This window comes from Bos grunniens, chromosome 2 (assembly GCF_055505025.1).
Source record: "Bos grunniens cultivar Pamir isolate PY7600 chromosome 2, Bosgru_T2T1.0, whole genome shotgun sequence".
NCBI lineage: Eukaryota > Metazoa > Chordata > Mammalia > Artiodactyla > Bovidae > Bos > Bos grunniens.
The window spans coordinates 11893004-11964225 of NC_141166.1; the positions used below are offsets into that span (position 1 = coordinate 11893004).

The 71222-nt window shown below is 44.7% G+C and overlaps 2 protein-coding genes and 1 non-coding gene across 8 annotated transcripts; 2 read left to right on the plus strand and 1 right to left on the minus strand.

Moving 5' to 3' along the window:
- Positions 1-1489: 1489 nt before the first annotated feature.
- SESN2 (sestrin 2) lies at positions 1490-18988 on the plus strand. 3 transcript variants are annotated; one of them, XM_086331209.1, is made up of 10 exons: positions 1490-1887; positions 9642-9707; positions 11480-11677; positions 12133-12315; positions 12427-12639; positions 13461-13611; positions 14322-14440; positions 15081-15271; positions 16415-16559; positions 17154-18988. In XM_086331209.1, the coding sequence occupies exons 1-10, from the start codon at positions 1825-1827 to the stop codon at positions 17238-17240; spliced, it is 1416 nt and encodes a 471-aa protein (XP_086187335.1). In that variant the 5' UTR covers positions 1490-1824; the 3' UTR covers positions 17241-18988. The 3 variants fall into 3 exon arrangements, with proteins under 3 accessions (XP_086187335.1, XP_086187338.1, XP_086187326.1); XM_086331212.1 differs by lacking the exon at positions 12427-12639; XM_086331200.1 differs by lacking the exon at positions 17154-18988 and having other exon boundaries at positions 16415-16865.
- A 39970-nt stretch (positions 18989-58958) lies between these two features.
- Positions 58959-64520, plus strand: MED18 (mediator complex subunit 18). Of its 4 annotated transcripts, none has more exons than XM_086331502.1 (3): positions 58959-59122; positions 59902-60045; positions 63622-64520. In XM_086331502.1, the coding sequence occupies exons 2-3, from the start codon at positions 59973-59975 to the stop codon at positions 64173-64175; spliced, it is 627 nt and encodes a 208-aa protein (XP_086187628.1). In that variant the 5' UTR covers positions 58959-59122; positions 59902-59972; the 3' UTR covers positions 64176-64520. The 4 variants fall into 4 exon arrangements, with proteins under 4 accessions (XP_086187628.1, XP_086187647.1, XP_086187617.1 ...); XM_086331521.1 differs by having other exon boundaries at positions 59967-60045; XM_086331491.1 differs by having other exon boundaries at positions 58959-59109.
- Positions 64521-70752: 6232 nt separating this feature from the next.
- On the minus strand, positions 70753-70868 carry LOC147377515 (small nucleolar RNA SNORA40). Its single transcript, XR_015153965.1, has one exon. It is a non-coding gene; the product is annotated as a small nucleolar RNA SNORA40 (small nucleolar RNA).
- Between the last annotated feature and the right edge of the window lie 354 nt (positions 70869-71222).

The window sequence follows — 71222 nt, forward strand, 5'->3', positions numbered from 1 at the left end:
GGCAGATCTTGGCAGATATTGAATGGCAGTGTAGGGGTTTGACCTTCATTCTGTGCCTGATGAAATACTAGTAAAGTTGATCTAAACATTTGACATTACAGAGTATATTTTAAAAGTAAAAGCTGAACCTGACATATTTGAGGAGGGTGACTTAGAGGGGAATTCAATAAGGAAGATTTAGTCAACAAGGGCATGTTATTGGCAGGATATTTTGTTAGGTGGCACAGGACAGAAGACAAAGATGTCAAGATGTAGGCCCTGTCCTCAAGGAGCTTATAATCAAAACTCATGTCCACAGAAAAGTACAACACAAGGTAGACTGTAATAAGTGTGATAACAGAGCCCCAGCCCAAGGGTCTGAGCTTGGCTGAGAATGAGGTTAATTTACCTCTCCCAAGAGTCTGGAGACCAAGTCAGACTTGGGAAGCCCCAGAGGGGCTGTTGGAGGTCATCCAGTCCACTTGAGCTCCTGCTGGGATTCTCTATCCCTAGTAAACATTAACTTTGAAACAAAAAGTGGAGCTCTGAAGAAAAACTGTCAAGAGGCTGCTGCTGTGGGAAGTAAATAGAAGAAGATAAAGTCAGCTTTGAGGTGCTGGTAGAAGCGACTTCTCCCAAATGGAGAGTGGAAGGCCAGGAAATGGATGAGATGGGGAGGGAGAGTGTGCCTAGGGAGAGGAAAGATGAAAACAGAAACTAGGGGAACACCCATGTTCCGGGAGGTGGGAGGAGAAAGAAGAGTCAGAGAAGGAGTGGCCAGAGAGAGAAGGGAGGGGGGGGGGGAACAGTAGAATACCTTATCACAAAGTTTTTAGAAGGGGGGGGGGGGGATAGAAGGCAAGGTGGGAGGCCCCAAGGGAGCAGAAGAGGGGAAACTGCAGCAACAGAGTTTGAGGTTAGACATGAAGTTGCCAAGGAGATTCCAATGAATGAAGGCTTCTCCAGAGACTCCACAAATAAGCTGGGTTCCCTGTGTCTGGTACATTCTAAGGTGGAACCTTCCCGGAGGCCAGAAGAACAGGGCTGTGTGCTCCAATCTCCAAAGATCGGGCGGTCAGCTCTGTAATTAGCACTACCTCTCCTAACCCGAACCAGTCCCTCCAGGAACCGAAAAGCTGAAGAACATACTTGGGAGGGATTTCACACCCATGTGTCTCTGGCCCAGCCCGGTGAAGTCCCGTTTCATCATGCAGCTTTAGTGACTCTGCGGGGCTGTCACTCTCATCTGGTATTGCCAACATTCTAACTAAAGCCTCTTGCAAAAGTTTGCAGCATTCGCCGGAGGCTGACTACAGCTCCCAGAATTCCCCGGGCGCTTTCCGGTGCCGATTGGCTGAGCCCCAGGCTCCTGAGGGCGGTGTTCCCCCGCCTCCCCGGGAAACAGGCATCTGATTGGCTGCGGTGCGGGGGCTTTTGTGTCCCCGCCCTTCCCCAGGGACCGCAGCGGGCAGAGAGGTTCTGCTGGTGTCAGAGCCCGGCAAGCGCTGGCAGTTCCGAGGCGGAGATGCTGAGGAGCGCTGGGTTCGCTAGCAGCGCTGGCCACTGCGGACTTCCGAGGAGCTCCGGACCGTGAAAATCCCTGCGCCGCGGCCAATCCCGAGGTCATTCACCCCTCCAGAAGCCAGACAAGCGGATAGTCCAGCGCAGCGGCGGCCGTTCCCGGATCCTGGGCTTTCGGAGCGTTCTGGAACCCAGAGAGACACCCCCGCGGGCTCTAGAAGCTCCCCTAGCGGCCCCCAGTCCCGGCTTCCTGCGCGCGTCTATCTGAAAGCCCCTCGGGTGCACGGGCGGTCGCCGAGCCGCGTCTGGGTCCTGGCGCACACCATGATCGTTGCGGACTCCGAGTGCCGCGCGGAGCTGAAGGGCTACCTGCCCGGGGCCGGAGAGGTAAGCAGCGGCCGACGCCACTCTTCCCTCGAACCCAGAGCCGCGTCCAAGGTTCGGGTTGTTGCGAGCTGAGTCTGAGCCGCCCCCTCGGCTGGAGGAGGGGGAATGGAGCGCGTAACCCGGAGTGGGGTTGCATCAACTGGCAGCCTCGGCCCCCTCTGCCTCCGCCTCCTCCCCACTCCCCGGAGCTGGGGGCGGGGGTGGGGTAGGGATTGTAGAGCCCTCCGCGGCTCCCTCAGACTCCCGGCCAAAGAGAGGGGAGCCTTCTCGAGGTTATCTTGGGTTTGGGCCCTCGTCTAGGGAGTGTTCAAGTCCAGGCAAATCCCGGCGCAGCGGCCGGACCACTCCTCCTCCCCGCCCCCTTCCGCAGATCCCTTCCTCTAGGCTGGGGCTGGAGGAACCGTTTCTAGGTAGGATGTGTACCGGCTCCAGTGCCCCCGCTCGGTGATGGGAGTACTTGGGGCTGGCCCACGAAGGTCGACCCCGTCCCTCCCCCCCACCTGCACCCCCGATTTGGACTGGGGGCGCGGGAGCTCCGGGGCCTTGGCGGACTGCCGGGTATGCCGCGGTGAAAGCTCGCAGAGGGGAAAAATCCTGGCCGCGGCTCCCGAAGCCAAGCGCCGATTTGGCTGTGCCCTACTAACTGATCTGACGTCCCAGAAGTTTGTTTTGCAGAGACTGCCTTTACAGTAAGGCTGGGAATACGGCTGCATCCAATCTGACATCCCCCTGCCCCATTACCATCACCAAGGACCATGAACATCTTGTTTATTACGCACCTACTGGATGGCAGGCTCCGGTTCTGCCTTTTCTCTGAGTCCTCAGGACTTAAACTAGCAAAATATGAGCTATACAGTTACCTCTCATTTAGGGGATGAGGAAATTGAGGCCCAGGAGGGGCTGTGGAGAGGCTTCCTTGGCTCACCCTGCAAAGCAGCTCATTATTTTGCTGTGGTATCTTTAGGATTTCCCAGTGTGGTTGGCTCAGCAGGGAGTTTTGCTTGTTTCTTTGGTTTCCAGGCCTGGAGCCTGGTGCAAGTGTCTTACTGGGTTTGTGAGTCAGACCTGTGCTAGTCCTGAACTGTGATCCTGGGAATAAATGGCTGCACTTTTCTGAGCAGCTTGGTTTCTGGGGGGTCCTCGGTTTTCTGTTAGCTTGTCACCCCCCTGTCATGGTTTAGCAGCCCAAGTGGAGGAAGGAAAACTGCTCCTGCCTCTTCTCAGCTGGTGACTTTGACCAAGTCATCTTACTTTCTGAGTCAGTTTCCTTCTTTGTGAAAAAAAAAAAAAAAAAAAGGAAATAATTTTCTTTATTGAGAGCACCTGGGCACTAGAGCAGGCGTGCCACGGGTTCATGTCCCCCAGCCCTCCTACTTTCTTGCTCTGTGACCTTGGCCAAGGGATCCCTTCTCTGATCAGCAGCTTCCTTCCGTCGGGGTTTGGCCCTGTCTCAGAGGGATTGTTGGGAGAGTTAACTGAGAAGACGTGCAAAGGCCAGTGCACAGTGCCTGGAGCATAGCAACTAAGTCCTGCGTCAAACACGCTAGGTATTGTTAGAATGTGGCCACAGCATGTATTTCCCTTTCCCCAGAGTGTCTCTTGCAAGGGGGTGTCTGAGCCCACCCCTCGTGCCTGAGGCGAATGTTGGCTCATCTCTCTTTGGGACAGCATCTGGGAAGTGATATGGGGAGAAAAGCGAGCTCCAGGTGGACTGGGCAGACTCTGAGGGTGGGGCATTTAGATGGAAGCTTGCTAGCTGTCAACATCAGATGGGGCTGGGGGAATTGGTATGTCAGACCCCTTTCTACATATTCTTCTCTCTCAGGAAAAGTGGACCTTGGGAAGATGTCTGTTTTAAGCAGAATCTTTTAGAAGACGGTAGGGTGCTGAACTTACAGAGCCCTGTGCCCAAGCCCTAAGGGAAGCTAGACAAGTACATACAAGTACATACAAGGAATGTACAGTCCCCTCAACTCTCATACTGTGACATACACTCTTTCACCAAGTCAAGGCCTTCAGACTCTTCACTCTAGTACTGGTAGTGTGTTCTCAGAGCCCTCCTGAGCTCTTGAAACATCACTGCTTCAAGGAAAGTCTTTCCTTCCCCACCTTTGCATACCTGCTTCCTGTCCCCCTTCTTCACTGCAAGAGCTGTTATCCCAGTTATAGTGTAGCAGTTGTGTAATCAGGCATTTCTTGTCTGTGTACCTTGCTAGACTGGAAACACTGTAGGCCCCATCACCAGCACTGTTCTTAGCACCTAATAAGTGCTCGTAACTATTTGCCCTTGTTGGCTTAGCTGACCCTTGTGAACTGTGCACGGGCTTTGAAGTCAGATCTGAGCTTGCCTGTCTGGAATAGGTCTCCAAAAGAGCCTCAGTGAGCTGTCTCTGAAGAAGAGATCAGTTCAGTTCAGTCGCTCAGTCGTGTCTGACTCTTTGCGACCCCATGGACTGTAGCATGCCAGGCTTCCCAGTCCATTGCCAACTCCCAGAGCTTGCTCAAACTCATGTCCATGGAGTCGGTGATGCCATCCAATCATCTCATTCTCTGTCATCCCCTTCTCCTTGTGCCTTCAGTCTTTCCCAGCATCAGGGTCTTCTCCAATGAGTTGGCTCTTTGCATCAGGTGGCCAAAGAATTGGAGCTTCAGCTTCAGCATCAGTCCTTCCAATGAATATTCAGGACTGATTTCTTTTCGGATTGAAGAAGGGATAAGAAGACCTGTTTCCCTCCAGATGGTTGTGAGAAATCAGCCAGATCATGGTGGGGAGATGAGTTTATGGCACCACTCACATATGCCTCTCCCAAAGGAGGACTCTGACTCCCTCTCAAGTGTAAACCCAGGCAAGTATCTTGAATTCAGCAGCCCATGGGGAGGGGAGTCTCTACCCATGCCCAGCTGGCAGAGTAACCTCGAAGGAGTCTGTAACTCAGTCCTGGAGATGGCAGGCCTACCAGGAATAAAGACTGAGGCTGATCCGGGTGGCAGACAGAACCCTTGCAAGCCAGACTGAGCTGAATTCAGATCTTGACTTGGCCACTTGTCAGCTGTGGCTTAACCTTTGGAACCTTAATCTTTCCTTGTGTGTAGAAGAGACCCCTACTCCCACTCCCAAACTGATGAAGATTCAGTGCAACCAGTGTGCTAGTGTCAGAGTTAATATGAAAAGGAATTGTGAGTCGACGCGTAAATCAGGAGCCAGGCACGGAGCGCTGAAGTGATTGATCCTTTCCTTACAACCATCCTGATGCCTTCTCAGTTGAGTGGCCACCCAGCTAACTGACCTCAGTGTTCTTGCTGCCCTGGGTGGTCCTCTCAGTTGAAACTCATTGGTTTTTCCTCTGCCCTGCCCTAGCTGTGTTGCCTTAGGTGGGTCACCTGCCCCACTCTGGTCTCCCTTTCTTCATCCATATAGTCAGGGAAGGGATCTTGCCTTTATCAGGTGTGTGAACATGGATCCTGAGCCACATGTGGCTATTTAAATTTAGATAAATTAGATTTTATTGAATTTAAAAGTTTTTTTAGCTGTACTCGTCACATTTCAAATGCTCGGCCACTGTATGTGAAAGTGTTAGTCTCTCAGTTGTGTCCAACTCTTTGCGACCTGATGGACTGTAACCCACCAGGCTCCTCTGTCCACAGCATTAAGGCAAACATACTGGAGTGGGTAGTTGCTCCCTTTTCCAGGGGATTTTCCCAACCCAGGGATTGAACTCGGGTCTCCTGGGTTATAGGCAGATTCTTTACCGTCTGAGCTACCACAGAAGCCACCAAGGAAGTGGCTTGGGGCTACCATCTTTATTGGACAGTGCAGATAAACAATATTTATTCATCATTACAGAAAGTTCTATTGGACTTGCTGTGCTAAGTACTGGGTTCACAACAGGGAACTTGAACCAGGGTGTGCTCTCAAGGTATGAAACAGCACAGGATAACTAGGGCTGTTACTGGGGCAGTGGATCCCCTGGACATGTGGACAGGGAGAAGGAGCGGCTCACTCCTGGTGAACCCCAGAGCCCTGGGCCACTGAGACCTTGAGAAGTTTACAGAATGGGAATCATTTCTGCAGTTGAGGAAATCTGATTTGTATCCTAACCCTGCTACCTCTTTCCTGGCTGAGTGACCTGACCTCTCTGAACCTTATTCCCCATCTGTAAAATGGGAACTCCTCAAGTTCACATGAAATAAAGGCTTAGCCCATGGCAATCAGTGTTGTTACCTACCATTATTATTGACTTCCTACCCCAGGAAATAGGGGAGGGCTGGTTTGGAGGTGTCATTTCTTGGCGGTGGGCCTCTGCTCTGTCCACTTCCTCTCAGGTTTGGGGTGTCTGGGTTGGGGAAGCATGCAGAGTATTGGAACTCTGGATTAGAATCTACTCAGTCCTGCCTTCAGGGCTCTGAACTTTCCGCTACCTTTGCCTGGAATGCTGGGTCCCTATATCTCTATAGGCCCTTTACAGGCCCATCAACTCATTTACATATTTGATATTTAGATACCAGCTTAAAGGTTGTCTCCTCAGTGGCTTCCCCTGTCTGGGACTGGAATACTGCACATACTTCTCCACCCCATTATACACTCTCTTACTGCTCTTTTACTCTATAGAATCTGTGATTTGAAATCCTATTCATCATTTGTTTAATTGTCTTTCTCCTTTGTAAATTCTGGGAAGACTAAGATTTTGTCTTTTCACTCCGGTACTCTTGCTGCCTACAATGTAGTCATAAGAAATATTTGTCAAGGGACTTCCCCGGTGGTCCAGTGGCTAAGACTCCATGCTCCTGATGCAGGGGGGCCTGGTTTGATCCCCTGGTTAGGGAACTAGATCCCACATGCCACAACTAAAGATTCCTCATGCTGCAGCTAAGACCCAGTGCACCCAAATAAATAAATAAATATTTTTAAAAATTTTCTTTCAAATGAACAGATTAATTCTGGTTTTATCTGGAAAGCATTTAGCACAGTGCCTTATACTTGAGAAAGCAATCAATGAATGGAGTGAAACAATGGCCCTCCCTGGCAAGTTATGCCAGGCCCCGCCCAATTAAATTAGAATTGCTGGGCCTTGGCATTGGTATTTTTTAAAAAGCTTCTCAAAGGGATTCTACCTGTACAGTTTGGGTTGAGAAGCCCTTGTTTGAAATAACAATGAGGTTAATGATCACTGACTTGCTAAGTGCTTGCTGTGATAGAGGTACTGAGGTAAGGCCTCTACAGGCATTAACCTCATTAAATCCCCATGACTACCCAGTGAAAGTAGGTACTATTATTACCCCATAATTTGGAGAGGAAACTGAGGCTCACATCGCTAGCAGATAATAGGGGGTGGACTTGTCTTTTGAGCCCAGGCACTTTGTGTCAAGAGCCCCTATCTTTTAGGGTACTCTGCTTTATTGTCCAAATCATTATCATCATCTTCACTGAGCCAATAACGTTGGTAGATCCGGACCTGTCACGTAAAGATCCACAGGCCTCGGTTTCTTCCTTTGAGAGCTCCTGGGGCAGACTTTAGAGAGGGAGGGGCTTCCCGAAACTGTTCTCTGTCCCTCCCTACCTAGTACCCTGGTGGGCCCTCCCTGTCCCCCCCACCGACCCCCCCAGTTCCTTCCTGCCCTTCCCCACCACACCTGGCTGTGGTTTTCTGTCTGTCCTTAGGTCGCCTGAGGGGGAGGCCCAGTTTGTGGAGTCAGCAATCCTTATCTCCCAGACAGAGCTGTTAGGCTTTTTCTCTTTGGTGAGGGAGGAGGAAAGCTGAAACAGGAGTGCTTGGGGATTGTGCTGGTTTCTAAGCTAGACTTGGACCAGCCTGGTCTGGTAGATCCCAGAAGTATGGGTGCAAAGGACCTGAGCAGTCAGCCCAACTGCCTTCTTTGTCCAAGATTAAAGCTCAGAGAGTCTAAGTGACTTTCTTGGAGTCACACAGCAAGTTAGTGGCAACAGAATTGGTACTCACACCAGGGACTTTTGTACCCTTGTTCTTTCCTTTTTGGTCTTTCAGAGCCCCAGAGCTCTGCCTCCCTCAGGGGGCTTTTCAGTTCAGCCCCTCAGACCTCCCCACCTCTTTGCAACCCCATGCACCGGAAGCACACCAAGCTTCCCTGTCCACCACCAACTCCCGCAGCTTGCTCAAACTCATGTCCATTGAGTCGGTGATGTCATCCAACCATCTCGTCCTCTGTTGTCCCTTTCTCCTCCCACCTTCAATCTTTCCCAGCATCAGGGTCTTTTCAAATGAGTCAGTTCTTCACATCAGGTGTCCAAAGTATTAAAGCTTCAGCTTCAGCTCCAGTCCTTCCAATCTGTGTGTGAGGGGGTGGCTTTTAGCTATGTGAAAAGGAAGGTTCACTTATAATCCTTAGTCTCTGGACACCTGGGGATTAACACTAAGTCTAGATTTGTATGAGGAGGGGTGAGTTAGGGGGACATCATCTCTGTTTAGTGAGGATATGACTCTGGCTTGGATAAACTGTTTCTAAAGCCAGTGCTGACAACCCCCGCTCCCAACCCCTGCTGCCCAGGTACCAAAACAAATGAGTAAATAAAATTGGTGGTTTCCATAGAGGCTCCTACACCCACGTCAAGATACAGCTGCTGCCATCAGCGTTGCCCTCCACGTAGCTCTGTTTTCTTCATTCACAGACTAGTGTGAATTACCTGGCCCTGCTCTTCACAAAATGTAATCTGGAAATATGGAGACCTAAATCAGACAATTAGAAGGCGATGCTTTCAGAAGCAAAAGCACTGGGAATTGTGGGGTCACAGATGAGGTCAGAAGAAGGTGCTCAGACCCTGGAAAATGGAGTTAATTCTACAAACATGTGACCACTGAGAGGGATCTGAGCCGCTAACTATCTGGAAGGCAGTAGGAGGTGGAGGCAGGATTTTAAGCCAGTTGATGAGGTTTGCACTTGAGAAAGTTTACTCTGGCTACTGAAAGTTTGCCCTCCTTAGGGCATGAACCAGGCATGTACCAGGGCCATGTACTCACTAGATCTCCTGGTCCCCGAGGTGGGGTTGCGGGTGGATGCTTTATTTATTCATTCATTCTGTTTTCTTGGGAGAGGATGGAGAAGGGGCCAGGGCTGTGGAGGCAGGTAGACCATGGGTGAGGCAGTGGGTGGTGGTCCAGACAGGGGACAGTGGTGTCCACTAGGTGGTGATGGATGAAGAAATGACAATGAAGCTACATCATAGGAATCTAGGAGGCTTGGTAACCTGGTTTCAGGATATAAACAAGGGAGGTTCTCATACAAGTTCTCCAGGGGTACCAAAAGGCGGCCTCCTGGGAAAGTGGCTATATAATTTCCTTTACCCCAGCCCCTGCAACCCCACAGGGGGACTCCTGGGTCCCTTCCCAGTTCCTGAAGAACTCAGCCTGTGGGGTGAGCTCTCTTGCTTGTTTACCGTTTCTCTACCCACCAAGCTGGTCTATATCTCCACCTGACTCCCAGTGCACCAGAAAGGTGAGTCACATCAGAAAGGTGTGGGGATTTCCTTGGTGGTCCAATGGCTAAGACTCCACACTCCCAGTGTAGGGAGCCCAGGTTCGATCCCTGATCAGGGAACTGATCCCACGTGTCACAGCGAAGATCAAAAATCTTATGTGCCTCAACTGAGACCTGGCACAACCAAATAAATAAATATTTAAAAATAAAATTACAGTTCAGTGTGGCGCCTCTGGTAAGGAGAGAGAACTATCTTCTTAGTCCTCCCTTTTACCTCTGACTGACCATGATGTGTTTCCCTCAAGGAGCAGAGGGAGAGCCGGGTCCGACGAGGCCCCCGAGGGCCCAGCGCCTTCATTCCAGTAGAGGAGGTAAGCTTGGAAGGGGTTAGGATGGTTTGGTCCCTGGAGGAAAGGACATGGGGCGCTGAGTAGGTGGATAGGGTTTTCTGGTCTCTTGAAATTGCAGCTTTGAAACTACCTCTTCAGGTTGCTGACTCATGTAATCCACAAAACAGCTCTGCTCCAAGCAGGCATCTCAGCCCCATTTTACTGGGAAGAAACAAGCTCCGAGAGATAAAATGCTAATAACACAGCTAGGTAATGAACAAACTTGTGGTTCCCAGAACAAGACTTGTTTTTCCTTAAGAAGGCAGAACTATATGTAGTTATCTTCTCACCCTTGAATGTACATGTATTAAAGTGTTTTTTTTCCAACTTCAAATGTAATGAATGTTCATTATTTTAAAATTTCCAGTGTTTCAGAAAACTTCAGTTTCTTGTAATCCCAACCCCACTGAGATAATCACTGTTAACCATTTGCCACTGTTTCCCAGACTTCTTTTCATTCGGAGCCAAGGTCATAGTTTGTAACATGATTTTGTTAGTGTTGTTCATTTGGGGAGTTGGTTTTCTTTTTTTCATTTGATTGTTATGTTTTGTTATTTCACATAATACATCAGAGACATCTTTCATCTACTGAGTCAGATCATGCATTCATTTATTTAACAGGTGTCTGTTGAATGATTAATCCGTCAGGCACTGTTCTAGGTGCTGGGGATACAGATGAGAACAAGACAAACAAAACTCCTTGCCATCACAAAACTGCCATTCCAGTGGGGGGTTTGTGGTGGGGAGAACTTCAAAACACACACACAGACAAATTAAAAAATAATCGTTTCCTTCTTTTCCTTTGGCCTTCACTGAACAAAGACAAACTTCCTTGTCCTCCTTGCCTTCCTAAACGTGTAGGCCAAATAGTTAATGAGCTGTTAACAAATGTCTAAACTCTCCAGTTTCTTTCACCCCTTGTAAATGGATGAAAGCGCCCAACCACCTGCTGTAGCCCAGAATGTTACACTCAAATATTCTTCTTCTTTTTTTCATTGATAAGTAACTACTCTTCTTCTGTAACAGAGGAAAGAAATAGTCTTTGAACTTAATTGGGAATTGAATCCTGGTTCTTCACTTATCAGATCTGTAACCTTGAGCCAAGAATGAAACCTCTCTGGGCCTTGATTCTCTCATGTGTCAGTGGGGGAAAATAATACTATTCACCTCACAGGAAATTGGGAAGAACTGATGCGATAATATAGACAGGGAAAGCTCTAAACTCAGACCCGGCGAGGAGAAAGCACTCAAGAAATGTAAACTGTTTTGCATCTGCTTCCAATGACTGCATTGCTTTGAACCATTACTACCAAGGGCCCAGGTTCAATCCCTGGTTAAGGAATTTAGATCCCACAAGCCACGTGGCATGGCCAAAAAAAAAAAAAGAAGCTCTATGAAAGTAGGAGAAGCTGTATTCTAATCTCTGTGCCTGAGTCTATCTAACTTGGAGAAAATAAGTCTCTAATTTCATAGTTTTGAGAATTAAATGAATCAATATATATAATGTGTTTGAATAGTACTTGGCACATAGCAAGCATTGTATAATTATCGATTACAATTGTATAAAGTGTCCAATAAGTATTTGATTAATCACTTAATGAAATATCTTTTCCTCCGCTGATCTCCTTTTTGTTGGACATGGTGGTTGTCTTCAGTTTCTTGCTATTAAAATCACAATGAAGGCAATGAATATGTTGGTTTCTCTGGTGGGTAGGGCACGAGGGAGTCACCCTTTGCTCACCTTTGCTTGGCAGGTCCTGCAGGAGGGAGCTGAGAGCCTCGAGCAGCACCTGGGGCTGGAGGCGCTGATGTCCTCGGGCCGGGTGGACAACCTGGCCGTGGTGATGGGCCTGCACCCGGACTACTTCACCAGCTTCTGGCGCCTGCACTGCCTGCTGTTGCACACGGATGGGCCCCTGGCCAACTCCTGGCGCCACTACATCGCCATCATGGTGAGCTGGTCTGAGCCTGACTTCCGTAGGGGTGGGTTCATTTTGGGGTTCAGCCCTCAGATCTCTTTGCTTGGGGCTTGATTCCACAAACAGGAGAAGAGGAGGCTTAGAGCAGAGCCCTAGCTTTATCTGACCCTCCATTGAATTTTAGATTTTTTTAAGTAGGAAATTTAATTTTTATTAAATTTAATTTTATTTTATGTCAGAGGATCATTGCTTTACAATGATGTTTTAGTTTCACGTGTACAGCAAAGTGATTTAGATAGACGTTTATCCATTCAAAAAGACACTGTCTCACTCAGGACCACCCAGCCAGTGGCAAAGCTGGGGTTAGAACCGAAGTTTCCTGCCTCTCAGGCAACAGTGAGGCTTATGACGTTTCCCTCCATGGGGTGCCCACCCCGAGCAGGGCACAGGAAGAATAGGGTGACCTGGGCTCTGTCCACCACCTCCAGGCTGCTGCCCGCCACCAGTGTTCCTACCTGGTGGGCTCCCACATGGCCGAGTTCCTGCAGACTGGCGGTGACCCTGAGTGGCTGCTTGGCCTCCACCGCGCCCCTGAGAAACTGCGCAAGCTCAGCGAGATCAACAAGCTGCTGGCCCATCGGCCATGGCTCATCACCAAGGAGCACATCCAGGTGCAGCGGGCAGGGAGGCGGGTCCCCGTGGGAGTGTGGGCTGGCATGGGGCTTGGCAGGCAGCCCAGGGCGAAGCAGCTGAGCGAGTCTGGCCTTGCCTTTCCTCTCCAGGCCTTGCTCAAGACGGGCGAGCACAGCTGGTCCCTGGCTGAGCTCATCCAGGCCCTGGTCCTGCTCACACACTGCCACTCACTGGCGTCCTTCGTGTTCGGCTGTGGCATCCTCCCTGAGGGGGACCCTGAGGGCAGCCCCGCCCCACAGGCCCCTTCACCCCCCAGTGAGCAGAGCACACCCCCCAGCAGGGACTCGCTGAACCACTCCGGGGTAAGTCAGGGGCCTGAGTCTTTCTGGGAGAGGAAGCTGGGGGCCTCTGGTCCTTGGGTAGAAGACAGTGCCTCCCTGTCTGCAGCTGCTTCCTTATCACACCCTGAGAAACCTTAGAAGAGTCTTTTTTTTTTAAGGTGTATTTATCTATTTTTGGCTGCACTGGGTCTTCCTTGCTATACCCGGGCTTTCTTTAGCTGCAGCCATGGGGGCTACTCTGTCACAGTTCGCAGGCACTGGAGTGCTAACTCGGTGGTTGTAGCGCACAGGCTTAGTTGCCCTGCAGCATGTGGAATCTTCCCAGATCGGGGATCGAACCCGTGCACCCTGCATTGGCAGGCAGATCCTTAACCGCTGGACCGCCTGGGAAGCCCCAAGTCATTTGGCTCTGAAACTGTTTCCTCATGAGGAAGATGAGGATAAAGACTCCTTCATAAAGGGTTGTGAGCCTGAGATGAAATAACCATGTGACTGGCTTCAGCATGGAACCCCTGGGCTCAAAGTAGCTGGCTTTTCACACTGTAACAATACGAAGGTTGCCTCTCATTCGGTAAAGTGGCCTTGTTTGTGTGTATTTTAAAAATACAGATACTTTAAAAAGCCCTTTCCTGTGAGGGTAGCTGACCCTCAGAGAAGACCTTTCTGTTCTATAGCTGCTTAAACATTACTTCCGGAAACACAGGCCACGTGAGCTGTCCAGCACAGAGAAGGCACTGGGCCTTCATGATTGCTCAGAAAGGCCCTGCATGTGAGAAGGACGTGTGGGGTTTCTGGGGTCAAGGGAGAGGGGGCGAATGCTCACCGCCGGGTCATTCCTACAGGGCTTTGAGGCCGCCCGCGACGTGGAAGCTCTGATGGAACGCATGAGGCAGCTGCAGGAGAGCCTGCTGCAGGATGAGGGCGCCTCGCAGGAGGAGATGGAGAGCCGCTTTGAACTGGAGAAGTCAGAGAGCCTGCTGGTGACCCCCTCAGGTACAGGTCACAGGCGTCCAAGCTCAGGGACCGCCCCTCCTTGCACCCTCTCGCTGGGAAGCTGGCGCCTTCGTGTTACTGCACCTCGGTAGCCACACCCAGCTACCCCTTCCAAGAAGTTCTGAGCATGGGCTCTGGGGTCAGGCCTGGGTTTGAATCCTGGCCTGCTAGCCTTTCTTCTTTCTTTTTGGCCAGGCCATGTAGTATGCAGGATCTTAGGGATCTTAGTTCCCTGACCAGGCATGGAACCCATGCTCCCTGCAATGAAAGGCAGATTCTCAACCTCTGGGCCGCCAGAGAAGTCCCTGTTAGCTTCTCTGGCAGTGTGACCACTGATAAGTCACTTGCTGTCTCAGGTCCCAGTCTCCTCCTCCGTGAGGGATTCATGTGTAGGGGAAGTGAGGCAACAGAAGCAAAGTGCTGAGCACAGAGCCTGGCCCAGGGTAAGCGGCTGCATAAGTAGCCACTGTTGTTAGGATTGCTGTTCTTATTACTGGGGGCCTTAGCCCCTGGACCACGGGTCTGATTTACCGCCTCCCCCAGGCCTGGCTCCTGCCAAAGTCCTGGTTCCACTCACTGTGGCGAGGGGCATTCTTGGGCCCCCTATTCCACGTTCCCCAGCACCCCCTCCCCATTGATGATTAATGGGGGGTGGAGGCCTCTGTGATCCGTGCCTTGGCTTCACTGTGACCTCTTTCTGACATCCTCAGTGGACATCCTGGAACCCTTTGCAAACCCAGATATGCTGTGCTTCGTGGAAGACCCCACTTTTGGATATGAGGACTTTACCCGGCGGGGGACTCAGGCACCCCCCACCTTCCGTGCCCAGGTAGGTTCTCCCTACTGGTCTTAGCATTGCTTTTTTAAAATTAATTAATTAATTTTTTTTGGACTGCTCTGGGTCTTCAATGCTGTGTACATGCTTTCTCTAGTTGTGGTGAGCAGGGCTACTCTGTTGGGGTGTGAGGGCTTCTCATTGCCCAGCACAGGCTCTAGAGCACAGGCTCAGTAATTGTGGTTCAGGGACTTGGTTGACCCACAGCATGTGGGATCTTCCCAGACCAGGGATCGAACCCATGTCCCCTGCTTTGGAAGGTGGATTCTAAGCCACTGAAACGCCAGGGAAGTCCCAGCATTGCTTTACAAACAAGCAGGATTGGGTAGTTTGTGTGATCAGTGATTTGGGCACCTTCTCTCCTTCAAGATTCCATGAAGAAGTGGGAGACCCTGAAGGTGAAAAGACCCATCTGGGTCCTAAGCTCAGGGGATCCTGACCACAGGAAGGAAGTCATCACCAAGCTGCATCCTCCTCAGCTTCTCAGGTCCAGACCAAGCAGCGGGTTAGATTTGTTGGGGTGGAGAGAGGCATTATGGAGATCCCAGCTGTGCTGCAGAAGATGGCGTCTCTCTGGCCAGCCTCGGGCCCCAAGGATTCTACTCATTGACCGACCCCTTTCCATGTTTCTCAGGATTATACCTGGGAAGACCATGGCTATTCACTGATCCAGCGGCTCTACCCTGAGGGTGGACAGTTGCTGGATGAGAAGTTCCAGGCAGCCTATAGCCTCACCTATAACACCATTGCCATGCACAGTGGAGTAGATACCTCCGTGCTCCGCAGGGCCATCTGGAATTACATCCACTGCGTCTTTGGCATCAGGTGAGTGAAAGTCCCCTCATCCAGGCATGGTGTACTGCAAGCCCTCCATCTGAGCTCACAATTGTTTCCTTTTTCTTTTTGTCTTTCTTTCCCTTTTTTCCTGCCTATACTGTTCTTCAAATCAAATGTATTCCTTGGCTGATTATAAAAGATAATAGCCATCCTCAGTTCTTGAAAGTCTTTAATTCCACCCCCAGGAATAACTAGGGAGATTACACACACACGTATACTTACGTACATACACACACATATACATACAAAGAGAGTTATGTCTGTAGTTCCATTCCAAGTAGCAGTTCTTCTCTCATTAAAGAATAACAACAGAAATGCCCAATGGTGAAATTCGATTTTTAGTAAATTTAGAAAAAAAGAGATAATGAAAAGAAGAAAATAAAAATCATTCATGATCCCACCTGCTCTTACTATTGTCAGGTATTGGCTTGGTCAAAGAGCTCATTTGGGTTTTTCCGTTAACAACTTATGGAAAAACCTGAATGCATTTTTTGGCTAACCCAAGATTTCACTGCGTGGGCTGAGCTGTGCTTTATTGGCCCGTATCCCACTGGCCAACCTCACTGACAAGTGTCCAATCCAGGAGAAGCCAAGGATGATGGGCATCTTAGGGTGTATATGTGGCACGCTGTGGTCTCCCTTGCTGCCCAGCTTCCAGGTCCAGGCTGCTGCACTCTGCAACATGGCCCTCGCTCCTAAACCTTTGTTTACCACATCTGCCCTCTAGTCTAACACCGGCCTTCCTCGTCCACACTGATCTGTGGTGACTCACTGGCTCCCTGGGCTGGGAGGGACAGAATAGCTTCTAGACTTGTCACCAAGGTGCTCTTTGACTTTGAACAAGCTGACTGCCTTCCATAGGCCTCAGTTTGCCCATCAGTAAAATGACTACCAACTCCTTTTTCCCTTTCCCTCTTCCTTCTCTAGGGTAGATATTCACACTGATCTCCTGCCCCATCTTCCACGTATGGCCCTAGCTGTAAAGTGGTGACTGGAACCAAGCTTCTAGCTGCTTCCTACCTTCTGCCTTTTCTTGCCACTCTCTGTCCCCCTTCTGCAGGGTGGGCCTGGGGGAGAGGAGCTCTGTGGGAGCAGACGTGTGAGTGATTCTTTCTGGGTCTTTCCATCCAGATATGATGACTATGACTACGGGGAGGTGAACCAGCTCCTGGAGCGGAACCTCAAGGTCTATATCAAGACAGTGGCCTGCTATCCGGAGAAGACCACCCGAAGAATGTACAACCACTTCTGGAGGCACTTCCGCCACTCAGAGAAGGTGCGGCTCATGGGGGAGGAACAGGATGGAAGCCTGCGGAGGAGGCGAGGGCTCGGGACCCAGCGAGGTCCTGACCTGGGGATCCATCCTGCGTCTCTTCATGTCTCCTGCATCGGCAGGCAGATTCTTTACCACGAGCGCCCCCTGGGAAGCCCATTTACTCACCTGTAAAGTGGGTATCCTCAGTGGCAGCCGGAAGGACCTGGGTTCAAATCATAACACTATCACTTGGGAGCTCTGTGATCTTGGGCAGGTCATTTTGCCTCTCTGAGCTTGTTATCTTGACAATAAAAATAAAAAAAACTGCCTGCATTTCAAGGTCATTGGGAGGATGAAGTGAGAAAATGAAGGTAAACCTCTGATCCCAAATAAATGCTCAGAGGTAGCTGTTGTTTTTCACTTTCAGGGATAAAGAGGTTAGTCATGATCAGGATAAATGTGCTTGAAATTCTCCCACAGTCCTTGCACCAAGTTATTCAGAGCCTTAGGAAAGGGAAGGATGAAATGGGTGGTCAGGGATGATGGCACTCTGGGAGGGAAGGGGATGGTGAGGAGTGACATGAGTTGCCAACAAGCCCTCGTCTGTGCCCCCAGGTCCACGTGAACTTGCTGCTGCTGGAGGCCCGCATGCAAGCCGCCCTGCTCTATGCCCTTCGCGCCATCACCCGTTACATGACCTGACTCACGTACAAGACCTGCGCCTGGAACAGCTGACCGTGGGGGCATCCTTCTCGCTGCAAGGACTCTGTTTGGAGACAGACCCTAATCTCTTCCTGTCCCATACCCACCTACCCTACTGTGGGGGTGGGCCTGGGGTGTGACGTGCAGCCTCCCAAGCCACACCCTCCTTCTCACTGGAACGGACAGGACCAGCGCACTGACTCTGGTATCTCAGCTCTGCCTCTGGGGCGTGGGGGGCTGGAAGAGGACCATAGCGGATTCCCAGGTGCCAGCCCCTTCTAACCGCCCTTACCCTCAGAGGCCAAGGGCACAGGAAGGAAAATGGACTGAGCGTGGACTTATGTGCCAGCAGGCGGGGGCCCAGGCAGCACGAGTACTTTGGCCTTCCTGGCCTGGGAAGTCCCTGGCTGGCCCCCAGGGAGAGGGGCAAACACCTCCAGGGACTGACACTCCAAGCGGCTTCACCTCTCCTCCAGCTCCCTCCTCCACAAGATTTCATTACCTCCCACCTGCCATTCACCCATCAATGTGAAAATCAGGGTCACAGCCGGTCTGTGCATCCGGCTCCCCAGAAGCCCGTTCTGTCCAGCAGCCTACAGGCCCCTTGCTCCCTGGTCACACGAGTCCTGGTTCAATTCCCTTGACCCCCTTTGCCCTCTTACCCTTTTCTCCACCAGCTGGTGGAGTGAGGCCCCAGGAGAGAGACCAAGCACATCAAGCAAGTAGATTACCTCTAGAGTTCGAAGTCTCTGTTGGTCATTTTGCTTTCAGAAGAGGAGGGAGTATTATATGATAAATTCTCTGTGTTTTGGTTTTTTGTGGGTGAGGTTCTTCGCTGCCCACCCCCAGAGCCTCAGGCAGTGTCTGAGAGGAGAGCAGGAGTGTCTCCCCAGAGCTGACCTACCTGGCGGATGCTGGCACCCCATGCTGTCTCATCTCCCCTGGCTCTGCCACAGACATTTGCCAAAAAAGTGAGCCTTTCCAGGTGGTTCCAGGGGCTCAGGGAGACAGGCAGGAGACCCCAAGTTTCTTGTGTAGGCCCTGTCATGGCCAGGTTAGCCCCATTTCCACAGTTACAGACTGAGGGGTAAGACCACATTTTGTGGTATCTGGGCCTTCATTCAGGTTCTGAGCCCAGCCTGCCAGCAGCCAGCTGCACGCGTTGCAGGATCCCGAGGGCCTCTGGGGATTTTACACACACACAACACACACACACACACACACACCGCCTGCAGTCAGTCTCTCCGGGCTACCTGCCAAGGACCTTCGCACCCCCATCCCAGTTTCTGTCCCTTCTCGGTTGCTTTTAGGTGGATCCCTTGGAGGCAGAAGCAGCCAAGGACTGATCCCAGGTACTCTGTGTAGCAAACAAACTGTGAATTCTGACTCCCCTTGCCCTTCTTCCAGCTGTAGGTGCCTCCCCTCTGATCGCCTGGGAGGGGACTGAAGAAAGGCAAGGGCCAAGATGCTGCTACTTCTGACCCTCCTCTCTGGGGCAGGGCAGGAGAGGAGCCTGGTTCATTGTGCCACATTTCATACCCGTGCAGGCATGGGCGAGCGACTGGCACCCCTTTCCGGCCTCAAAGCCCTCCCTGCAGTGAAGCAGGGCAGGAGGGAAGAGGCCCCAGCATTGGGGTTTGGATTCTAGAGGGGACGTGATGACCGTCAGGGTCAAGTGCAGAAATCTTTGCCTTTGCTACCATTTCTGTATGATGAGAAATAAAAGTTCACCAAGGTTTTGTTTTGTACTTCTTGTTAATGGGCTGTTTTTCCATTTCCTGGGGGTCATGGTTCACCTCTTAGCATAAGCAGGGAGCTGCGATTGCATCAGGGACCTGACCTAGCAGCCCATACCCTGCTGAGCACTCGTGCCCGGTGACTGCAGGGTTGGGAGTGGTTGGCACTCAAAGTCTACTTTTGTCCCTTGGGTGTCCAGCCCTGCCACCCCTCTGTGGCTGGCCTGGTGCTGTGGAATAATAATGGCTGTGTTATTTTTCTCACTCAGCCGGGCCCTGGGCTGGGTACTTGGAGGTCATTTGTCTGAATCTGCAGCAAAATCTTTCAAGAGAATCGAGACTCATGGATCAAGTGGCATCACTGAGGCCAAGTCAGGTCAGTGACTGAGCCAGGATCCCAACTGGGGTCAACGTGATTGTGAGGCCATGGCATTTCACCTTGCTGTTTTCCCGCTACCGAGTGCCTCCTGAGGCAGAAGGAGGATATGTGAGAATTTCTTGGGGGACCCTCTGTTTCTCCTGCCCCCTCACTTCATTCTTCCTGGCTTCTCACCCCTCGGTCCCTCCCCAGAACCGAGGAGACAGGCATGAGGAGTTAGTGTGACTCCAAGTTGTGCCCGTGCCATTTAGTGGTAGCTGTGTGACCTCGGTCAATCGTCTTAGCTTCTCTGGGCATCAGGAACTCCAGCAAACTTATCAGAAAAACCACATTATGACTAAGAGTTAAGACCGCTCCTGCTGGTTTCCCACTTCCTCTTAATGCTGCCGTCACAAAATGAAAACCAGGTCTCCTCCAGGAAGCCTCCCCTGATTGACTTCCCTGTAACCCTTTCCTCCCTTCATTTTCTAAAAATTCATGTATTTTTAAAAATATTTATTTGGCTGTGCCAAGTCTTATTTGCAGCATGCAGGGTCTTTAGTTGTGGCATGAAAACTCTCAGCTGTGGCATGTCGGATCTAGCTCCCTGACCAGGGACTGAACCCCCCTGCCCCCTGCATTAAGAGCACAGAGTCTTAGCCACTGGACCACAAGGGAGATCCCCTTTAAATTGTTTTTAATTGAGGGATGATTCCTTTATATTAATGTTGTGTTGGTTTCTGCTGTACAACAATGTGAATGAGCTATATGTATACAAGTATCCCCTCCTTCCATCCCACCCCGTAGGCCATCACAGAGCTCTGAGCTGAGCTCCCTGTGCCATACAGCCGCTTCCCTCTAACCATCTATTTTACATGTGGTAGTATATATCCCCGCTTCATTTTTGCAATGTTCCTATACACTTTTTCTTCCTTCTACAGTCATTTGAGAGGGTGGGAGAGAAAATAAGTCAAACTTGGAGTACAGAATGTAGATTCTGGTCCTGACCTAGTCATTTATTATCCCTGGGAGGAGGAGGGTTGATTAGTTTCACAGTGTCTCAAGTTTACACAAAAAACCAGGACAAAACGTTTTCTTTTCCAGGTAGCATTATTGAGTGACTATTGCCTAATGTAATCGCTCCATCTTCACAGCAACCCTGTGAGAAAGGAGCAGTGGTCCCATTTTACAGATGTGGAGAAGGAACCTCAAGTTACAGCTTAAGAACATGATAGACAGAACCAGGTTCAAATTCCAACCCTGACACTTAATGTTTGACCATAAGCAAGTTACTTCAATTCTCTCTCCTCAAGTTCTTTATCTATGCAACAGAATTAATACCTAGGGTCACAGGAGGGTTATGTAGATTAAATAATGCATGGAAAGCACCTAGCACAGTTCAGGTACCTCGAACTAAGTCATTCCATATTCAGATACCTGCTCAGCATTACAGAACAGAGACAAAATTTGAACCCTTGCCAGTCTGACTCCAGAGCATTACTTTAGTCCCCAAACCCCCTAGGCCCTCAGTCTGCATCTCTAAAAATCATGTTCAAGTTGATTTGCCTGTAGAATTGAAAACTCTTGGCTCCAGATTGGATCAAATGAATCTGTTTTAGACTTCTGCAACCTGCAGTCCAGGACCTGGGCATGTTTACCCAGGTTGGAGTTCGTGGAAACTTTCTGGTAGCTTGATTTTTGGTTGGTCTGGCTTTTGAAGACTATTAAGAGTAGGTAGAAACAGGAGCTGGATGAGTCTCCTCTGCTGCTGCTGCTGCTAAGTCACTTCAGTCGTGTCTGACTCTGTGCGACCCCAGAGATGGCAGCCCACCAGGCTCTCCCGTCCCTGGGATTCTCCAGGCAGGAACACTGGAGTGGGTTGCCATTGCCTTCTCCAGAGTCTCCTCTAGTAGATTTCAAACATTCACCAGAGCCCTGGGACAAGTGGAATGGAGAAGTGGCTCACAAATTTTTTGTGCCTCAGAGTCTCCTAGAGAGTCAGTGTTTAGAGGTAGAGCTCAGAAGTTTGCAGCTTTAACAGCTTCCCTGCTGTTCTGATGCCAAGGTCATTCTTTCATTCAACAACAGATGGTGTGCACCTAGTATGTAAATGCCCTGGACACAGAGTAGTAGAAAAGACAGGCACGGCTCCTGCCTTCTTGCAGTTTATTATTTAGTGGAGGAGACAGATATTAGATCATTACACAACTAAAATTGTTTCAATTATAACTGCAATTGGCACCTCAAAAGGAGAGATTCAAGGTGCTGTCAGAGTATTTTCAACCTAGTATCAGAAGCTTTTCTTCCAAGGAAGTATGTTGGATTTCTGCAGAAATGAACACACATCCAAGAAGAGCGATTTCCCACCCACTGAAGCACCTTCTTGGAACCAAAGTCTCCACGGACCAGTTAGAAAACTAACTTACATTCTTCTCTAATGGATGCTGTCGTGTGCAACACAAACTAGCAGGCATTCCTTCCTACACCCCACACTCTGTTGGGAGAGTGGATTGCTGAGTGCCTTTCTGGGAACTGCCCTGAGTCGAAGGGAGCAACCAAGTTCACAGTTATGTCCCACCAGGCAGTGTAGTCTGCCTCCAAGGTCTGGTGGATGGGAGAGGAGTATACAAAGGTCTGAGCTCTTTGCCTCTATTTGAAACAATTCAAGGATTGCCCCAGCTCTACTGCTCCCTTCGTGATCAGCTGAGGTCCATGTTGCTGCTGCGCTTGCAGTCCAAATTCTGTCTGATTCTGATCCCCAATAAACCTGTGCAAATTTCCATCTCAGAGTCTGCTCACCAAGGTACTTAGCCTAAGACACGCTTATTGCAGATGGTGAAAGTAAAGACCAGAGAGGAGAAATTTCTTGCTTGTGGTCTCACAAGTCTGAACCTTTAGATCCTCTTCAGAGTTTGTCACTGCCCTATGTCAGAGTCCTACAATTTCCTGTCAACTTTCTTTTCCCAAGGCTGGAGGCGACAGCTGCGATGCTGACAGGGCCACAAAAGATCCTCTCTCCCATCCCCACTGCCAAGGCTGGAGACCTTGGGCAAGTTACTTGCCATCTCTGGGGGAATGTTAAGTACACTCACTGCCTGAGTGTCCTACCTTCTCTTAAGCCACCCCGTGTCATGGCCCTGCTTCTGAGAAAAACCATGTCTCAGCTGGAAGAGCTTCTTTCCCCTTCTCTCTGAATCACCTCTAACCTCAGTGTTGCTTCCCATTTAGGGAAGCCTTGAGCTTCTGTCCCAATTCCAAGTTTCTAAACTCTAATCCCAAGGAGGAGCCCCTTTTCTAAGTCCATGCAAACATCATCAGGTGCTTACATTGTTGCAGACACTGCTGGATGGCGGCCGTATAGCAGTGAATGAGACAGACAGTCCCAGCCCTCAAGGACCTTAAAACCCAGTGTTAAAGATGAACGTCCTACAAGTACTTTGACGAGTCCTGGGCGGGAAAAAACAAAATGCACAGGGAGCCATGAGAACACGCAGCAGGGGAATGTCCATACTCAGGATGGGCGTTCCTAGAGAAATACCTTGGGCATGAAGGATGAGAAAGGACCAGTCAAGGATGAGAGGAGAGAAAGGGGGTAGAACAAAAAACGATTTCTGGCTGGGACTTCCCTGGTGGTCCAGTGGCTAAGACTCTGCATTCCCAAGGCAGAGACAGGACCAGGGTTCAATCCCTGGTTGGGGGACTAGATTCCACAGCCAGAGCAAAAGATCCCACATGACTCAACGAAGAAGATTCCACACACCACGAATAAGACCTGGCACAGCCAAATAAATGAATAAGTATTCTTTTATTAAAAAAAGAAAAGATTTCTGGCAGAGGAAATGGCATGAGAGATTTAAAACAGGAAGGCAGCCTGGCAGGGGCAGAGAGAGCAGAGAGAATATGAGGAAGGAGGAGGTAAGGAGAAAGCCCAGGGCAGGCAGGCATATTAAGAATTTTGAACTTTATCCTATTGGCAAGGGGAAGTCTTCAGAGGAGATCTTGCTATTTATGACAAAATAGACACTATGGACTAAATGTTTGTGTCCCTCTCGAATTTAAATTTTGAAACTCTAAATCCCAGTGTGATGTTATTTGAAGACAGGGTCTTTGGGAGGTAATTAGGTCATGACTGTGGACCCCTCTTGATGGGATTACTGCCCTTTTGAGAAGAGACAGGAGGGAGCTTGCTTTCTCTCTGTCTCTCTCCACTATGAGAAGACATAGCAAGGACGACGGTTCTCATCAACAACTTGTCTGGCTGGTACCTTGACCTTGAACTTCCTAGCCTCTCAGTTCAGTTCAGTTCAGTCACTCAGTCGTGTCCGACTCTTTGCAACCCCATGGACGGCAGCACGTCCTCCCAGCCTCTAGAACTGTGAAAAATAAGTGTCTGTTGTTTATGTCACTCAGTCTAAGATATTTTTGTGATAGCAGCCTGAATTAAAACAATAGGTAGCCTTTATTAGAAAAAGGAGTAGAGAAGGTCGTGAGACTTAGGACTGCCTACGTGCCGGCTCCTCCATAAGTGATTCACAAGCATGACCTCATTTCATTCTCCCCACAGCCCTGTAGAGTAGAGGCTGGTATTGTCTCCCTTTTACAGATGGATGTAATGGAAATGAGGGCTTCCCAGGTGGCACTAGTGGTAAAGAATGCGCCTGCCCATGCAGGAGATGTGAGAGACTCGGGTTTGATCCCTGGGTCGGGAAGATCCCCTGGAGGAGGGCATAGCAACCCACTCCAGTATTCTTGCCTGGAGAATCCCATGGACAGAGGAGCCTGGCAGGCTCCGGTCTATAGGATCACAAAGAGTTGGACATGACTGATGCAACCTAGCACATCATACATGATGGAAATGAGACTCAAAAGTCCCCTGAGTCAAAAAAAGCTTCTCTGGTTCCCCATCTCCACCCTCAGTATACATCTTCCTCCTTTGGCCTAAACTTAGCAAGTGCTTCTGTTTTTTGAAGGCATTTTTTCCCTAATATTATAACCATGACATGGCTCACTAACCTCCTCACTTGACTGCAAGCCCTGTGAAGGCAGAGGATATTTGTCTAGTATGTTTCCTGCTTGATCTCCAGGGCCTAGAGTAGGACCTGGCATGTGGTCAGGACTGAAAAAATAAAATAGGTATGGAATATATGTTTGTATCCAGCAGGATGGGCTCAACTGGTAAAGAATCCACCTGCAACGTGGAGACCTAGGTTCAATCCCTGCGTTGGGAAGATCCCCTGAAGAAGGGAATGGCTACCCACTCCAGTATTCTTGCCTGGAGAATCCCATGGACAGAGAAGCCTGGCAGGTTACATGGGGTTGCAAAGAGTCAGACACAACTGAGCAACTGAGCAGAGCACATCCTGGTCTAGTGCTGGCTCTGGGCAGCAGTGTTCCAGAAATAACAACCTCCCCATGTTTTGAACTTGGACTTGGCTCCAGGTGGTTGTCTGTTACGTCTCCAGCTCTCAGACTCTCAGCGTCAGTCTGGTGTCAGGGAAAGAGCTTGGACTTTGGAACGCTGAAGACGAGGCTGAAACCCAAGCGCAAGCCCATCTGGAATGAGGCAGAAGATAAGTAAATAGAACCAGTTACCTATATGGCCTTTGATAACTTTATTTAATTTTATCATCTATAAAATGAGAATATTACCATCAAAAAGTATTAGTGTCAGGATCAAATGAGAAAATGTTCACAGAATGCCTGTTTAGTTCATTTAGTTCCTCCCTTCCATGGAAGACAGGGGTTAGATCAATGTCATTCTCTCAGATGAATTGCCTCTATTTCCTCATCTGTGAAATGGAAGTTGTGAAATGAAAGATGATATGGAATTACCATGACCTAGAATGCTTCCCTCCCAGACCTGTGTGGGGCTAGCTTTTTCTAAACCTTTTGTCCTCACCTTTAATATCATCTCGTCAAGAGGTCTGACCTGATCTGTTTCTCAACCTAACTCCACCCCTTTTCTCTGCAGCATCTTTCATAATCTTTATTGTTTCTTGCCTGTCTCCTTGCTCACTGTTGTATCTCCACTGTCTGCCACAGACGGTGCTAGCACAAATGCTCAATAAATATATGTTGATTGCATTAAATACCTATTAATTACTTAGTCACCAACCAGGGACTGAGCAATCCTAACCACAGCCCTGAGACATAGGCAGGGCAGGGATTTCACTCATTTTATAGCTGTGGAAGCTGAAGTCTAGCAATATATATATATATATATATATCCCTGGTGATCCAGTGACTAACACTCCATGTTCCCAATGCAGGGGGCCTGGGTTTGATCCCTGGTCAGGAAACTAGATCTCACATGCTCTAACTAAAGATCCTGCATGCCACAACCAAGACCCACCACAGCCAAATAAATATTTTTTAAAATATATTCCCCAGGAATTTCTCAAGCATATTACCAGGAGTTCTAACTCTTTGACCTGTGCTGTCTCCACCCATCCTTCTAATGGAGAAGGAGAATTGGAAGCCCAGGAATTGGAAGCTGTAAGATTTAGGTTAAGATTCCCTTCCTGAGGTTCAGTTTTCCCAACTCTACAATGGGTAGAAGGTAGAAGAATCCTTGCCCTAACTAGTGGTTAAGGTGAAAGTCAGATGAGACAGTGAGCTGAAAGCATCTAATAAACTGAAGCACTATACTTGTTCATGGAGTATTTTTTATATTAATATGCAGAATCAATATTGACTTCAAAAATGAATCATTGGAGGCTGGAAAGGCCAGGGAACTTTCCTGGAAATGGTGACGTTTCAGCTAGGCCTTAAAGATAGGTAAGATTTGGTGGAGGGGAAGCTCAGAGTTGAAGTCACAGACCAACCGAAGCAAGGCTTGCCAGGTTCTCTAAGTTTTACTTTTTCCCCTTTGAGGTTGGTTGGTGTTCTTCTCTAAAATTTTTCCTTTCAAATAAAACTCATTGAAGTATAATTTGCATGCAATAAAATGCATGTGTTCTAAATGCACAGTTCCATGAGTTTTGACATCTATGTAACTAATCAAATGCTACGTAACTAACCCAAATAGGAAAAGGAGTACGTCAAGGCTGTATATTATCACCCTGCTTATTTAACTTATATGCAGAGTACATCATGAGAAACGCTGGGCTGGAGGGAGCACAAGCTGGAATCAAGATTGCTGGGAGAAATATCAATAACCTCAGATATGCAGATGACACCACCCTTACGGCAGAAAGTGAAGAACTAAAGAGCCTCTTGATGAAAGTGAAAGTGGAGAGTGAAAAAGTTGGCTTAAAGCTCAACATTCAGAAAACTAAGATCATGGCATCCGGTCCCATCACTTCATGGCAGATAGATGGGGAAACAGTGGAAACAGTGTCAGAATTTATTTTTCTGGGCTTCAAAATCACTGCAGATGACGACTGCAGCAATGAAATGAAAAGGCGCTTACTCCTTGGAAGGAAAGTTATGACCAACCTAGGCAGCATATTCAAAAGCAGAGACATTACTTTGCCAAGAAAGGTCTGTCTAGTCAAGGCTATGGTTTCTCCAGTGGTCATTTTATGGATGTGAGAGTTGGACTATAAAGAAAGCTGAGCGTCGAAGAATTGATGCTTTTGAACTGTGGTGTTGGAGAAGACTCTTGAGAGTCCCTTGGATTGCAAGGAGATCCAACCAGTGCATCATAAAGGAGATCAGTCCTGGGTGTTCATTGGAAGGACTGATGTTGAAGCTGAAACTCCAATACTTTGGCCACCTGATGCAAAGAGCTGACTCATTTGAAAAGACCCTGATGCCGGGAAAGATTGAGGGCAGGAGGAGAAGGGGACGACAGAGGATGAGATGGTTAGATGGCATCATCGACTCGATGGACATGGGTTTGGGTGGACTCCGGGAATTGGTGATGGACAGAGAGGCCTGGTGTGCTGTGGTTCATGGGGTCGCAAAGAGTCGGACATGACTGAGCGACTGAACTGAACTGAACCCAAATCAAATTCCCTTGTCTCCCTGTGCAGTGAGTCTCCCAGTCCCCTTTCTCATGTCCCCAGACACCTATTCTCTGCTTTCTGTCACTACAGATTAGTTTGTTGTTGTTCTTTTTTTCTTAACACTCTTTCCCCCCACCAACATTTTAAGGCAAATTTTGCAACATTTAGAAAGTCTGAAAGAATGTACAGTGAAACTGTATACCCACCACCTAGATTCTACAATGAACATTTTGCTGTAGTTGTTTAATCACATATACTCTAGCCATCCCGCTATTGATTCATCTTATCTCTGGTAAATTTAAAAATAAGTTACAAATATTGATACATTGCACCCCAATCACTTCAGCATGCAAAACTTTTACCTAGAATTTGTTGACCTGAAACACAGGTCAGGTCAGTTCAATTCAGTTCAGTTCAGTCACTCAGTCATGTCTGACTCTTTGTGACCCCATGAACCACAGCACACCAGGCCTCCCTGTCCATCACCAACTCCTGGAGTTTACCCAAACTCACGTCCATTGAGTTGGTGATGCCATCCAACCATCTCATCCTCTGTCATCCCCTTCTCCTCCTGCCCTCAATCTTTCCCAGCATCAGGGTGTTTTCCAATGAGTCAGTTCTTCACATCCGGTGGCCAAAGTATTGGAGTTTCAGCTTCAGCATCAGTTCTTCTAATGAATATTCAGGACTGATTTCCTTTAGGGTGGACTGGTTGGATCTCCTTGCAGTCCAAGGGACTCTCAAGAGTCTTCTCCAACACCACAGTTCAAAAGCATCAATTCTTTGGCACTCAGCTTTCTCTATAGTCCAACTCTCACATCCATACATGACTACTCGAAAACCATAGCCTTGACTAGATGGACCTTGGTTGGCCAGGTCAACAGTTATTTTTACCAGCAAAATAGATTTATTTGGGAGCAGTAAAGAACTGCAACTCAAGACATGCAACTGTGGTAAACCACTTGCACATCTGTGTTGTTGTTAATCACTCACTTTTTTATTAGTAAATCACAAAGTTTTATATTCAAATATTAGAACAAAAAAGAAAATGCAACAAAAAGTATTACTTCACCAGGCTTAGGACAATAATTTCACTCTAGGCTTTTGCTAATGAACATAGTAGTCGTTAGATAATCGGTTTCCCTGGTGGCTCAGATGGTAAAGAATCTGCCTGCAATGCAGGAGACTCGGGTTGGATTCTTGAGTCAGAAAGATCCCCTGGAGAAGGGAATGGCAACCCACTTCAGTATTCTTGCCAGGAGAATTCCATGGAGAGAGAAGCCTGGTGGGCTACAGTCCATGGGGTCTCAAAGAGTTGGACATGACTGTGCGGCTAGCACTTTCAACGGTAGAAAAGAATTAGCAATAATCACAATTTGTCCATTTACTGAAGACAAGTCGAGCACTGATTTAAAACTATGCCTACAAATTTACAAGAGGTACAGATATGCTTACTTATATGTAAGGCAATATTTTAAATTTAATTTAAATACTTTTTAAAGTCATTTTTAAAGGAAAGAATTAGGGAGCAATAGTCATTATCCAGTTTTTCTGATATCTTCCTTTAATTTCATGATATACAAATTAAGAGTGAGCCTGGGACTTCCCTAGTGATCCAGTGGTTAAGATTCCCTGCTTCCACTGCAGGGGGTGTGGGTTCCATCCTCGGTTGGGGAAGTTCCACATGCCACACGGTGCGACCAGAAAAAAAAAAGAAAAAGAATGACTCTGAAATTTGAAAGAGATGTCAACTTAAGCAAGAAATCGGGCGAAATGATACAAGTTTTGTTTCAAGTTCTTGTTGAATAGAAAGACAGTTATTATATCAAACAAAGAAAAAGTAAATCATCAGGAGAAGTATTTACTCTAAATTTAGATAGTGATAAACCTTAATACCTGGCCCATGTTTTGGGGCTAAACTATAGCAACTCTATTTTAATGAGATTTAATATAGGGAATTAGACATATAATTATAGCTTAAAAGAGAATAAAGCTGAAAAAAGATGCTGAGGTAACCCAGAGACTGAAAACTGTAGAAAGAAGTTACAACCTCTCAGGAGAACAAAAGGCCAAATGTGGCGTGTTACTAGAACATTGGTGCTTGGAGGAGAAGTGGCCACACAACTGACAGCAACTCTTTTTTAAAAGCATTTAGAAAAATATTTATTTAATTATTTGGTTGTTTCAGGTCTTATTCGCTGCACATGGGATCTTCATTGCAATGTGAGGGCTTCTCTCTAGTTATGGCATGGGCTTAGTTGCCCCGCAGAATCTGAGAATCTCAGCTCCCCCACCAGACCTGCGTCCCCTGCCTTGCAAGGCAGATTCTTAACCATTAGACCACCAGGTTAGTCTCTATTTTTTATTTTTTAAAATTTATTTTATTGAAGTGTAGTTGATTTACAATATTCTGTTAATTTCTGCTGTACAGCAAAGTGATTCAGTTATACCTATATTTACACATTTTTATCATATTCTCTTCCCTTGTGGTTTATCACTGGATTTTGACTATAGTTCCCTGTGCTACACAGTAGGACCTTGTTGTTTACACATTCAGTTTGCCTCTGCCAACCCCAAGCTCCCAATCCATCCCTCCTGCACTCCCCTCCCCTTGGCGACCGCACGTCTGTTCTCTGTGCCTGTGAGTCTGTTTTCGTTTTGTAGAAGTTCATCTGTGTCATATTCTGGATTCCCCTGTGACTCAGCTGGTAAAGAATCTGCCTGCAGTGCGGGAGATCCTGGGTTTGATCCTTGGGTTGGAAAGATCCCCTGGAGAAGGGAAAGGCCACCCACTCCAGTATTCTGGCCTGGAGAATTCCATGGACTGTATAGTCTGTGGGGTCACAAAGAGTGGGACACGACTGAGAGACTTTCACACACACACTAGATTCCACATATAAGTGATATCTTATGGTATTTGTTTTTCTCTTTCTGACTGTCTTCATTGAGTGTGATGATCTTTAGGTCCATCCGTGTTGCTGAAAATGACATTATTTCATTATTTTTTATGGCTGAGCAGTACAGCAACTCTTTATTTATTTATTTTTTTGCTTCTCATTGTGCTTTAAGTAAACACTCACTAGATGTTTGGGATTTGTTGGTTAATTACAAAACATTTCAACAGGCTCTTTTCATGAAACAAATACTAATCATTCCCCCTGCCCCCCTCCACACACACACTCCCCGAACTCTGGACAATATACAAAACCAGAAACAATGGTCTTAATCCGTGCTATGCTATCCTCCGAGAAGTGAGGAAGCCACCTGGGATATCTTACCCTCTGATCAGCAGACTTTTGGAAGAGAATTTTTTTCATAAACCCTGTATTTTATGTCCTGTACCAATTTGTTCCCTCCCGCAAATATAACACACATTTTACAGTCCTTATAATGCTTAGACATGAATAGTAATGCCTTGGAAAATGTCTGTAGTCAGCAATATATTGGGAAACAACTTACATGACTGAGACTCTTGCTGGCAGAGCCATCAGAGAGAAGAGGGGGCCAGTAACTACGGGTCCACAGCCCGTTGCCTAATTTTGTAAATAGTGTTTTTTTTTTTTTTTTAAACACAGCCATGCCCATTCATTGATGTCTTCTCTAGGACTCCTTTCTTGCTACAAGGGCAGAATTGAATTGTTGCCACTGAGACCATCTGGCCCGCAAAGCCTAAAATATTTACTACCCAGCCCTTTACAGAAAAAAATTATCAAGCTTTGTGATAATACACTTAAAATAATATGGTAAAGTACTCTAGTTAGGGTAAGATGAAAACAAGAAAGGGAAGATACACTCTTTCATAGAAGGGATCGCATATTCTCAGAATGAAATAAAACAAAAGGAAGTGGGTACAGAAGAGACCAAAAGCATTAAGCAGTTAGACGTGGGGGGTGGCATTATGGATGGTTTTCTTTCCCTCATCTGTGTTCCAATTTTCTAAAATGACCTTACAGTTCATTGATAATGGAATAAACTGAACCTCACTTTAAACATTATTTTAGCACGTGCGTCTGTCCTGCACAGAGCGGCATAGCTAGATTCGGCCCGGCCCCTCCCAACGCCGTGCCGAGGGTGGGAGCAGGGAGGCCAGGCCCCTACCTTATGCTCATCCCGAAGGTGGCTGTCCAGTTCTTCCGTGTGCTTGGTCTCATAGTAGCAGAGCTGGCATTTGTAAGGTTTCAGTTCATTGTGCTTTTCTATGTGTTGCTGGAGGCTCTCGTCACTGGAGCAGGTGAAGGTACACTTATCACAGCGGAAAACTACTCCCTGCAAGTATTTGGACAATTTGGATCGGCACACTTCAATGGGGACAACCCGCTCTTCTCGGTGCAGCACAATGTGGTCGATCATGTTGCGTTTGTATTTGGTGTGATAGAGGCAGAGAGGACAGCGGAGGTCTCCGCTGTCCTCACAGCAACTCTTTAAAAGAAACGCTATTTAAAGTGTGAAAAATCAGCAAAGTATATAAGAAAGGAAACGAGATTATCTTCTCACTGTTCTAATCACATCAGACAGGTGTGAAGTCATCTCAAATATAGCCTTCTATATGTAATTCCCCTGCTTCATTTTCCCTGATGAATCTATTTTGCCATTCCTTTTAAAAAAAGTTTTGCATTCAAGTTCAGATTAATTTTACCTGTTCTAGAAATTCATGTAAGTGGAATTATGCAGAATATGTTTTCTGCGTATACTTTCTTTTGCTCAGCCTAATGTTTATAAAGTTTATTCATGGGTTTTTTATTTTGGTAGGTCATTCCTTTTTATAACTGAGTGCTATTTCATTGTACAAAAATGCCCCAGGCCATTCCTTTCTCAGTTGAACATTTGGCTTATTTCCATTTGTATTAATATGCTATGAATATTCAGTTTTAAGTCCTTTTGTGGACATATAGTTGCATTCCTCTTGGGTAAATACCTAGAACTGGAATTGCTGGATTATATGACAAATATGTGTTTAACTTCATAAAGAACTGCCCACCTGTTTTCTAAAGAGTTTGTACAGTTTTATACATCACTAACAATGTTCAAAAGCAAATGAGTTGCTCCACATATTCTTTATACTTGGTATAATTGGTCTTTTTCATTTTAGTCATTCTAATACATCTGTCATGGCATCAAAATTTTTAAAGTGAGTCATAATTAAGGTAGAATTTGTATACAGTAACATTTTCCCATTTTAAATGTATAGCTCACTGAGTTTTTAAAATGTTTAATTTAATTTATTTATTTGGCTGCATTGGGTGTTAGCTGCAGCATGCAGGCTTCTCTAGTTGCATGCAGTGTGGGGACCTCTCTCTAATTGTGGTGCTCAGTTCCTGGGTGAGAGAGTGCTCAGTAGTTGCTGCACATGGGCTTAGTTGCCCTGCAGGATATGGGGTCTTAGTTCCTCCATCAGGGGTCAAACACCATTCCCCTGCATTGCAAGGCAGATCCTCAATCACTGGGCCACCAGGGAAGTCCCCAGCTTACTGACCAAGGTATACAGTCACCACAATCTTGATATGGAAATTTTTAATCCCCCTCAAAATTTCCTTGAGTTCCTTGTCCTCAGTCCCTTCCTCCAATCCTGTCCCCTAAGAACCACTGGTTAGCTTTGCCACTATAATTTTGATTTTTCTAGAATTTCATATAAATGGAGTAAGTACTCATGGTGTAATCTTTTGGGGCTGACTTCTTTCAGTTAGCATAATGCTTTTGAGACTCATCATGTTGTTGAGTGTATCAGTAGTTCATTCTTTTTTATTGCCAAATACAATATTATTGCATGGATATATAGAAATTTGTCTACCCACTCACCAGTTAATGGATATTTGAGTTGTTTGTAATGTTGGCTTTTATGAATAACCTGCTATTTGTGGGGGCATAGGTTTTTATTTCTCTTAGGTAAAAACATAGGAGTGAAATTTTGTGGACATATAGTAAATGTATATTAGTTTTATAAGAAATTTCCAAATCATTTTCCAAAGGGGCTGTGAAAGTCATTCAGTCATGTCCAATTCTCTGGGATCCCGTGGACTGTAGCCTGCCAGGCTCCTCTGTCCATGGAATTCTCCAGGCAAGAATACTGGAATGGGTTGCCATTTCCTTCTCCAGGGGATCTTCCCAACCGAGGGATTGAACCCAAGTCTCCCATATTGCAGGCAGATTCTTTACTGTCTGAGCCACAAGGGAAGCCCAAGAATACTGGAGTGTGTAGCCTGTTTCTTCTCCAGCTGATCTTCCCAACCCAGGAATCAAACTGGGATCTCCTGCATTGCAGGCAGACTCTTTACCAGCTGAGCTAATTCCATCAACAATATAGAAGAGTTCTCATTGCTCTGCATCCTTGTCAACATTTGGTATTGTCAACCTTTTTAACTTCAGTCATTCTCCCAGGTGTGTATTGGTATCTCATGAGTTTTTCATTTGCATTTCTGTGATGACTAAGGATGTTGAGCATCTTTGATGTATTTACTGGCCTTTTGTATATCTGTGTATCTGTTGCAGTGTCTTTCAAAATCTTTTGGTCATATTCTTTATTGTGTTGTTTTCTTATTACTAAGTATTTGTATATTCTAGATATTCTAGATTTATCCTTTCTCAGATATATAAATTGCACATATTTTCTTTCAGATCATGGCTTGCCTTTTCAATCCCTATAAAAGCAGAAGACTTTAATTTTGATGGAATTCAATATATCAATTCTTTTATATTTTGTGATTTTTGCATTTTATCTAAGGAATCTTTGCCTAACCCAACATCACAGATGTGCTTTCTGTGTTTATTCCCCCAAAAGTGTTACTCTTAACATTTATTGTTCATTTCATGTTAGTTTTTATGTATAGTGTGAGGTAATAGTAAAGGTTCATTTTTTTTCCCTTCAAATATCCAGTTTTTCCAGCACCATTTATTGAAAAGACTATCCTTTCTTCATTTAAGTATCTTGTTACTTTTGATGACAATCAATTGACTAAACATAATACATTGTTCACTATTTGATAATATGTATTTCCTATAAGTAAACTCCCTTCCTTCATTAAGTTAGACAGGAAAAAGACAAAGAAATATTTTCTGATCATTTTAGAAAAATCAGAAAATACAGATAAACAGATATAAGAAAATAAAAGTTGCTAATAATCCACCCCTAGAGAGTACTACCAGACTTCTCTGGTGGCTCAAACAGTAAAGAATCTGCCTGCAATGCAGGAGACCCAGGTTCAATCACTGAGTCGGGACGATCCCCTAGAGAAGGAAATGGCAACCCATTCCAGTATTCTTGCCTGGAGAATTCCACGGACAGAGGAGCCCAGCGGGCTACAGTCCATGGGATCACAGAGTCAGATATGACTGAGTGACTAACTTTCACTTTTTTTCAGAGAGTACTATGTTTTGGATTTTTTTTGCAGAATTTATCTTTTAGATTTATCCTGATGCTTTTGAACTGTGGTGTTGGAAAAGACTCTTGAGAGTCCCTTGGACTGAAAGGAGATCAAACCAGTCAATCCTAAAGGAAATCAGTCCTGAATATTCATTGGAAGGACTGTTGCTGAAGGTGAAGCTCCAATACTCTGGCCACCTGAGGCACAGAGCTCACTCACTGGAAAAGACCCTGATGCTGGGAAAAATAGAAGACAGGAGGAGAAGGGGACGACAGAGATGGTTGGATGGCATGACTGACTCAATGGACATGAGTTTGAGCCAGCTCCAGGAGATGGTAAAGGACAGCCTGGCGTGCTGCAGTCTATGGGGTTGCAAAGAGTCGGACACAACTGAGCAACTGAACAGCAACGACAATCTTCTAGATCATCCTTCTATGTTTAAATATGCTAACAAAATGGCAACATATTAAACAGTCTGTTTTTTTAAAAAACAAACAGTCTGTTTTACAATCTGTTTTCCCCTTTCCTCAGTATATCATGGAGTCTATTCGAGCAAATCATTCTCATCCTGGAATGATTTTGATCCCGGGATGTTTGGCAAACTCTGGAGACATGTTTCAGTTGTCACAAGTGGGCAGGTGCTACTAGCATCTGGTAGACAGAAGACAGGCATGCTGCCCTACAAGGCACAGGACCGTCCTTTACAACACTTCCAGTCCAAAAAATCAGCAGTCTCAAGACTGAGAGATTCTGAATGAAATAATGTACATAACGTGTGCAATGCAACACTTGCCACATATCAACTGATCAATAAATGAAAAACAAATCACTTTAGGGAAAAAAATTTCCAGAAACAGGAATATGAATCTGGTAGATCCAAATTGCCCATGGTCCCTTTCCCAAATATCTAACCACTAAGTTGTTAGGAAGTGAGGAGGCTCACAATGGAGAAGTGGTTTTATCTCCACAAATTCCTTCAAAACCAAAAAGTAAGGAATATGTCCAAGATAGAAGACCCGAGGCCTTGGACTTTGGCCTCCTCTATTGGGGAGGAGGAAGAGACGGCTCCCACATTTCCCCTCCCCTGCCAGGTAATGTCTTCCTTGGCTGGCGTTCCACTTGTTTTCTGGGTTGGTGCAAAGACCTTTGGGCTGTTCCAGATCCAGGATTTACAGTCCATGAGCTCCTCCCAGTTTACAGGAGTGCTGGAAAGACATATTCCAAGTCAGCAGGAAGGTCCCATGGTCTGCTGACACAAACCACAGTCCAGGGGAAAGCGCAGCCAAACCAAAGTTAATTCAACAGAGCCAAGCATTTACCAACATTCATTGCGCTCCTACTGTGTTCCAGGAACTGTTTTTCTCCAATGCGCAAGGCTGTTGGGAGTAGTTAGGAACATAGCCTATTTAGAAAAGCATTTTTGAGTCCCAGGTCTGCCAGCGCTAGGTATTTGACCTTTATAAGGCATATTATGATATGCATGGCGTATCTGTTCAATAAATTATGTATGAGTGTTTCAGGTATCACAAAAAGCTGGGAAGTAAGGACCACCATCTTCCCTATTTTACAAAAGAATAAATCAAGCTCAAAGAGAGGAAGGGCTTTGTCTAATGTCACAGGACAAATTAAGTGGCAGAGGACTGCTGTGACAGACTTTTAGGAAATAGAAATGTAAGGGGAACCACTGACTGAAACCACCCACCCTGGCCAGGTACCACAGTAACCATTTGCATGAGTTATTTTATGACAGGAGATCCTGGTAAGGAACACAGAATTAACGAGCCACCACCAACCGGAAGAATTCAAGAAAGTTCAAAAGGACACAGAAAGATACAAGTCCATGTGTCCTCCCAGAATCCTTCTTGCTGGAACCCGTCTTGGCTGAGTGATGCATGTACCACCAGGAAGACCCTGAATGAGAATGATTGGCCAGAGACAACCCGGAAACAAACCCCATCACCAGAAAACCTGAGACTGTGAGCCACATGGCAGAGCAGTTCTTCCGGGTTCCTTACCCTGCGGCTTTTCATGGAAGACCCCTTCCCAATAAAATCTCTGGCTTTGATAACATGTATCTCCTTGGACAATTTATTTCCAAGTGTTAGACGAGAGCCCACTCTCAGGCCCTGGAAAGGTCCCCCTTTCCAGCAATAGAAAGATGAATAAGATGTAGTCATTTTCTTCAAGAAACTTAGAGTCTCATAAGGGAGGTAAAGATGGGTAAAAGTCTAATTCCAAGCAAAGAGAACATTGAAAGAGGTGTTGAAATGAAAGTCGCTCAGTTGTGTCTGACTCTTTGCGACCCCATGGACTATAATACAGTCCATGGAATTCTCCATTCTAGAATACTGGAGTGGGTAGCCTATCCCTTCTCTGGGGAATCTTCCTGACCCAGAAGTTGAACCGAGGTCTCCTGCATGGCAGGTGGATCCTTTATCAGCTGAGCTACCAGGGAAGCCCCTGAGAGAGGTGGTAATAAGGAGCACTCAGTTGGGGTAGAGCAGAGTGGAGGTCAGTTACAGGTGGGGGCAACCAGAAATGCTTCATAGATGAAATGGTAGTTGAGCTGCTGGTCTTTAAAGATGAGTTGGCTTCAGAGTAGACGCCAAGAATCTTCCTTCAGAGTGAGGCCCTGAGAAGTATGGTTGGGCCACTGGATGTGTGCCGATGGGGCAGAAACAGATGACCTGGCTGAGAACATTAATAAATTGGGGTAAGACTGTTTGATGGAAATGGGCAGAGGTGATGTTCAAAAAAGTTAAAAACTGGAAGGGGATAGGCATCAGCTGATTGGAATGGACAGCGAGTTATAAACAACCCCCATGGACACACTGTTGGAGACAAACTAAGTACCATGCTGAATATCCTGGAAAGGATGTTGGCATTTACCCGCCCAGCCTGCTTTACACCTTTTGGAAACTGCATGCTCCTGTTGTAATTTACAGATTCACTTGTCCTATTCTCATTCTATAAAGCCCTGGTGGGCCCAACTCCATCTTTATTTCTCTAGATGAGAGCACACAATGAGGTCTGGTCTATCTAACCAATCAGAGCACAACAGTGACTGGTACAAAGATGGACATATAACCCAAGCTGGGCCAATAAGAATGCTCTCCAGCACATCTGTTGGAACTCTGGGGGGAAAAGGAGCTGTGTTTCACCAGGGAACCAGGAGAAAGGAAAATCAAGTTTAGAGATTGAAGAGACAGATAGACACAGAGATAGAGTTGGCGGGGGTGGGGGGGGGAGGTAGAGAGAGATAAATTCTTTTTTGTTTTTTTTTTTTTTGGCCCTAAGAAAGGGCTTCCAAGGTGGTGCAGTTGGTAAAGAATCCATCTGCTAATGCAAGAGACACAGGTTCCTCTTTTTTGTTTTTTTAAGATTTTTTTTTTTGGTGGGCCATTTCTAAATTCTTTATTTAATTTGTTACACTATTGCTTCTGCTTTATGTTTTGGTTTTTTGGTGAGTCATGTGGGATCTTAGCTCCCCAACCAGGGATCGAACCCACACCCCCTGCATTGGAAGGTGAAATCTTAACCACTGGACCTCCAGGGAGGTCCTGAGAAATTCTTTAGGTTTGTGTTTGAGTCTCTAAATGCAGATATGATAGATGTCTTCACCTATCCTCTTTAGTTACAGGGGGATGGTTTTTTGGTCCCTTGCAACTAGAAGAATTATAACTGATGCAATTATAAGAAGTCTCAAATATTCTAAGGAATTCTATGTAGACTCGAGAGTTATGGAAGGGAGGAGAAAACAACCACCAAGATAGTAAAGGAAGGCAATGAGACAATTACTGAAGGAAGCTCCGTAGGGGTGAAGAGCCTCAAAGTGCAGGGAAAGGAAAGGGAGTACCTACCAGACCCCTCTTCTCACTGAAAGAGGGCATCTGAGGTCTTGCCTTGAGTTAAGGAGACAGAGAATCCAAGAAATTAGTCTGCCATCATCCATTGCTTTCTCTCTGAGTCAGCACTTAATGTCCTTCTGTAAATCTGATTTTAAGCATGCCAAAACAAACTGGAAAGGGTTCATTAGGTTGCAGAACTTAAAATGTCATTCAGCCATTAAAATCATGTTATGGGCTTACCTAGTGATTAAGGGGTTAAGAATCTGCCTCGAAGCGCAAAGGATGCCGGTTAGATCCCTGGGTCCGGGAAGATCCCACATGCTATGGAGCAACTAAACCCATGCGCCACAGCTATGAGGCCCATGTGCTGCAAGCATTGAAGCCCCTGCTCATAGAGCCTATGCTCTGCAACAAGAGGAGCCCTCCCAATGAGAAACCCATGCACCACAACAGAGTAGCCCACCTGCTACAACTAGAGAAAGCCCGTGCAAAGCAACGAAGACACAGTGCAACCAAATAATAATAAACAAATAGAAAATTATAAAATAAACCGTGTATTATAACATAAACCACGTATTAAAAAGCAGAGACATTACTTTGCCAACAAAAGTCTATATAGGCAAAACTATGGTTTTTCCACTAGTCATGTATGGATGTGAGAGTTGGACCATAAAGAAAGCTGAGTGCCGAAGAATTGATGCTTTTGAACTGTGGTTGGAGAAGACTCTTGAGAGTCCCTTGGACTATAAGGAGATCAAACCAGTCAGTCCTAAAGAAAATCAACCCTGAGTATTCACTGGAAGGACTGATGCTAAATCTGAAGCTCCAATACTTTGGCCACATCATTTGAAGAGCTGACTCATTAGAAAAGACCCTGATGCTGGGAAAGATAGAAGGCAGGAGGAGGAGGGGACAACAGAGGATGAGATGGTTGGATGGCATCACTGACTCAATGGACATGAGTTTGAGCAAGCTCCGGGAGATGGCAAAGGACAGGAAAACCTGGAGTGCTGCCGTCCATGGGGTCACAAAGAGTCGGACACGACTGAGCGACTGTACAACAACAACAACTATTGTGTCTAGATACAGTGCCTGGAACCGTGGCAACCATATTTCAACCATGAAAGAGAAAATGCCAACAGGCTAAGAATGGAAACACTGAGAGATGGAAGGAACTTGGGTCTGTGATGAATTCTCTGAACCACTGAAATAAATGATTCTAGAGCTTCTCTACCTCTGGACTTCATAATACGAGAGAGAAATTTTTCTTAAACCATCCCATGAATTTTTAAAGATAATTTTTGAGATGAAATTCACATAACACACAATTAACTACTTGAATTAAATCACACTACATGCCATAGTTTAGTGGCATTTAGTACAGTCACAGTGTTATACAACCACCACCTTCAATGTCAAAATATACTCAACGCTCCAGGATAAAATACTTCACGCACTATAAACAGTTTCACCCGCCTTCCCTCCTTCCCTCAGCCCCTGGGAAGCACCAATCTGTTTTCTGTCTCAGTGGATTTATCTACTCTGAGTGTTTCCTATAAACGGAATCATACAATATATTATTTGGGGTCTGGTCAGTATATGACCATCTGTCATGTAGCGTAATGCCTTTTGAGATCCATTCATGCTGTAGCATGTATTGCTACTTCATCCCTTTTTACAGCTGAATAACATTTTATTGCACATATGTATGATAATTTGTTTATCCGGTTACTCACTGATGAATATTTGGGCTGTTTCCACTTTTGGCTATGGTGAATGTTGCTATGAACATATGTCTACATGTACTTGTTCGAATGTTTGTTTTCAATTATTTGGGGTATATATTTCAGAGTAAAACTTCAGGGTCATGTGGTAATTCTATGTTTCACTTTTTGAGGAACTGCCAGGTTATTTCTCACAGAGGCTGAAGCACATTGCAGTCCCACCAGCAATGTATGAGGGTTTCCAATTTCTCCACATTTTCACCAGTACTTGTTATTTCTTCCCCTTTTTGTTTTTGCTTTCATTTATTTATTTGACTACAGCCATTCTGGTGTATTTGAAATGATACTCCCTTGATGTTGCTAAAAACAGAAATTCACTTGCAGCTAAAAAGAGAAATTGAGCCAAACGTTGAGAGTAGTGGACTTATTTAAGCTCTTAGAGTGTACCAGCACTGTATTTAACATTTTACACGCACAATATCATTTGTTTTCAAAAACAAAAATCTATAAAATGAGTAAATACTGAGGTGAGAGAGGAAGAGTAACGTACTCTAAGACAGAGCTGATAAAGGGTGGAGGCATGATTTGAATATAGCGCCCAGGATTTTTTTAATTAAAACTTTTCTTAAAAACAAAACAAAACAAGGACTTCCCTGGTAGTCTATTGGCTAAGACTCTATGCTCCCCATGCAGAGTCCCCGGGTTCAATCCCTGGTCAGAGAACTAGCTCCCATATCCCACAACTAAGCCAAATAAATAAATAAAAATATTTTTTAAAAGCCAGATCAAATTAAACTTTTAATTTTCAGACAATTATAGACATGCAGTTTTAAGCTATGCAAAAAGATTCTGCTGCTGCTGCTGCTAAGTTGCTTCAGTCGTGTCCGACTCTGTGCGACCCCATAGAAGGCAGCCCACCAGGCTCCCCCGTCTCTGGGATTCTCCAGGCAAGAACACTGGAGTGGGTTGCCATTTCCTTCTCCAATGCATAAAGTGAAAAGTCAAAGTGAAGTCGCTCAGTCGTGTCCGACTCTTAGCGACCTCATGGACTTCAGCCCTTTACCCAATTTCTCACAATAGTACCATCTTGCAAAACCATAGCATACTATCACTACGCTGATACAGTCGAGACAGAATATTCCATCATCACAAGGATTCCTCCCGTTGCCCTTTTATAGCCACATCCAGTTCCCTCTTGCCTCCATCTCCTCCTTAACCCCTGGCATTAATAACCTTAATGATCTTAATTTCTGTACTTTTTTTTTGGCCACCCATGCAGGATCTTAGTTCCCCAACCAGAGACTGAAACTATGCCCTCATTGGGAGCTTGGAGTCTCAAACACTGGACCACCATCGAAATCTGTCCATTTCTATAACTTTGTCATTTCAAGAATATTATACAAATAAATTGTACCAAGTGTCACCTTCTGAGATCAGTTTTTCCCTGCTTAGCATAATTCTCTGAAATTCCATCAAGGTCATTGTGTGTATCAGTATCTTTTTTCCTTTCACTGTTGAGTAGTTCTCTAAGCTGAGTGGTATTCCATAGATACAACATAGTTTAACTATTCACCTATTTAAGGACATCTGTGTTGTTTCCTGGAGAAGGCACTGGCGACCCACTTTACTACTCTTGCCTGGAAACTTCCATGGATGGAGGAGCCTGGTAGGCTGCTGTCCATGGGATCACTGAGTTGGACACAACTGAGCGACTTCACTTTCACTTTTCATTTTCATGCATTGGAGAAGGAAATGGCAACTCACTCCAGTGTTCTTGCCTGGAGAATCCCAGGGACGGGGGAGCCTGGTGGGCTGCCGTCTATGGGGTCGCACAGAGTCGGACACGCCTGACATGACTTAGCAGTAGAAGTGTTGTTTCCAGTTTTTAGCTACTACCAATAAAACCGGAGGGCTTTCCTGGTAGCTCAGTTGGTAAAGAATCCACCTGCCATGTGGGAGAACTGGGTTCGATTCCTGGGTTGGGAAGATCCCCTGGAGCAGGGAACGGCTACCCACTCCAGTATTCTGGCCTGGAGAATTCCATGGACTGTATAGTCCATGGAGTAGCAGAGTCAGACACGACTGAGTAACTTTCATTCACTTAATAAAGCTGCTCTAAACATTCACGTACAGGGCTTTGTCTTAACACAAGTCTTTGTTTTTCTGGGATAAAAACAAAAGTTTTTAATTGCTATGTTGAATGGCAACCCACTCCAGTACTCTTGCCTGGAACATTCCATAGACGGAGAAGCCTGGTAGGCTACAGTCCATGGGGTCGCAAAGAGTTGGACACGACTGAGCAACTTCGCTTCGCTTCATGATAGCTATGTGCTTAGTTTTTAAGAAACTGGCAAACTCTTTTCCAGAGTTCAGAGGCCAGGATTTTAATATAATACTTATTCTATTGCCTGTAAATGAATTTTAGTAATACACTAAATTAAATACACTATTTTTTTTAAAAAAACCACAGTATAAGTTATTTTTAATTAAAAACAATATTCACAGGACCTTTACACATTGGAACACATAGACTACTGAGCTGCTGGTCTGGGAGGGGCTGAAGCATTTTGTCTTCTCCAGCACGTGGTCTCTGGGGACCCCCAGGTGCCAGGGTCTGTAGAACATGCTCTGGGCTCACAAGTTCACAAGAAGCCCCTTCTCTGCCCTGGTGTGGGTGGAATTTGCCATTTTCTGAATCAGGGTCCTTTCAAGGGTAAGTAACAGAAATCTGCCAAGTTTTAAACTAAAACGGGGACTCGGTTATGAAGATATAGGAAGTATAGCTGATCAGTGCAAAGGACTAGCGCTAGGAAATGGAAAGTTCCTTAGATCCAATCAGCCAGTCTAGGGACCAGTCCCCTGGTACAAGCATGACTGCAGGCAAACAAAATCTAAGATCTCCGGCTTGGGAGTCTGCGACTTGGGATGAAATCCTGGTTCTACCACTTACAAGCTGTTTGACCTTGGGCAAATTACTCAACTTTTCAGTACCTCAGTCTTCTTATCTCAGAAGGGGGTAATCTACCTTATCGGGTTGATACCAGGTTTGAAGGAATTTCTTTCTGTAAAATGCTTTAAAAATAGTGCCTGGCATATAGCCAGCGCTAAGGATATTTACTATATTACTGCTATTCCAGTATTAGGTGAGAAGGCTCTTAAACTATAGCACAGTGTCTGGCAAGAGTTCAGTGTTAGCCCTCGGTATTTTTCTTTTTAATTTTGGCTGCCCTGGATCTTTGTTGTGGCACTTGGGCTCTCTCACCATGGCATGTGGGATCTTAGTTCTCCAACCAGGGCTCAAATCCACATTCCCTGCATTGGAAGGCAAATTCTCAATGACTGGACCACCAGGCAAGCCCCCTCTTAGTATTATTTTGAACAACCTTATTGAGATACAATTCACATACCCTATGAGTGTACAATTCAAAAGTTTTTAGCATGTTCACAGTTGTGCAATCATCATCACAATAAATTTTAGAACATTTTCATTCCGCCCCCCCCCACAAAAAAATCACTGCATCATCTCTTAGCCATCACCCTTCAACCCTCATATCCTGGGCAACCACTGATTTACTTTTTGTCCTTCTAAATGTGTCTATTTTGTTTATTTCATATAAATGAAACCAGACAATATATAGTCCTTTTGTGATCAGCTTCCTTCACTCAGCATGTTTTCAACATTGATTCACATTGTAGCATGTGACAATATTTTATTCCTTTTCATTCTTTAAAAAAATTTTATTTTTAATAAAAATTGACTTATTTATTTTAATATATTTATATATTTTATTTTATTTATTTATATACTTAGAAAATATCATTTTATTTATTTTTCAGATCCTTGTTGCTGCATGGGCTTTACTCTAGTAGCTGTGCTCCGGCGTCTCATTGTGGTGGCTTCTCTTGATGCAGAGCATGGGTTCTAGGGCACAAGAGCTTCTATAGTTGCATTCCTAGGCTCTAGAGCACAGCCTCAGTAGTTGTGGAGCATGGACTTAGATCCCAGAGGCATGTGGGATCTTCCCGGATCAGGAATCAAACCTGTGTCTCCTGCATTGGCAGGCAGATTCAAGTGCCACAAGTATTGATTTTTATAATTCGTAAGACAATCACAGCCTTGGATCAGTTTTCTATTTCTTTTGTAACAAATGATCTGAAACTTAGTACCTTAAAACAACAGAAATATACTCTTACAGTTCTGGGGGCCAGAAGGCAGAAACGATGAATCTTATGGGGCTAAAGGGGCCTCCCCGGTGGCGGTAGTGATAAACAACATGCCTGCAGGAGACACAGGGGATGCATGTTTGATCCCCGGGTCAGGAAGATCCCCTGGAGGAGGGCATGGCAACCCACTCCAGTGTTCTTGCCTGGAGAATCCCATGGACAGAGGAGTCTGGTGGGCTATAATCCATGGGTTGCAAAGAATCAGACACGACTGAATCAACTGAGCACACGTGCAAGCTTGGGGCAAAAATCAAGGTTTGGCACAGCTGATTTCTCCTGGAGGCTACAGGGAAGAATTCATTCCTTGCCTCTTCCAGCTTCTGGTGGCAGCTTGCATTCTTTGACTTGCTATCACATTATTCCTATCTGCTTTTGTCATCACATTGCCTACTCCTCTTTTGCAGTCAAATATTCCTCTATCTCCCTCTTCTAAGGATACCTGTGATTACATCTAAGGCATACCTGGGTAATCTCTCCATCTCAATATCCTTAACTTAATTACATCTACAAAGTCTCTTTGGCCATATGAGGTAACATTCACAGGTTCCAGAGATCAGAATCTGGATGGTTTGGGGGACAGTTTTCAGCCCACCACATCCCTTGGTTAAAAATGTCCCTTTCTCTTCTAATATTAGGAAATAAATCCAGTAATCAAGTGTTCAGTTGCTAAGTCATATCTGACTCTTTGCAACTCAATGAACTGCAGCACACCAGGCTTCCCTATCCTCCACTATCTCCCAGAATTTGCTCACACTCATGTCCATTGAGTTCGTAATGCCATCCAACTGTCTCATCCTCTGTCACCCCCTTCTCCTCCTGCCCCCAGTCTTCCCCAGCATTAGGGTCTTTTCCAATGAGTTGGCTCTTCATATCAGGTAGCCAAAGTATTGGAGCTTCAGCTTCAGCATCAGTCCTTCCAATGAATATTCAGGGTTGATTTCCTTTAGGATTGACTGGTTTGATCTCCTTGCTGTCCAAACGACTCTCAAGAGTCTTCTCCAGCACCACAATTCAAAAGCATCCATTCTTCAGCACTCAGCCCTCTTTATGGTTGAACTCTCACATATGTACATGATTACTGGAAAAACCATAGCTTTGACTAGACGGACCATTGTCAGCAAAGTTTTGTCTTGGCTTTTTAATATACTGTTGAGGTTTGTCATAGTTTTTCTTCCAAGGAGCAAGCATCTTTTAATTTCATGTAATTAATCAATACAGAGGTAATGGTACAACTGCCCTTGGGCTTGTATCTGTGACAGTGATACCGATTACTTTTTCTGACTGAAAAAGTAATTTCTGATTACTTTTTCCCACTTCTGACTGAGTGGGAAAAGGGCCACCATAATGGTAACCCTTAGCTCAGGGGATGGGGAGGCAATTCCAGTCCAGAGTGGAGAAAGAGGCAGATTTGGGTACAGGATTCTAATAACAATGTATAGAAAGTTTTCTATGCTTCAGGAAACATACATCTTTTATCTTGAAAAGACAATTTTGTGAAGTGGGCTTTATACAGAATATGGACATTGAAACCTAGCATGGGTAAGCCACCTGCCCAAGGTCACGAGGACAATAGCGAACAGGATCAGAATCTGAACTCAGTTCTGTATAATGTGGACACCAAAAGCTCAGACCCTAGCCACTACATCATGCTTTCTCTTGAGAAATGGAGGCTCCCCAGCTTCTAACATGTTCCCCTCTTCATGACATTGGCCCTGGGTGGTTGTTAGACCAGAATAACAACCCAGAGATGTTGTCTACATCTCAAGAAGCCCAGTTCAGTCATCTGTGATGCCTCAGGGATCAGAGTTCAGAGTCTGTGCTTGGCACTCCCGTCAAAGCTTTGACAAGCAACATGTTTGTCAGACACGATGTCCTTTCAGAGCTCAACCAAACAGCCCCAGCCTGCCTGCACTGACCAGCAGAGCAGGCCCCCAGGCTGAATCACCACCCAGATTGTTTCACAACCTGTTTATGCACGGAAGCCAGAGAGGCAGGGAAGGTCACTGTGGATGGCTAGCATCTTCTTGAGTTTCTGGGCAGAAAGGTGGTTCCCAATGACAGGGCCAAGAGAGCTTGTCTCACCCCGTGCCCATCCAGTCCTCATTCAGAAATTTCTTCAATGTCTTCTAGGCTCACTCTTTGACCGTGGATACAATCCTGAGCCAAGGGAAGTTTCAATAAGCCTCGTTTCCTCCTCTGTAAAATGGGAAATGTACACATGTTTAAATTGTTGCACACTCCACATGCACCATATAATTTAATATTTATAGTAAGCCAGTGAGATATTTAATTTTACCAATGTAGACACTGAGCGTCAGAGATGTTACATCCCATAGCTAGTTTACGCAAGGTCAAGAATCGACCCCCCCAAAAAAAAAAAAGAATCGACCCCAAGTCTGTATGACTAGAGAACTTGGGTTCAGAAGGAAAGAGCAAGAGTAAAGTCTTGCCATGGCTCAGGGCTTACCATTCTATGCTGAATCATTTAGGCAAGTCCCTTCTTCTTGCTGGGCCTTGGGTCCCTGTCTATTCTGTGGGGTGGGGGTGAGGGAGTTGATCACGTCTACTGGGTGGCTTGCAGGAAAGACAATAGTTTCCCAACCAGGGATTGAACCTGGGACCTGGCAGTGAAAGCATCGAATCCTAACCACTGGGCAGCCAGGGAATTCCCAGAGTTGATCATCTTTAAGTCTATGATCCTGTGCTTTCATGTCAACAGGTCTTTCCCTAAGTCACCCCTTGGGCATGGTCTCTATTTCCTAAACAGCCCACTCTAGGGGAAGAGCAGGCAACAGTAGTGAATGATTCTTCCAACCTGGAGATTTCTCAGAAAGTCTCAGCTCTTTCTTATGTTTTGTTTTTCTTATGACTTCCACCGAGCCATGTCCACATCCGTAAAATTGGGATGACCGCAGTACCAACAACCCAGTTACTGGGTTACATACCACGGTGCTGGGTGTGTCATATACATGTCCTTTCATCTTCACAATGGCCATGGGAGAGGATGTCACCACCTGAGATCACCCGGCTTATAGGAGGTGGAGTTGGCATCTCAGCATGGGTGAGGTGTGTCTGTCTCTTTGTCCTTTGCCGCACATCTCCTCCTCTTACCTCTTATCCCTGATGGTGGGAGAATGGACTGAAACAAATGAAAAGCACTTGGTGAACTTCACGTTAGGAGTCATTTACTAGTAATCTTATTCCCACTGTGGTGGGAGCAGGGGCCTGAGTCTTGCACCATTTTGCATCCCCAAATAATGCCAAGGTGGGACTTTCTATGGGTTCTTAGTGTGTAATTGCTGACTGATACCATTCTATTCATAAAGGACAATCAATCAATCAACAATACTGGCCAGTCACAGGAAGGACAATGATGTTGGGAATTAGCTCCCTGGTTGACTTGGTCATTACTGAGAACCCTGTGCCAACTTCCTCCTTCATTTATTTTCAGCTTTTCTCTGCCACCATGATTTTCGTCATTGCCACAGTCTCACTCCTTCCCTCAAGGGAATGGGAGGCCAGAACCCTAAAAGCAAGTAGAAATGCCAGTGAAATACAATTCCTTATCAGTTCACCTCTTCTGATATCCAGTCTCACTTTCTTCCCATCTGTGGAGATCTCATAAAGGTCATACACCTGTCCTGCCATCTCTGAGGGCCTTATCTTCCACAGGGCTTCTCCTGGATTTCTGTAGTTTTTACTGGGTGTAACATTCTATTCACTCTTCTGGCTTCCTCATGGCATTAATTCTCTCTTTACGGTTTTTTTTAACCAGTATTTATTGTGTACCAAACCCTGTGCTTAGATTTGCAGTGACTTTCCAATTTCTCAAGATGGAGAATGTAAACTTTGCCTAAATATTTGAACTTTTTCTAACATATTAGAATTTCTGGGACTTTCCTGGTGGCTTAGAGGTTAAGACTTCACCTTCCAATGCAGGAGGTGCAAGTCTGATCCCTGGTTGGGGAGCTAAGATTGCACCTGTCTCATAGCCAAAAAATCAAAACAGAAGCAAGACTGTAACAAATTCAACAAAGACTTTAAAAAATATCATGAGATGACCAGTGCAAGTTCGATGCACGAAGCAGGACACTCAAAGCTGGTGCTTTGGGACAACCCAGAGGGATGCAATGGGGAGGGAGGTGGGAGGGGGGTTCAGGATGGAGGGACAACTGTGCACCCGTGGCTGATTCATGTCAAGGTATGGCAGAAACCACCACAATATTGTAAAGTAATTATCCTCCAATTAAAATAATTTAATTAATTTAAAAATAATTTAAAATCTTATAAAATGTTAGAATTTATTATAATAAGCATGAAATGCTATTGTAACCAGAAAAAAACTGGAAATTTTTTCATTATTTTAATCAATTTTATTGGAATACTTTTACATACAATTCAAATATGCCCATTTAAAGGTACAGCCTGATCAGTTTTGACAAATATACACACCTCAGTAACCACCACCACAATTAAAAGAGAGAACATTCCCATTTTCCCAAAAAGTTCCCTTGTGTCTCTTTGCAATTAATCCTTGTCATTCCTTACTCCAGGCAAGCCAAGATCACATTTATTTCACCATAGATTAGTTTTGTCTGTTTCAGACTATCTTGTACACAAACTATATATTTTTTCATGTTTGGCTTCTTTCACTTAGAGTGTTTTTAGAGTCATCTGTCTTGTTGCATGTATCAGTACTCTGTTCTTCTTTTTATTGCTGAATACTATTGTGTTGCATGAATATATCCCATCTTGTTTATCCATTTACCTCTTCATGAACATGTGGCTTGCTTTAAGCTTTTTAGGTAACACATGCTCATCAAAATTTGGAAAACAGAGACAAATAGAAGAAAAATAATCTCTGGTCTCATTAACCAAAATCAATTATTGTTGGTATCAGAGGTTTTTTTTCCTCTGTGCAGAAATGCTTTGGAGGCTATATAGATAAAATCACATTGTACATAGGATTTTTTGGCTTTTTTAAATTGACATCATATGTGTTTTTCACATTATTTCCTTTGTAACCATTTTAATGGTATGTAATGTTTGATCTCTAAAATGTAGGCCTGTCAGGGGAGGGATTTAAGTTGTCTTGCTCTTTCTTTAAAATTTTTATTGGGATATAGTTGCTTTATAATGTTGTGTTAGTTTCTGCTGGTCTTGCTTATTCTTGTATTTTAAGAGCCTAGTACAATCCTTGGCCTGAAGCAGGCACACAATTGATATTGACTAAACTTTATGCCACAGCTTGCCTTGCTATGTTTGTATAAGGACATGTCATTCTCCTTAAATTTTTTTAAACTTTTAAAACAAATTGTAATTGCAGTATAGTTGCTTTACAATGTTGTGTTATTTTCCACTGTACAGCAAAGTGAATCAGCCATACGTACATATATATCCTCTCTTTTTTGGACTGCTTTCTCATTTAGGTCACCACAGAGCCCTGAGCTGAGTTCCTTGCGATATACCCTAGGTTTTCATTCATTATCTGTTTTATACATGGTATCAATAGTGTATACAAGTCAATCCCAATCTCCCAGTTCATTGCATCCCCTTCCCCCCTTGGTAGCCATTGATTGTTCTCTACATCTGTGTCTCTATTTCTGCTTTGGAAATAAGATCATCTATACCACTTTTTTTCAGATTCCACATATGTGCATTCATATACGATCTCCTTAAAATTTTATTTTATTTTTTTATTATTATTTTTTACTTTACAATATTGTATTGGTTTTGCCATACATCAACATGCATCAGCCACGGGTGTACACATGTTCCCCATTCTGAACCCCCCTCCCACCTCCCTCCTCATACCATCCCTCTGGGTCATCCCAGTGCACCAGCCCCAAGCTTCCTGTATCCTGCATCGAACCTGGACTGGCGATTTGTTTCTTATATGATATTATACATATTTTAATGCCATTCTCCCAAATCATCCCCCCCTCCCTCTCCCACAGAGTCCTTATTTGTTCTCTTTTTAATGTTTTTGCCCTGCCTCCACAACCAAGCTTCTTGAAGACACTGTCTGCAAACACCTATTACATACTCAACACATTGTATGTGCCATAATGTACTCTTCATAGCAATCTTGTCAAGTGGATCATTTCCCTGTTTTACAGGTTAAGAAACAAACTCAGAGAAATTAAGTGACCAGTTCAAGGCCACACACCAGTATGCAACTGGGTCCAGATATGACCCATGTTTGTTTGTTTTTAACCCACGTTTAATAGAATCCAACTCCTGAAATCAAAATGAGAATAGTTAAAATTACTATTGATACTTGCTATATGCCAAATGTATCAGTCAATCCTCATAACAACCTTAAAGGGAAGCACTAGCGTGTCTCCACTGGAGAGATGAGAACATGAGCTTCACAGAGGCAAAGCCAGTTGCCCAAGCTTACATGGCTAGACAGTGATAGAATTTTAACCCAAGTAGCTTGACTTCAGGATCCATCTTATGTGCTAAGCACTAGTGTGTTGACCCTGGCCCTACTTCTTCTCCATGGAGCCCCCTTGGGCTTCTTTAGCTCCTCTGGGCTATATGTAGAGTGTCCTACAGGAATGGTTTGAGTTGATAGTGTATAATCCTCTAGCCCAAAGAAGGGGTTAATGACGATGAAATCTTAGGGGATCTGAAACAAACTCTTACTTCCAAATATACCACATGGCAGACTCACAATTCTTGCAGCTATGAGACTGGAAGGACACCACCTGCTTCAGAAGGTGGGTGTGGGGAGTAAATGAGTGATCTGGATTCACTGAAAGTGCTTACCCCAGAGTCTGGTACAGTACACAGTAAGCCCACACTAAAGGGGCCTCTGTCTAGGAAATCTGAGACCCAGTGGGTTAATTATCCTCAGATAGAAAACAACACTGACTTCCCCACACAGACCTAAGAGGGGAGAAACCCAAACAGACAGTTACAGTTCAGCTAAAACAGAGCTAATCTTTAATCTTTTATGGATATGTGTAATACATTAACTATTATAGCCTATCCCCTTGAGGCACCTTGACACCTGGTCAACCAGAGGCTGGGGTTGGGTTGGCCAGGCTAAGTGGAAAGCAGCAAGTAAATAGGCCAATTACTCTTCTGCAACAGACTTTCTTAGGTCCCTGCCTTAAGATTAAGAGGTTGAATTGGCTGATGCTGCCTGTCATACGAGGGTGGGGTAAGGAGGTGAACTCTTGAGTCAGCAGCCAATGAAGAATACTAGGCACAAAATAACCTGGGGTGTTTTACCTGTCTCTCTGCAAACCAAACACCTTTAGAGCCAGAACTGTATTATTTATTATTTGTCATTGGGTGTTTTGCTCATGATGGTTACTATTAATAATGATGTCGGTGTTTTCATAATAGAAAAAAAAAAATCCAGAGGTGAAGAATTACTAAAGCTAGGTGTTCTCCATGAATTCTGATATCATAAGTTTCAACTCCTTTATTTTTTCAACTCTAAGATGTACTTTGTGTCCATGTTTATCAGACTTTGCCTTTTAATACATATGTGCTTGTTTATGGAGGTGTTTCTCAACTGCCTAAAACTTTTTATGTAAATGCTGTGGCTTAACAGTGGCTATTGTCCAAGAATCAAAGTAATGTAAGCGGTCAATCTCCCACTCCAGGCAAGAATTCTTTCTACCATAATCTCAGCTTCAATATTTCCACTGGAAAGGAATTTACTTATCCAAGCAGTCCTTTTTATTACTAGACATCATCACTATGACCAGTTGTTCCTTACATGGAGCCAAAATCTGTCTATAATTTTTTCCCATCATTTCTAGTCCTTTCCTCTGGAACTACACAAAATACATTTTTCTTAGGATGCAGAGTGGCTCAGAACAGTTAGCAAAATATCTGAAGGCAGACAGATCTGGGTTTTAATCCTGACTCTACCAGTTATTAGCAAATAACTAGTTTCTGTTAACTTATTTATTAAGTGGATTAAATTACCATTGTTGTGAGGTTTAAATTAGATATATGAGTACAAAGTATCTGGCATCTGATGCTCAATAAAAGTAAGCTATTTCCTTCCTCTTTCTCTATACTCTTTCCTTGCTAGATTTGTTATAATTTTATATATTTGAGGACAGATGTTATTTCCACCCTCTCAAGTCTTTTCCAAATTAAACATTCCACAGTTCCTAAACCATTCTCCTAAAGATAGCTCTGATTCATTGCATACCTACAATACATAGTATGTGCCAGGCGCTGCTGAAGGCCTAGGAATGTAAATAACTTGCCTAAAGCCATGTAAACAGTAGCCAAGATTCAAACCTAGATCAGTCAGGCTTTAAATCCATATCTTCAAATCTAGATCCTATAGCCGTGCTGTCCAATAGAAACAGAATGTGAGTCACACATGCAATTTTGAATATTCTAGCCACATTGTAAAAAATGAGAAACAAGTGAAATTAAATTTAATCATTTATTTTATTAAACTCTAAATATCCAAAATATCATTTCAACATGTAGTCAATATATAAAATTATCTATATAGTTCATAGTAAGTCTTCAAAATCCAATGTGTATCTTACACTGAGAGCTTAAATCAATTTGAACTAGGCACTTTTCAAGTGGTTAATAACCACGTGTGGTTCGGTGCTGTCATAGTAGACAACACATACCTAGAAGAAAGTTGCAGTGTTTCCCATTTGGAATTTAAGGACTTAGGTTCTCCTGCTGAATTCAGGGCGGACTAAATCTAGGAGACCAAGAAAAGCATCTAGTAACCTCTGTTCTCTTAAAATCATTCTCTCAAAAAAAGTAGTATTTATTAAGTGTATGCACCATGCCAGGCATCATTCTGGGAGCTGGGAATACTGCAGTAAATAAAATTCTGCTTTCATGGAACTTATGATTTTAATGGGGAGAGGACCAAATAAACAAATAATTGGTAAACAGGCAGTATATCACCTAGTCAAATGCCCTGGGAAGAAAAATACAACAGGGTATGAGGGAATACAGGGTAGATAGTGGATTACAATTTCAAATTGGTGATCAGGGAAGGCATGCCTAGTAAAGATGTGCTGTTGCTGCTGCTGCTGCTAGGTCACTTCAGTCGTGTCCGACTCTATGTGACCCCATAGACGGCAGCCCACCAGGCTTCCCCGTCCCTGGGATTATCCAGGCAAGAACACTGGAGTGGGTTGCCATTTCCTTCTCCAATGCATGAAAGTGAAAAGTGAAAGTGAAGTCACTCAGTCGTGTCTGACTCCTAGCGATCCCGTGGACTGCAGCCCACCAGGCCCCTCCGTCCATGGGATTTGCCAGGCAAGAGTACTGGAGTGGGTTGCCATTGCCTTCTCCGGGGAGACCAAAAGGAAACATGGGAGTGAATCCTGCAGTTCAGTAGAAAAGGAGCGCTCCTGATTGACTGTACCACAATTAAGATGGGAGCCTCCTTGACATGTTCAAGTAAGACCAACGAGAGCAGTGTGATTGGAGCTGAGTGAATGGGGCGGGGGCAGACACAGATGCAGATGGTCAGAAAGGTAACAGGTGATGAGGGCAGATTGTGTAGGCATAGTGAGAACTTTGGCTTTTACTCTGAGAAGTGGCCTGAACTTATAAGGATGGTGGAAACAACTAGGTTGAAAAGAGCAGTTATATGTTTCCCTGAGGGCTATGCACAGGAAGCAGCTTTTCCTAGGGAAATTAACTAGTTTGTAACACTAAGGTTGATATCCTAGCACTGCAGATAACAGAGAGATAGATCTGTCAATTTATATCAGACTATTCTAGAAAATTGATGAAAGCATTGTGTATGGGTAAGTGTGCCCTGCAATCCATGTTGATGGTCTGCTGTTCTAATGAAGACTGGCCAAGAACTAGTCTTACTCCTTGGAGCCCAGTCTAGTGATGGGCTAGGAAGCATCCATGTATGACGTTTTCTCCTTCTTTGGTGCCACTAATTGTAATAATTGAGGAAATTCACTGTGGAGAAACAGCCCATGAATTCAGAGGGAGGCATGGTAAAGAGAAAGATTTACAAGCGAAGGAACTGATTTTGAATCTGAGTCCTGCCATTTGCTGGCAGTTCAGCTTTGGGCAAGTCACTTCACCTCTCTGAACCTCTTTTTCCTCCTCTGTAAAATGGAGATGGTAATAGCTACCTTTGGGAGGTATTTGACATAGTTACACATATACAGTGTAAAGTTGTATATAGCAACTGTTCAATAATTGGTAGTCATTTTGATGTGTTCAACAACATTTTTGAACACCCACTACCTATAAAGTACATTGTTGTAGACAGAATGTTTGTGTCCCCCCTCACCAAATCGTTATGGTGAAACCCTACTACCAATGAAATACTACTGGTATTGGTGAAATACTACTACCAATGTTACAGTATTAGGAGGAAGGGCCTTTGAGAAACGGCTAGGGTTAGATGAGGTCAAGAGGAAAGGGGGCCCCGGTGAATGGGATTAGTGCCCTTAATGAGAGTCCAGAGGGAGTTTTCTCTGATCTTCACCATGTGAGGCTGCAAGGAGAGGTTGGCAAGCTGCAACCTTAAGGGGGCGCTCATCAGAACCCAACCATGTTGCAACCCTAAGCTCAGATTTCCACCCTCCAAAACTATGTAAAATAAATTTGTTGTTCATAAGCCATTTCATTTATATTTTGTTACAGCAGCCTGAGCTGTCTAAGACACAAATATATAAAAGGAAATACATGATTTCTCCCTTCAAGATGTTTATAATCTACTTTGGGTGATGCTGCTGCTGCTAAATCGCTTCAGTCGTGTCCGAATCTGTGCGACACCATAGATGGAAGCCCACCAGGCTCCCCTGTCCCTGGGATTCTCCAGGCAAGAACACTGGAGTGGGTTGCCATTTCCTTCTCCAAAGCATGAAAGTGAAATTTAAAGTGAAGTCACTCAGTCATGTCTGACTCTTAGTGACCCCATGGACTTCAGCCCACCAGGCTTCTCCATCCATGGGATCTTCCAGGCAAGACTACTGGAGTGGGGTTCCATTGCCTTCTCTCACTTTGGGGGATGAGACATGCACAAAATATATTCATTAAGATAGAATGTGTTTGCTCAACTGAGAGATATAAAGTGTAATAATAATAGCTATCATTTATTGATTGCTTACAATAAGCCAGGCTCTATGCTGTGTTTCTTAAACATCTCATTTTATTTTTACAACCTCCCCCGCTTAAGAAAGTACTATTTTAAACTCTATTTTATAAAAAAGGAAGCTGAGGCTCAGAGAGGGGAAGTGAATTGCCCAAGGTTGCACAGCTGGGTAGCGACAGAAGACAGAAGCAAGCTCCATTCTAAGCGCCAGGCCTCACATCCTTATACAGAAACCCACCCCTACAACTCCTGAGCCTTTGTCCAAGTTTTACCATATTGTTCACCCATTTCTTACTCGTTCTTTTTTTTTTTTTAATGCCGCTTCTGAAATGCCAGCTAAAATTTGAGTAAATGTCATAAAAAATGTTTAAAAAGGGAATTCCCTGGCAGTCCAATGGTTAGTAGGGACTTCCCAGGTGGGCTCAGTGGTAAAGAATCCACTTGCCAATGCAGAAGACACAGGAGACACAAGTTCAATTCCTGGGTTGGAAAGATCCCCTAGAGTAGGAAATGGCTACCCCCTCCAGTATTCTTGCCTGGAAAATTCCATGGAGAGAGGAGCCTGGTGGGCTACAGCCTGTGTCTCACTGTGCCACACTATTCTTTGAATCCAGAGTAGGCAAGACACGAGCTAAAAGGCTGGAAGAAGATGCAAGGAGCAGTAGGAACTGCAGACACCTTTATTCTCTCCTGGCTGATACAGCAGCCGAAGCAGCAGCCATAATATCACATAACCTAACAGAACCATAAGGTAGCCATAATAGAGCCATACTGTAACATAATGTAGTCTGTCTCCTGGCTGACACAGCAGCCGTAGCAACAGTCATAACTTCACATAACCATAACATAGCCTGCCAGGGCTTTCCAGGTAAAGCTCATATATGCTTAGAGAAAAACAGTAGCCCTTGGCCAAGCGAGTACCTCCTGACGTGCACGCGCAGTGCTAGAAATGAGCTCAGATGTTACATAATTATTGTTTATAAAATTTGGGGCAAGAGAGGGAGGGCCTGACCACGCCATCTTAGCTAATTTGCTCTTTCCCTACAAAAGGGCTTGAGGTAGATGGTGGTGTTTGGACTAGCCTCGAAGCAAGCTGCTGCTTTCTGCTGTTTTAGTCCTTCCTCCAGCTGTTGATTCTGAATCTGGGCCTTCAGGCTTGGTTGTATTCTTCACCTTCTCTAGCAGATCAATGATGACAAATTAAGGCAACGGGTGCACCTTGAACCTGAAGGGCACCTCACCTGTCTGCAGTTCTTCTCTCTTCTTCCTGTAACTGGTGTTCTTTCTTCAGAGAATCAAAGGATAAAGGGTGTTTTTCCACAGTTCTCCATACCTTATCCTCCAACTGGCCTTCTCAAATGAATCTATGCCTTCGGTGTCTTTGTCATGATCTGACTGAAAATCGATAAAGTCTGTTGGGGCATCATAGACATAAGTGTTTGCAATTTGAGACAATTTTCCTCACCCTTGGGGCAGAACAGCTAGTTTTTCCCACTGTTCTTGTGACTTTCAGTAGGTTAATCTGTCAGTCCCTAGATCTACTACCTTTGAGTTTGACTCAAAGTTGACTCTTGCACTTCTCTTCTGCCGTCTTGAAGTCTGGAAAGTGCTTCTTATCCAGAACTGCCTGGAAGACTCACCACAGGACTCTCAGTACCTTCAGAAGTGCCTGTAATCCAGCTGCAGTAAACCATCAAAAGTCCATAGGAGAGCCAGCTGGAGAAGCTGAATTCTTTCCTTGCTTTCAGGTCTAATTAGGCCCAGTTTCAGCCTTGTGACCTGTTTTTAGGTTTGTGGCGTTTACAGCTCTCCAATATGTTTATTTCCAAACTCGACCATCCTTTCTTGATGGGAACAGTGGCCACCGAAGTCCAGAGTGTTTTATTCCATGAACTGGTTTGGATCCGGTTGAATTTGATCCAGTGAAACCAACAGACCCGACCACCAGAGACAGATGAGATTCTGGCCTTTATTAAGTATACACGGTGAACACCTAGTCCTGGCTGTACTTGGCAACCCTCCTTCTGTTTTGATGCCCGCTCCCAGCATGTGTGTACCTTTGACCTACTCTGAGCTGGAGTAAGTGAAGTTGCTCAGTTGTGTCCGACTCCTTGTGATCCCATAGACTGTAGCCTGCCAGGCTCCTCCGGCCATGGAATTTTCCAGGCAAAAGTACTGGAGTGGGTTGCCATTTCCTTCTCCAGGGGATCAGACGCTTTACCGTCTGAGCCACCAGGGAAGCCCACTCTGAGCTCAACTCCTGATCTATTCGAGCGACCTTGTCCTGTCTACAAATGGACAGGCAATAAGATGACTTTAACCCAGAAGCAGCACCTCAGCAAGGGAAATGAAAACATCAAAAGCCAAAGTGACCTAAGGTGTGGCGGCGGCGGCGGTGGTTAGGAGACTGAGTCTCACTGCGGCGGGTTGCACGCCCCCTAGGAGGCGCAGGTGGGCCCCACCCGCCCCCGCGGGGCCGCGCCTGCCGGCCGGAGGAAAAAACCAGATGAGGACCAAAACTCTCCACGCGCAGCTCTTCTCTAGGAGCGGGAGCTGTTCTGAGTGAACCTACGGCCGTTCGGGGATGAGTCTGCGTTGCTTACTTGGCTCGCAGGCCGTGCATTAAATGTTTAAAAATTTATTACTGAGTGTTTTGGTGCCCTTTAAATTTTTCGCTCCAAGAGAGGGCTTAAGTCACGTTATTCCAGCTCACTCTTTTCCTGGACTTTATGTCCTTGCCACATAAGCAGTACTCATCGAATTTATCTCCCAATATTTTTGTACTGAAGTAAAACAAACACAGAAGAGTGAACAAATATTAAACGTATTGCTGAGCTCCCTCACGGTTCTGAAGTTTGCTGCGTGCGTACTCAGTCGCTTCAGTCCCGCGGGACTATTTGACCCTATGGACTGTAGCCAGCCATTGGACTGTAGCCAGCCACTCCATCCATGGGATTCTCTAGGCAAGAATACTGGAGTGGGTTGCCATGCCCTCCTCCAGGGGACCTTCCCGACCCAGGGATCCAACCAGAGACTTCTTTGTCTCCTGCAGGCAGATTCTGTACCGCTGAGCCACTGGGGAAGTTCTATCTTCAGATACCCAACCAAAATAAGTTTTTGTTTTACGACAATCTCTCCTCTTTTTCTGAAGCTCTCTTCCCCAGGGTCTCTTTGTCCTTTCAGGTCCAAGAGATTTCCTGGACAAAAAGACGTCCAGGTCTTCACAATTGAAAAAAATATTTTCCTGGAAGACGGCCTATGACGGCAATGCCGCCTGAATCTCCCAAAGGACCGCTCCTAAGGAGGCCGCCATCTTCCGTGCAGCATCTCAGCTTGCGCATGCGCTCCTGCTTGCCGTACGGCGGAAATGACTTTTTTGTCCTCTCGGCACCCTTACGTCGCAGAGTGGCGGTGTCGAGGTTTGCGCGACGGAAGATTTTTGTCAGAAGTGGGAAGAGGCGAGAGAAGTGTTGCACTGCCCAGGGGTTTTCAAGTTTAGGGCTGGGGGTGGTGATTGTTGCTCGAAAGCTCGGAGGTGCTCGGGTGAATACGGTCCCCCGCTTTGCTGGAAGACGCTGGAACGCGCTCGGAGGTGTGTTTTTGGTGTAAGTGGGCACGTTTTGATGCTGGCTTTAGGAGGCCCTAAAGCATCATTGGGGCTTCCCTAGTAAACTCAGACGGTAAAGCATCCGCCTGCAATGCAGGAGACCCGGGTTTGATCCCTGTATTGGGAAGATTCCCCTGGAGAAGGAAATGGCAACCCACTTCAGTACCCTTGCCTGGAAAGCCCCATGGACAGAGAAGCCTGGCGGGCTAGGTCCATGGGGTCCCAAAGAGTCGGACACGACTGAACGACTAACACAAAGCGTCAATGGAAAGAACTTCGCGCTTTCGCTTCTATCTCTTTAAAAGGTTTTCAGAGAGGTGGAACGCCTAGATTTTAGTCTGGTCTAGGTTCTGCTACCGACCTATTGTGTGTCCTTAGGCTTCTCCCCAAGCCTCAACATCCTCATCTATAAATTGAAGGACATAAAAGAGTCCTTAAGTCACTTTTCAGTCTTTAATTGCAGGTCCATTATGTCATCTGAGCCACAAAGCCTTGGGGGTTAATATCGTGGCCTCATTTTAGAAGAAAGACATTGAGTCCCAGGGTGCACAGAAAACCACTGAAGGGTTTCAGACCTTGAGACTGGAAGATTATGCTGTAACTCCATGATCAGGCCTCCTTTGTGTATTTCTGGATCACCTGAAACTGGCCTATAGCAGTTACTAAAAAAGATTTGAATGGGTGGATGAATCAATCTGCATGTCCGGGCCAATGTCCCAAGCAGATCTGGTCTCTCTCTGCCTCTCCCATGTATTAACAAGTATAACTCTTCTCCAGGTGTATCCTGTTCTTTACCTGACTGGGGACTCCAAATCTAGTTCTGTCATTTTCAACTTTAACAGATAAACATGGAGGCACCTCCAGTCACCATGATGCCTGTCACCGGGGGCACCATTAACATGATGGAGTACCTGCTGCAGGGTAAGTGAACTAGGGAGCTTGAATTACCTGTTTTCCTGTTTTCTGTTTCAGTTTCCATGGAGATGAGAGGCTGTTATATAAAGGCTACCTGCATAATTTCTGGCACCCTTTTATTCCCCAATTTACTTTTAATTATGGTCACAAATACATAACATTAAGTTTACCATATTAAACATTTTTAAGCATACAGTTAAGTAATATTAGGTATATCACATTGTTTTATAGCTAATCTCTAGAACTTTTTCATCTTGCAGAATTGAAATTCTATTCCTGTTAAACACTAATTCCTCCTTTCCCCCTCGACCCAGGCCTTGGCAACAACCTTTCTACTTGATGTTTCTAATTTTGACAACTTTAGATAACCTCATAGGAGTGGAAGCATTCAGTATTTGTCTTTTTATTACTGGCTTATTTCACTTAGTATAATGTCCTCAACATTAATGCTTTAGCATGTGAGAGAATCTCCTTTAAAAAATCTGAATAATGTTCAACTGTATGTACATACCACATTTTCTTTATTCATTTCTCTGTCAGACAGTTGGATTGCTACTACCCAAATGGTTATCATAGATAATGCTCAGTGAACATGGGTGTGCACATACCTCTTCAAGATCTTGCTTTGAATTCTTTAGGAGTGAATGCCCAGAAGTGAGATTAATAGATCATATGGTAATGTTATGATACCATTATTAGTTCCATCTTCTAGATCAGGAAATAGAAGTGAAGTAACTTTCCCAGATGAGAAAACTCAAGACCCAGGGAGGGTTATGATTTTCAGGAGATCATTTAATCTTTAGTGGAAGAATTTAGACTTTAATTCAGATCATCCATTTAGTAACTTACTATGAACAAAATAGGATTGTTAATTTCACTCCTCAAGCTGCCTCTACTTCAGTCTTTCCCATCTCAGTAAGTGCCGCTGTCAGGCATCAGTTGCTTAAGCCATGCATTCAGGAATCAATCTCAGAGAAAAGAAAATAGAGTCTATGGGGTCGCACAGAGTCAGACATGACTGAAGCGACTTAGCAGCAGCAGCAGCAGCATGGCATGCAGGATCTTAGTTCCTGAACCAGGGATGAAACCTGGGTCCCCTGCATTGGGAGCACCAAGTCCTAACCACTGGATGACCAAGGAATTCCTGTGAACAGTCAACTTAGATTTCTAGATCTAGTCATCTAGATTTCCGTTTCTGTCCTTTTGCCATATTTGCTTTATCTTTTTCCTTTTGCCGTTTTTGAAGACGGTTTCAGATCTCATAACATTTTACCCCCAAACACTTTCAATATACATCTCTAAAAAAGCAAGCGTATTGTCCATAATAACCCTGCTGCTGCTACTGCTGCTAAGTCACTTCAGTCGTGTCCAATTCTGTGCAACCCCATAGACGGCAGCCCACCAGGCTCCCCCGTCCTTGGGATTCTCCAGGCAAGAACACTGGAGTGGGTTGCCATTTCCTTCTCCAATGCATGAAAGTGAAAAGCGAAAGTGAAGTCGCTCAGTCGTGTCCGACTAGCATTGACCCCATGGACTGCAGCCTACCAGGCTCCTTTGTCCATGGGATTTGCCAGGCAAGAGTACTGGAGTGGGGTGCCATTGCCTTCTCCATTGATAATTGCAATACTATCATTATTACCTGAAAAAGTCATAGTATATTTTTAATATCATCTAATATCTAATTCATATTCAAAAGCTTCCTCCATCTTGTGTTTTGATCCAGGGCATAATATCGTCTCATGCATTACATATGAAAACTGTATCTCTTAAGCCTTTTTTAACTTGGACCCGCCTCCCCTCACTCCCACTTTTTTTCATGTGACCCTGTCTGGTTGAAGCGTCCATACCAGTTTTCCTGGAGTGATCTTTTTAAAATGTAAATCCAGTCATATCTTTCCTTGTTGCATGGAGAATACACTGTGGAGCTAATAACTGTCCAGTGGCCTTACAATAAAATACAGCCTTTAGCATGGGCGACACATAAGGCCTGCCTGCTTTGGCCCATCCCGAATACTTATTTCGTGATCATCTTCCGTCTTGCTTACCATACTTCAGCCACACTGAGATCTTTTCATTTCTTTGCATTCCCCAAGCTCTTTCCTACCTCTGATCCCCTGGCCTCTATACTTTGTTCCAGCCCTTCATATAGCCATCTCATATTTATCCCTCAGGCCTCAACTCAGTTGTCATTCCCTTAGAAATCTTCTCTGACTACTCCAAGCCCTCAAAGATGTCTCCTCTTCTCCACCCATACCGGTTGCTCTCTATTCCATACCCCGTTTATCTCTTATTTGTTTACTTATTTCCATTTATCTCTTGTTTATTGGTTTACTTATTTATTTTTTTTGTTTCCCCCACTAAACTATAATCTCTGGGCAGGCCAGGCCCCCTACTTCTTAGCATGGTGCCATTCAGTAAGTGTAAGTATATGAACCAGCACTTAACAAAGCTCCTTAAATGTCTGAAGAATGAAAAAACACACGTCTGACACTGTACTGAATGTAGGACCCACTCCCTACTCCTGTGATCTGTCCTATGATAACTGGGACCCACTCTGTTGCTTTTCCAAAAATTCAATCATTTGAGTACCACTGTCAATATTTACTGTAGTTACAGTAGTATATTTTTATTTACTTTAACAGATTTAGTCAATAAAGGAATATGTTCCTCTCATTGGAGTATCAGCAGTAGAGAAAGAAAGATGATTAAAAAGTCAATACATTGATATGTTGAAAGATGACTAAAGACTTGATGTGATAAGCTAAAGAAAAATAAAGCAGAAAAGTGAAAAGAGATTGGAGGGAAATACGCTATTCTATTGGAGAAGAAAATGGCCACCCACTCTAGTATTCTTGCCTGGAAAATCCCATGGACAGAGGAGCCTGGCAGGCTACAGTCCGTGGGGTTGCAGAGTCGGACACGACTGAGCAACTAACACACACACATGCTGTTTTATTTATTATTTTTTGTCTTATATAAAATAATATATATATTATTTTATAATAGAATGGAATAAAATAGTTATTCTAGGTAGATACTGTTGCCTATTAAATCCCAAAGTCTGCTAGAGGTTAGCATTACTAAACAAGGCCTAACTTCTAGTACCAAATAAGACAGTGCAAAAAATTGAAAAGAGATTAACTTGTTATATAATATCTTGGCAGTGTAACCTCTCTAAAATCTCATATATTGGGCCTATGGTTTTGGCACCCCACTCCAGTACTCTCGCCTGGAAAATCCCATGGACGCAGGGGCCTGGTAGGCTGCAGTCCATGGGGTCGCTGAGAGTTGGACACGACTCAGTGACTTCACTTTCACTTTTCACTTCCATGCATTGGAGAAGGAAATGGCAACCCACTCCAGTGTTCTTGCCTGGAGAATCCCAGGGACAGCGGAACCTGGTGGGCTGCCGTCTATGGAGTCGCACAGAGTCGGACACAACTGAAGTGACTTAGCAGCAGCAGCAGCAGCAGCATGGTTTACAAAACACTACACTAAATTATTTTGGTTTTTTCAGTCTTTTGCTAATTCCATTACCCAAAATGAAAGATGGAACTCAATAGTGCTTTTTTCCTTCTTCAGGAAGCGTTTTAGATCACAGCTTGGAAAGCCTCATCCACCGCCTTCGTGGTTTATGTGACAACATGGAACCCGAGACTTTTGTTGACCACGAGATGGTATTCCTCCTTAAGGGCCAGCAGGCCAGTCCATTTGTTTTAAGGGCCCGACGCTCTCTGGATAGGGCAGGGGCACCCTGGCATCTTCGCTACCTGGGACAGCCAGAGATGGGAGACAAGAACCGCCATGCCCTGGTGCGTAACTGCGTGGACATTGCAACATCTGAGAACCTCACTGACTTCCTCATGGAAATGGGATTTCGCATGGACCACGAGTTTGTTGCCAGGGGACACTTGTTCCGGAAAGGCATCATGAAGATCGTGGTGTACAAGATCTTCCGCATCCTGGTGCCAGGGAACACGGACAACACTGAGGCCTTGTCACTGTCCTATCTCGTGGAACTAAGTGTTGTTGCACCAGCTGGGCAGGACATGGTCTCTGATGACATGAGGAACTTTGCGGAGCAGCTGAAACCTCTGGTTCACCTAGAGAAAATAGACCCCAAAAGGCTCATGTGACTAAGACAATCTGTCCACCACTGGGGCTTGTCCTCAGCTGTTACAAGAAAAGATGTTATAATTGCCCCATTTCACCACCGCCAGCCATGCATTCTTCCCTCAGGATGGAAGCCGGTGAGAACTCTGTTGGTTCTTTGCACTGGTTTCCTCATATGGCCAGTTCACTTTTGTGACAGCCTTTCTAACTTAAACGCTAAGAATAGCATGGAGAATCTAGATCATCCTTCTGCAGGAATAGGGGAAACTGGAATAAAGTAGCTTTCGGGAAGAAAACTTTTTGTGTATAAGGTTTGTAAAATAGAGACCAAGTTTGTATTGTGCAGTAATAAAAGCTGTAAGGAGAAATGTCTACCATTCTGATTCTTTACCGTACTACCCTACTAATTTGGGATGGACTCATTACCAACTGGAGCAAATATATGACAGTGTTTTGTTTAAATTTGGTAGATGATAGATAGCTTTTACCTTTTGTACGAGTAGCAGGTGTTTGTTGTTGAAAAAAATTAAATACAGACAAAAATAAGGAAGATAATGTATAATCTTATTATTTAAAGAGATGTGCTGGGTTTTTTGTTTTTTGTTTTTCCTTTTGGTGTGCCTCATGCACAGCATGCAGGAATTTAGTTCCCAAACCAGAGATTAAACCCATGCCCCTTGTAGTAGAAGCAGTTTCTTAACCACTGGACTACCAGGGAAGTCCTGAGATGTATAGTTTCTATTTTGTTTTATATTTTTCTAGGCTTTATTTTGGAGAAGGCAGTGGCACCCCACTCCAGTACTCTTGCCTGGAAAATCCCATGGATTGCGGAGCCTGGTAGGCTGCAGTCCATGGGGTTGCTAAGAGTGGGACACGACTGAGCGACTTCCCTTTCACTTTTCACTTTCATGCATTGGAGAGGGAAATGGCAACCCACTCCAGTGTTCTTGCCTGGAGAATCCCAGGGACGGGGAGCCTGGTGGGCTTCCATCTATGGGGTCGCATAGAGTCGGACACGACTGAAGCGACTTAGCAGCAGCAGCAGCAGGCTTTATTTTTGGAGAAGGCAATGGCAACCCACTCCAGTACTCTTGCCTGGAAAATCCCATGGATAGAGGAGCCCGGTAGGCTGCAGAGTCGGCTAAGAGTCGGACACGACTGAGCGACTTCACTTTCACTTTTCACTCTCATGCACTGGAGAAGGAAATGGCAACCCACTCCAGTGTTCTTGCTTGGAGAGTCCCAGGGATGGGTGAGCCTGGTGGGCTGCCACCTATGGGGTCGAACAGAGTCGGACACAACTGAGGTGACTTAGCAGCAGCAGCAGCAGGCTTTATTTTTAGAAATGTATGTATGTGAGATATATTTTAGAAAAATACTCTGTATATACTGGTTTATAATCATTTTTTTAAATCAGTAACATTTTTCCAGGATATTAGGCTACAATGTTCCTCTGCTTAAAAAAGTTTTTATTGAGTTATTATGTGCCAGTGTTATCCTAAGTGCTTTCAGTTCAGTTTAGTTCAGTCGCTCAGTCGTGTCCAACTCTTTGCGACCCCATGAATCACAGCACGCCAGGCCTCCCTGTCCATCACCAACTCCCGGAGTTCACTCAGACTCACGTCCAACGAGTCAGTGATGCCATCCAGCCATCTCATCCTCTGTCATCCCCTTCTCCTCCTGCCCCCAATCCCTCTCATCATCAGAGTCTTTTCCAGTGAGTCAACTCTTTGCATGAGGTGGCCAAAGTATTGGAGTTTCAGCTTCAGCATGAGTCCTTCCAAAGAACACCCAGGGCTGATCTCCTTTAGGATGAACTGGTCGGATCTCCTTGCAGTCCAAGGGACTCTCAAGAGTCTTCTCCAACACCACAGTTCAAAAGCATCAATTCTTTGGTACTCAGCTTTCTTCACAGTCCAACTCTTGCATCCATACATGACCACTGGAAAAACCATAGCCTTGACTAGACGGACCTTTGTTGGCAAAGTAATATCTCTGCTTTTCAATATGCTATCTAGGTTGGCCATAACTTTCCTTCCAAGGAGTAAGCGTCTTTTAATGTCATGGCTGCAATCACCATCTGCAGTGATTTTAGGTATTTTTATTAATTTAATCCTCACAACGACCCATATTTTACACAGAAATGAGGTGCAGAGAGAGTAATTAGCTTTCCCTGAGCAATTCAGCTACAAATGAGCAAAGCTTATAGTTAAATATTGATAATTGTAATTATTATTTGTATCCTATCATTAGGATTTTCCAAAACTTAATTGTTTCCTGTACTTTGGGATTTTTAGATAGATTCCATATTTTTGCTTTTATAAACTATCCAGTGTTGCTAGTACTTTTAATTAGATATTTTTTCTCATGTGTGATCATTCTTTAGGATAAATTCCAGGGAACTGCTGGGTCAGAGAGTATGCACTGTTTTAAGCCTTCTGCCATGTATTGCCAAATGCCTTCCAGAAATGTTCCAGTTTTCACTCCTCCCAGTTGTAAATGAGGTTTCTAACACAGTTGCCAAAACTGGGTGTGACCATGATAACACATTTTTCCCATTTGATGTTAAATAGTGACTGGTTTTAATTAAAAAAAAAAAAACATGATCAGTGAGATTTAAATTTTTATGTTTATTGGACGTTTTTTTCCTTACATGAATTTTCTTTTCTTCATTGTTCATCTTATCTTTATTTGTAAAGAGCTTTTATATAATTTCCCATTTATCATTTGACTTAATGAATTTTTTAAAACAGTTCTGAGTGAGATAAATGGGGGTTATTTTACTACCTGTAGAGTTTTTAATACCTGTAGAGTCGCACTACTGAGCGACTTCACTTTCACTCTTCACTTTCATGCATTGGAGAAGGAAATGGCAACCCACTCCAGTGTTCTTGCCTTGAGAATCCCAGGGATGGGGGAGCCTGGTGGGCTGCTGTCTGTGGGGTCGCACAGAGTCGGACATGACTGAAGCGACTTAGCAGCTTAGCAGCAGCAGAGTTTTTAATACACTGGAGACAGTTTGGCTTGCTAAAAATTGTAGGTCACTCAAAATTTTCATTTTCTTCTGGAACCTTCCACTTAAATAACACCCCAGTTGACCAACATTTGACAAATCATAATTCTCGTTGGACCTCAGTTTGCCAAGATTATATGAATACTCTGTTAAGAAAACCTATCCAGAGTTGACCTAAATGGTAAGGATGATATTACCTGATTTAAGGGTAAAATCAAATATACGATAGCTTCCAAGTTGATTAGGTGGCTATTTCTCTGGTTCTGGGATCCTTTTCTTGACTTAACCTTCCATATTTTCTTTTTTTTTTTTTTTTAACCTTCCATATTTTCAACTGAAGCTTTTACTGGCTTCAGTTGCATCAGTTCAGTTGCTCAGTTGTGTCTGACTCTGCGACCCCAGGAACTGCAGCATGCCAGGCTTCCCTGTCCTTCACCAACTCCTGGAGCTTTCTCAAACTCATGTTCATCAAGCCAGTGATGCCATCCAACCATCTCATCCTCTGTTGTCCCCTTTCTTTTCCTGCCTTCAATCTCCCAGCATCAGGGTCTTTTCCAGTGAGTCAGTTCTTCCCATCAGGTGGCCAAAGTATTGGAGCTTCAGCTTCAGCATCAGTCCTCCCAATGAGTATTCAGGACTGACTTCCTTTAGGATTTACTGGTTTGATCTCCTTTCAGTCCAAGGGACTCTCAAGAGTCTTCTCCAAAACTACAATTTAAAAGCATCAATTCTTTGGCCCTCAGCTTTCTTTATGGTCCAACTCTCACATCCATACATGACTACTGGAAAAACCATAGGTTTGACTAGGTGGACCTTTGTTGGCAAAGTAATGTCTCTGCTTTTTAATATGCTGTCTAGGTTTGTCATAGCTTTTCTTCCAAGGAGCAAGCATCTTGTAATTTCATGGCTGCAGTCACCATCTGCAGTGATTTTGGAGCCCAGGAAAATAAAGTCTCTCACTATTTCCATTGTTTCTCCATCCATTTGCCATGAAGTGATGGGACCCGATGCCATGGTCTCAGTTTTCTGAATGTTGAGTTTTAAGCCAATTTTTTCACTCTCTTCTTTCACTTTCATCAAGAGGCTCTTCAGTTCCTCTTCACTTTCTGCCATAAGAGTGGTGTCATCTGCATATCTGAGGTTATTGATATTTTTCCCAGCAATCTTGATTCCAGCTTGTGCTTCATCCAGCCTGGCATTCCACATGATGTACTCTGCATATAAGTTAAATAAGCAGGGTGACAATATACAGCCTTGATGTACCCTTTTCCCAATTTGAAACCAGTCCATGTTCCATGTCCAGGTCTAACTGTTGCTTCAGTTGCATGAGTAAATCTTGTTCCTCCTTTCATAACATATTAGCAAGATAATTCAAGCAGGCCCCTTTCTTATTTTGTAGTCATCCACTTAATTCCTAAACTCAACTCTTTATTATAGGCACCCATTCATATATGTTCAATGTATGTCTCTGATGCTTGTCTTATAAACTATGTAGTTATGTAAGCATATTCACATTAGTGATGTGCAATAAATGTTCCTCTTCTTTTTAAAGTTGTTATTGCTTTTGTGATATTCTCTTGTTGCTATTCATAAACCTAACTTACAACTTTGAACTTGCATAGGCTTTCATATTACCAGTAATATTAGTACTTAAATAGTGCTTAACTTTGCCAACAAAGGTCCATATAGTCAAAGCTATGGTTTTTCTAGTAGTCATGTATGTATGAGAGTTGGACCATAAAGAAAGCTGAGCACTGAAGAATCAATGCCTTCAAATTCTGATGCTGGAGAAGACTCTTGAGAGTCCCTTGGACTGCAAGGAGATCAAACCAGTCAATCCTAAAGGAAATCAACCCTGGATATTCACTGGAAGGATTGATGATGAAGCTGAAGCTTCCGATATTTTGGCCACCTGATGCGAAGAGCCGACTCATTGGAAAAGACCCTGATGCTGGGAAAGAGTGAAGGCAAAAGGAGAAGGGGAGCAGAAGATGAGATGGTTAGATAGCATCACTGACTCAATGGACATGAATCTGAGCAAACTCTGGGAGATAGTGAAGGACAGGGAAGCCTGGCGTGCTGCAGTCCATGGGGTTGCAGAGTTGGATATGACTTAGCGACTGAACAACAATGCTTCACTCTGTTTCAGATGCTTTAAATGTTTTAAATCATATACTTCTCCCAACAACCCTATGATATTTTTACTCCCATTTTGTAGATAAGAATGAGGCACAGATAACTCAAATTTCTACTTCCACTGTAAGTGTTGGAGCCTGCATTTGAACTTGAACAGTCTAGCTTCAGAATCCAGGCACGTAAGTACTGTGCATCTACCACATTTGTACTCATTCACTCTTTTGATGATAGAAACCTAGGTTGCTGTCAACACTCTGTTACTATTAAAATTGCAAAAATAAGCAAGCTTGTATATTGACATGTATGTACACTATGTAATTGGGAAGGCTCTACACTATGTAATTGGGAAGGCTCAATTTTGCCAAAAATGATCAGGTTGCTTTTCAGAATGCTGTGCTATTTACCTTACTATCACAGTACACAAGAAATCTTAATGACCACATCCTCATCACTCTTCAGTGTTACCATTTTTCTAATTTTGCCAGTATTTTATGTAAGTGTGAAGATTTTTTAAATATGTAACAAGCAAAATTATTTATCAATAAACTTTTAAGTAATTTCACATTCTAATGCCTTTTCACTGCCAATCGCCTTAATTCCTCCATTTGAGTCATACTGTTCAAGATAACCCTTTCAAAAAGAATTTTTGCTCAGTCTAGTTTTTCAGTTGGTCTTCTTTGATATTCAGTGGAATAGGGACACACTTCAAAATTCCCCAGCTGTGGTCTTGGAGATTCAATTTCCTCAAGCAATTAGCTATGGACTATGTTTAGGGTCAGAGGAGATGGATCTGTCTGGTTCTGAATTTTAGACATCCTCTAAACATGCATTAAGTTCAAATCAGATTTACTCTTAAGCTATCACACCTCAGAACAGTACAGGTGGGGCTTCCTTGATGGCTCAGTGGTAAAGAATCTGCCTGCCAATGCAGGATACACGAGTTCAATCCGTGATCCAGGAAGATCCCACGTGCTACAGAGCAACTAAGCCCATGTGCCTCAACTTTTAAGCCTGTGCCCTAGAGCCCGGGGGCCCCAACTACTGAAGCCCTGGAGGCCTAGAGCTTGTACTCTGCAACAAGAGAAGCCACTGCAGTGAGAAGCTCGGGCACCAAAACTAGAGAGTAACCCCTGTTCTCCACAACTAGAGAAAGACCCAGCACAGCCAAAAATAAATAAATAAAGTTCTTTAAAAAAAATAAGCTATTAAAAAAATAAGAATAGTACAGATCATTGGGATATGGTAATTCATTTTTAAAGTTCATACCCTCAAAATAAAAGCCTAAAAAAGGAAGCCATCTTTGTTTCATGTCAACATTAAAATTAGAGTACTAAATCAATGTAGTTGGTAATTTCCTTCATATTTTAAGCTTTTAAATGATCAAATCTATAGTCCTGGAAGCAACCTTTGTGTTTATCAATACCTCCACCACTTGAATCTCTTTCAGGTATCATGATCCTTCTTATCTGTCTCAAAACTCATACTAAACAATGAGTTCTGGGCTGCAGAAGAGCATTCTTTTCTCACCTGTCTTTGTCCACAGATTAAACAAACAAAAAAAAATGCAAGTGCTATTGATTTTTGCTAGTCTGGTAGCGGTAAAGTGGGAGTTCTCAGCTGTTTTGATTTGTATTTCTCTGATTATAATTAAAGTTGACACTTTCATTTTTCTGTATGCTTAGTATGTGAAAAAATACTAAAGTATTTATATATCCTTTGCTTGTTTTTCTATTTGATTTCTTGTTGATTTGTAGTGATTGTATATTCTAGACATTATTCCTTGTTTATTAACATTCATTTATTTATTTGGCTGCTCTGGGTCTTAGCTGCCTCACACTGGATTTTCAATCTTTGCTGCCACATGCAGGATCTAGTTCTCTGACCAAGGACTGAACCTGGGCCCCCTGCATCGAGAGGGTGG

Bases quoted from the DNA above. Each gene is read 5' to 3' on its own strand.
- SESN2 (XM_086331200.1), top strand. From the start codon at position 1,825: ATGATCGTTGCGGACTCCGAGTGCCGCGCGGAGCTGAAGGGCTACCTG. The intron at 14,441-15,080 runs GTAGGTTCTCCC...CATGTTTCTCAG, and splicing joins CCCCCACCTTCCGTGCCCAG to GATTATACCTGGGAAGACCA. The intron at 15,272-16,414 runs GTGAGTGAAAGT...CTTTCCATCCAG, and splicing joins CACTGCGTCTTTGGCATCAG to ATATGATGACTATGACTACG.
- MED18 (XM_086331502.1), top strand. From the start codon at position 59,973: ATGGAGGCACCTCCAGTCACCATGATGCCTGTCACCGGGGGCACCATT. The intron at 60,046-63,621 runs GTAAGTGAACTA...TTCCTTCTTCAG, and splicing joins GATGGAGTACCTGCTGCAGG to GAAGCGTTTTAGATCACAGC.